This window comes from Pleurodeles waltl, chromosome 6, assembly GCF_031143425.1.
Source record: "Pleurodeles waltl isolate 20211129_DDA chromosome 6, aPleWal1.hap1.20221129, whole genome shotgun sequence".
In the NCBI taxonomy this organism is placed as follows: Eukaryota; Metazoa; Chordata; class Amphibia; order Caudata; family Salamandridae; genus Pleurodeles; species Pleurodeles waltl.
In genome coordinates, this window is record NC_090445.1 from 1,532,982,939 (window position 1) to 1,533,055,027 (window position 72,089).

Here is a 72,089-nt window from a genome sequence, read left to right on the forward strand (position 1 = left end):
GGTCATTGACCGCCAGGGTCAACGACCACGAGAGCACCGCCAACAGGCTGGTGGTGCTCTCAAGGGCATTCTGACCGCGGCGGTTTGGCCGCGGTCAGAAAGGGAAAACCGGCGGTCTCCCGCCGGTTTTCCGCTGCCCTCAGGAATCCTCCATGGCGGCGAATCCAGGGATTCCGACACCCCATACCGCCATCCTGTTCCTGGCGGTTCGCCCGCCAGGAACAGGATGGCGGTATGGGGTGTCGTGGCGCCCCTGGGGGCCCCTGCAGTGCCCATGCCAATGGCATGGGCACTGCAGGGGCCCCCGTAAGAGGGCCCCACAAAGAATTTCAGTGTCTGCTTAGCAGACACTGAAATTTGCGACGGGTGCAACTGCACCCGTCGCACCTTCCCACTCCGCCGGCTCCATTCGGAGCCGGCTTCCTCGTGGGAAGGGGTTTCCCGCTGGGCTGGCGGGCGGCCTTCTGGCGGTCGCCCGCCAGCCCAGCGGGAAAGCCAGAATGGCCTCCGCGGTCTTTCGACCGCGGTGCGGCCATATGGCGGTTCCCGCCAGGCGGGCGGCGACCGCCGCCCGCCAGCCTCAGAATGAGGCCCTTTGTTTCTCAGGGCAGTGAAGTTAAGCACCCCAACTCTTACTCTGGTAGGTGGTGTGGTGTACAGACTGAGAAATTCTTACTTGAGCGAAGCTGCCAGTATACAGTCAGGGGTTGGACTCTCTGACTCCTCTCTGGGTGAAAGCGATAAATCCCTGCTTCTGCCCTTTCTCGGCTTGTCGCTTTGTGAGTCATCTCAGAGTTCAGCTTCAATCATTCACAACTTGTTAATTCATATTGCTCGATGAGGATAGGTCTGAGTTCAATGAATAGCTTGTGACTCTTTATGGTGAGTACATATGACTAATGTGTTAATTCTTTGTGTAAATTAGATGTCCATATTACAGGTTTGATTAAGAATGCCTATTGCTTCCAAGAGCCTCAAAGTAAAGGTGATTGTTACACTTCTGAAAAAGTCACTAAATTCTGATAATTCATGGTGATATCACTTCATGTCAAGCATAACTTAGATTTAAAACACTTTGTAAAATATATTTTTTGCTAATAAGCCTGTCTCCACTTATTTTCTGTTATTTTTATTGGTGGTCACTGTACTGCGCCACTACTTATTGTAAGTTGACATTTGTGTGCCACATCTTCCCCATAATCAATTTATTTTTTCATTCATACATTGATAGAATGAAGCATATCACCACTACCCACCTCATAGCACTTATTTGATCAACAGGTTTTAACAGATGGTTGGGGCCTTTGAATCCAGCTGAGTGCGACAGCAGGGCCAAGATCCAGTATTCCACAGTCACTCGCCCTGTCATGGCTGGTGCTTAGTCAAAAGCTAATCCGTTTTCAGGAGCCTTCTAAACTAGATAGTTGGCTTGAGAATGGAGATATGGGCTCCTGTTGGTCCAGGGTCTTGGGCCTTTACTGCCATAGATCTGGAGGTGGAGGCCGATCGCAGCTTCCTGGTCGAATGTAATAAGGAGTGATTTTACTGTATGAGTTAAAATGATAACATGCACAGATTCTTACACACTCTGGCTGGCTGGCTCTGCTTCATTTCCAATCTCTTTGTGAACTGTATTGCTTGTTTCTCCTCTGTTTAGTGATTAACTTGTAATAACAGTGCATCTTCCAAAGCAGACAGTTGCAAGTTGACATTCTTGATTATCATGTAGATTTGAGGGGTGGCGGTGAGTTCAAAGATGAAAATCATCCCAAATGTTTTGCTTTCTGCACTGGAGGAGAGGCATTTGAAGGTTTTGGGCTAATTGGATGCAGGAGACCTAGGGGTATTCCTTGAATCACTAGAACTTTAGTCTTGAGTTTCTTGAATTAGTGCAAGTTTTCCTTCATGCAGCGGTGGATGCAATCAAGCCATTAGCAACACTCACTCACTTCGCTATCTTATTCTTCAGACAGAAGCGTCATTTTGAGTGTCATTGGTGTAATTTGTAAGTATGACAATTACTCTGTAGTATTTGAGCCAAGATGCACATTTAGATAATGACAAACAAATGAGAGAGTAACAGCCCCTATTGTATTGCCCATAGTTCTATGTGAGAGGATGACACAATTGAACTAACTCAAAATTGTTGGCTTCAGTAGAGGAAGATCCAGTCCACTCTGAAGTCAGACCTGGCTCATCTAGCCAATCATTAAGCCTTTCCTGCAGGATGGTGTGGTCCAGTGTGTTGTAGGATGCTGGGAGGTCCAGGCGTATCAAGGCTGCTTGCTGTGGTGATAGTGGCCACAGCAGGTTTCGAGCCTTGGTGGTATGAAACCAAATTGAAGGTCATGCAGGAAATGGTATTGTTCTCTAGACTTTTGAGTTTGTCTTTTTACTTCCCCCATGAACCTTTAACAGTTGGAAGAAAATAGGACAGCATAGGTGTAGGGTTTGCAAGCAAGTGATGAAGCTTGAAACGTAGTGCAAGATACTCCATCACCCTCTTGCGTTTGTACACACTGAAAGAATAAACTTTGTAAAGCAGAGGTCCTCCTGACCTGCTATGGCAGAGACCATAGCAGGTGCATCCTTCCTGCTTAAGAATGGTACTTTTCACGATAATTTGAACTGTCTTACTATTTGCTGTCTTCAGCACCAGTCTACAGCATCCCAGTGAACAGCCTAACCCTTAAAAACGTTGTTTTGAATTTCCTCAAATTTCGCCTGATCTTGCAGAAAGGAGTATGGAAAGGCTTAATATCGACCCAATTGTTTTTTGTTTTATATCACACTCTTTTGCTATCCTTTTGATATTTGGAAATGATCACGCTCCTGTTCGCGCCCTTTTCTTATCCGAGGAAAAGTGATTAGCTTGCCCAGGTCCTATTTTGGACTTTCAATAAACCCCAGAAGATTTCACATGTTCTCCGGGAAGCCTGCGCCGTGGGGCTCAGGAAGGGCTTATTTTAAATGGGTGGAACGCAGAAATGTATTCCCTACCCATCTTAGCCTCTCATTCCTGCACATTTTACACATCCCATGCTTTTCCTGCGGGCAGTAAACGCAGCGTGATGCCAGGGCTCAACCCTGGCGCGGTGCCCTTGCACGAGGTGGTTAATCCCTTGTTCATATTTTCCTCACAGCTTGTAAACAGATCCAGGCCCAGTTAATCTCATTTTCCGGTTCCCACTCCGGATCGAATCCCACAGTCCGCCCGTGGCGCTGGTTAGGGATAGCGTGTGAGTCCTTGCTTCCTGATTTTTCAGTTTGCTTTTCAATGGATTTGCAATTTCCTACCTCTCCTTCTTCACGGCGTAAAATGAGTTTTCAACAGCTGGACCAAGGCAGAGGATTAAGTTATTCTCTGGAAGGTTACTCCAGATATCGTGCTGCGTGAACTCTGTCTGCGATGAAACGGAGTGGCTGGGGTGGTACTGAAGGAAAAGCCAAACCGACGAACAAAACCCTAAAATAAGTGGTCTTTTTTAACGTTTTAATAGCAGCGTATATGTGAATCACATTTTGTTATTCTACGCCTTTTCGTTTGGTGAAGGAGCTCTTCAGCCAATCAGATGTAGTCTTGCAGAACTTCGGTCACGACAAAAAGATGGATGGGACTTTACAGACTGCAAATAAAGACAAACAATCGTAGTTCATGTGGTGTTAACCTTCAGCGGAGGAATGAAAGGACAAATCAGTTGCTGCATAGGATCCGCTTTTTTGTTATTGTCCACCAAGCTCGACCCCTACTCAGCCAATAGTGTTGGCCAACAATTTTGCATAATTCTTGAACTTAAAAATTGCCGAGGAATGTCCATTATTACCCACCATCCTGTTCCCTCCATCACTCCTTCGAACATCATCATCTTCCTCTCCATCTCCTCAACTCAAATGGAGCACACATTTCACTCGCCTATTTGTTCCTATGCCCCTCTAGGAAGTTTCGACATTGTTGTGTGTCTTTCATCCCCTTGCCTATTCTGCATTTGACCATCTTCCAGGCTATTCATTAAATTAATATACACCGCCCTTCTTCCATCCCTCAAGATTTTGAATGATGTTGAATAGTTAAATACCCACAATAGTGCTGGAATCTTTGTCAGCTACCACCCTATATACCTCTTGTTGAAAGTCATGGCATGCCTGCTCTTTAACAGACCCCTTTACAGCTCCATGAATAAACTTTTCATTCCAAACCAATCAGACGTATGTCAACTACACATCACATTGAGTGTTCCTTAAGGGTCTGTCTTGATGCCCTACTCTTCTCACTGTATGACAACACCTTTTTCAAATCATCAGAGCATTTGGATACTTCTATTTTGTCATCACTGATGTCACTGAAATTTAATTTTCCTTCCATTTCTTCAGCTCCCACATTCACCTCAAGAGAACATGCTACTTCACAAAAAACCAACATAACATGGACCAGCACTACTTTTTTCCAAAATCGGATAAAGTTGCCATTGTGTATATCTCATCATTCACCCCACCTACATCTGCCACTCCCATATCATTATTTAATTGCCCTCCGCCCAGAACCTGGGCAATCCCCTAAACAGCAGAATGAGGCTATCCCACTTTATTGCCTCAACTTCGTTCTCCATCTGCTTCGATCTCTTGAACATCCACCAAGATCTGCCTACCCTACTCTTGTTTCAATCTGCCATTGCCAAAACAATAGGTGGATATAGAAGAGGAACATTCAGACCCTGGGCCTAAATTAGCATATATGTTACTGGCAGCGCTACTATCTATCAGGCGACAAATGTCCTTAGACTTCAGATAACCACTTCAATCAGCCATTAGAGAGACTGGAAGAAGGGTGGTGCAGTTCGAGATTCACACTTTCTTTTGGAGGAGCAGTAGAATTTGGAGCATAAGGTGTTTGAGAACAGAGAGTGTTCCTGACACTCCACAGCAACAAGGTCAGAACGGTCAGGTCCTTATTCTATGGGAACTGACCAAAATAACAGCTTTCAAAGTAATCCCACTCACGGTGGACCATAGAAGCCAAGAACTCCACCAGTATGGCTCTCTTCAGCTCTCTGTGTTAAACAAAGCCGTAGCTATTACCCCACATGGTGTGGTGTGGGAACTCTGCAGCATTTCTTCCAGACTGGGGAATCCACTGTTTTCAGATAGATGCCTTCCAGACGTTATCGGACCACAATATGAGATACAGTTGCATCCCCACCTTGAGATTACGCATTATTCTGATTTCCATGTGCCACAACCCTTCGAAGCAGGAAACTCAATTGAAAAGCAAGTGAACATAAGCAGCTTCTGCAGAGGAATGCTATTTTCCTGAACCGTGCATCAGATTTTGTTAGGGAGGCTTCTCCATTGTATTTATATTTCAGTGGTCATCAGTGATGAAACAATGGCCTGATGATAGGTTTCAAGAGAATTAACAGGTATGTTTCAGTGATAGCTTTGCAGGCGGACACTCTCTAAAGGATCATTCCTCAATAACAGCAGGCAGAGGCACTAGCCTTGCTAGAGCTGTAAGGTGCCGAACGCCTATGCTAATGTAGGCACTACACCAGTGGTATAAATTCAGCAGGGGTAAAATACTCTGCAATAAAGGCAGTATGCTGCATCCAACATAGAGGCCTAAGTGGTGCTGTCTCTATCAGTTACCCAGAGAGACAAAGGGCATCTTAGAGGTGTACATCCTTTTGACTGACCAAGACTTTCCAGTGCCAGACAGAAAGACCCATATCTCCTGTCATAGTACTTGGAATTTATAGAGGCATATTTCCAGAATTGGCCTGCCCCGGTCAAAGGTCGGTCATGAGAGCTTAGAACCTTTGGCTTCAGCTGTTGAAACCATTCAGAAGAGGGCTACCTTTGCAAGGAAGGCATTTTTAGTGAAAGGATTATACAGGTACTCTGGCCTTCCCCAAGGAAATAGAGCAGGCTTGGCCTAAGCCTTTATAGGGCTCTTATTTCTCCCTGTTGCCTCCTTCAGATATGGTGATCTTTGTGGATCATGGCCCAGCCCCATCTATGTTGTCATCTTTCAACGAATTAAAAAGTGAAATTCAAGTCTCAGTGGAAAACAATAAGACACTGTAGTGGTGGCTGAGGCTGACTTACATTTCTTGGGGCCCATCTGTCACGTTTGTACTGCCTGGTTTGGTCCATGGCTGCCACAAGGTATGGCTGAATGGTGACACTGCTGTCCTCTCCTTTTGTTCAGGGCCTGTGTTTCTTATGGAGGTACCCAATTCTTGAATAGGAGCTATCTTTTGGAGATCTGTCATACCCTTCCAGGTTTCAAAACATGGCAGCGATGGTCCAGGTGCACAATACAGAATACAAAAACAATGTAACATGAATTGGTGGAACTGGTCCAGAACTTTGTAATCTCTGACTTTAAAGAGCAGCCTTCTTTGTAAACGGCCATGTGTTTTGTCTCTTAGCCATTCAGATCTAAGGTGAGCAACACAGGGGCAGACAATTTAATCAGAATCCCTCACACCTCCACGATTTGTGACTTTGCCAAGAAATCTATTTCTGAGGTTCAGATCACCTAGAGTGGAACTCATTGCAGGCCACTGGAGTTAGCTACATGTCTTGGTCTGCTTTCCGGAGGAAGGGTTTCGGAGATGGATGCCATAGTGCACCTCTAGTCAAAGCTGCTTCTTTTTATGTAACCTCATTTTCCACTAACTCTCAGATAAAGGGCACATGTTCTAACAGAAAGGCCTGTGTGGTGGTCGCCCCTTTCTGGCTATGAATGCCTTGGTTCCTCCTTTCTTGGTAACTATAACTCTCGCCCTTGCCATGCACAGTTTTCTTATCAATAATTTTGTTGCAAACGTCACAGTGATAATATTAAAAGATGTCATACAAGATAATATCAATGATATAATATGTGGAGTAATTAGGTGTGCATGGGGAAGGCACAAGTCATAGTTACCTTAGGGCGCACGTTATAGTTATTTGAAAGCACTCTAACTCCTGATTTTCTATGGTTTTGTATGAGTAAACTCAGAACCTAAATATAAGGTCCCTGTAACCTTTGGTTTTTCCAGTGAATTTGTATGTTTTTTTAACGTAAAGTAATTTTACTTATTATTCGTTATTCCACCCCCGCCACACACATCCTTCAGCCATGTGCAGCGGGGTTGTTTTGCAAGACCTGTCCTTCAGTCTGGCCTTGCAGCCAAGCCCTCATAACTACATAAACCCGCGCCAGGCAGGTTGGCCACAGGGCCTGTCTCTGTTAGTGGATCTGTGAGTGGGTGCGTGAGTGTCTGAGCGGGTCTGAGCATGGTTGTGTAAGTCTATGAGTGGGTCTGAGTGGGCGCATGAGTGTCTAGGTGGTGTGTGTGTGGGCGCATGAGACTGAGTGCATGTATGAGTGAATGAATTAGTGAAAGACGAGTGTGGTTTTTCTTTCAAATTTTTCCATAATCGCAAATATTTTGCGAATAATTTGTGAAATTTGCAAAAATTAGTGTATTTCGTTAATATCACGTATGGTGATGCAAAATTATTTTAAACCCATAATTTGCCCCTAAAACACACCTATATCACCCCTCGGGTCAGGGTACCTTCACCCTGACCCTTATGCCACTTTCAATTAGGATATTCACTCCAGGGGACCGTGTCCCGTGAAATAAAATGGCAGGCATAACTTTCCAGTCATGTTGCGGTCAGCGAATTACAGCACTTCTTTTCGTGCGCGCATTCATGAAAATTCATGAATTTTCATGAAATTTTCACAAAATAATCGCTAGTGCGCCACTGCCAGAGCTATATAAATTTATTTTCCCTTTAACATCTCCAAAACTACTAAATGGATTGACACCAAATAAGCTATCTTTCTGCCGAATTCAGTGTAATTTGGGCTGCAGTCTTGTCTAAAGTCCTATGAAAATTAACCTGGTAAACGCAACTTTTTTTACTACCCCCCTTTTTTCTCAGCCCCTGTTTGATGGATCACACTGAAACTTTTCAGACAGCAGCTGAAGTGAGCGTCGTATTTTCTTGGAAATATTTGTGAAGATACATCAAATGGTGCCAAAGTTATTAGTAAAACAAAACACACTCTATAGAATCTAGGTCCTAACTATAACTACCTATGGTCGCCATGAACATGAGAACGAGGGTTATTGGCTCCCTGCATGAATGTCTACAAAGGATCAATGATGGGATCAAGGGCAAACCGAAACCGAAGGAGGGGCCATTACTCGTTGTAACAGAAGAAAGCCTGACTTAGTGTGATGGCCAATAAAAATGTTCACTTAGTGAAATCGCCTGGGAGGGAACTCAGCACACAAAGGAGGGAAATTTCACAAAATGCACCAATAAAAATGAAGTATTTAAGACAAGCACAACAAAGAACGAATAGCAGTAGTGGGCGTTGTTACATTTTTAAAAGCCCGTAGAGAGATTACAACAGGCCAGATCACTTGCATGCTGGACCCAAAAAATGGGGTGGGACCGTGGGGGAGCCCTTGAGGCCCCCTCCTCCCCCCGGTCCCAGATAGTCCATAAAGGACAAGAAAAATAAATAAATAATAACAATCGCTCAAGGGTTGAGGTCACAGGCCTTCATACTAAGAGCGGAGGGTTCAAGTCCAGGTGTGTCCCTGGTCATTTCCCTCCTTTATTATTTTTGATGTGTAAATGTCTAAGGCTCATACTGAAAGGTGATTCTTTCTAACTGACAAATGCATTTTCTTTTCAATTTTTGTAGAAATATCTCATTCTAAATATATCATCCATCAAAGCCTAAAAAATGTTCAATCTCTCTCCCTCTCACTCTTTCTCTTTCAATCTCTTTCTCCCACTCACACACCCACTTTGACCCTTACACAGCTACTCATAGACCCACTCAGACACTCACGCACCCACTCACGCACTCACTCAGACACGCATACACCCACTCACAGCCCTGTGCATACACTGACACACCAACTAAGACACTGATGCACACTCTCTGACACCCAGACAGAGATTCTCACAGCTACTCTCATTCCGAGATACACCCTGTTACACCTATTCTTACACCCAGAGAAACAGACTGCTGTCAACTTCTGCCGTACACAGCAAAAGGGGCATGCGCATTGAGGGGTTGGGTGGTTAGGGGGGTTGGCCGCAGAGTCTGCCTGCAAGCCAGGCGTTGCAGGCAGCCCTTGATACGTACAGGCGAAGGGCGTGCATGGTGCAAGGTTGGGTGCTTACAGGGGGTTGGCCTCAGGGCCAGGCCACAGGCCGAGCCCTGTGGCCAACCGCCACAGCCCACGGCCAAAGGCCATGCACGGCAGTGGTTGGCTTAACGTATAGTTAGGAAAATTACTACATGTTAAAAAAAAAACATAGAAGTACACTGAAAAAAACACAAAGGTTACAGGGACGTTATAGTTAGGAAATAGAATGAAAAAAACATAGAAATGTACTAAAAAAACAAAGGCTATTGGGACGTTATAGTTAGGCTCACATTTTAAACGTATGAAACTATAGAAATTCAACAGTTATAGTTAGAGTTATCTCAAGTAACTGTAACTCATGCCCTCGTCATTCACTGCTAAACCAAAACTTGTTTTCCCCATTCATATTTCCGTAGGGATTTTGAACAGCGATACCGCCAAAAACACTGGACAGAATTACACCAATTTGGCAGAAAGATAGCTCTTGGTCCAGAAAGAGACCTTTTTGCTGTTTGGTGTAAATCCATTCAGTAGTTTCTGAGAAAATCCAAATATATATATTTCTTCTTAAATTCCCACCCCTTGTTGTTCCTCGAGACCCTCAGCAGAAAATAGGACTCTCTTCAATAGTCATGGTGAGATAGTGGATGGAGCCTGTAATGCCCTTAATTTTTTTAATAGTTTGAGATGTTAGTTCCTTGGTACTTTGGTAATCGGCGTTGACGGTGTGAATAGCTTGAATAATGTGAATTTTGAAGAAGAGCAAGGGTGGCTTTGAAACAAAGGAGAGGTGAAAGTAAGAATTTTGAGAGAAACTTGGAAAGGGTAGGTAGAGATATGTCATGCTTTGTGTAAGGCACAAGGGTGAGGATTTTGAAATTAAACAGTACCTTATGTTTGGAGGGCAGGCCCCTAAATAGGGGGAGGGAGTGTGGATGGTGAAAAGTAACTTAGAAGCAGAAAGGATCGCTTCAAAAACCGTAGAGAAAGTATTACTGTGTCATGACAACTACAGTGCAGTCACAGGAAAGACTCTTACTCATAGCCAGGGAGTTGTTCAGGTATTTGGCTTGGGGAAATGGGCAGATCATATGAACATTGAGCTATTGCCACCAATTGAAAGTCCCCGTGAGCCTGGGTGAAATTTCAATTTAGCATGCAAAATGTGTAAAGTATCGCATTATGCAACTTTGAATAATTGTTTGCACACAGGAGACTGCTACAGGATAAAAATGCCTTCCGGAGAGTCATTTTCTGTTCGAACCTGCCATCAACAAGGTGTCTTGCCTTTGTCTGACAGTTTCATACAAGACACTTTCAAACCACATTTCTCTCACCAACAAAATTATGCAGTTTAACACCGCCCCAATTTCCAAACTAACAGGTTCATTGGCACCGTCTTTTCAGTCCTGCCAACCAATCAGCAACAGTAGCCTCTCTGCGAATGTCTCAATTTCACCTTATGGGCAACTGACCTGTGAGGTGCACGTGCGTTTTATACAGACACATAACTCTGTTCTACTGCTTGAACCTCATGGATTAACCAGACTTTTAAAACACTAGCCCAACTGTCTGTTTCCACTAATGGAATAGGCGTTGTCTTCACTTTTAAGCCCCTCAGGCTGTAAAAAATATATGAAAACTGAGAAATGCAATTATTTAAATCTGTACTCTGCAGTTGAACATCCATGTTTCTGTGTCCTGGCTGGTTGGCTTTTGAAGATTCCTGAAGGTGATCAGCATATTTGCTCAGGGTGCTCAAAGACCATAGCAAGAGACGTAAAGGACTACACACACCAACCATATGTGTTCTTTCAAATAACCATCCTGCGTGTCAAAACAAGTCAAAAGTGGTTACATTACATTGGAGCGACGGGTGGTAAAGTATGGAAGCTACCGAAAGCAGGTCCTAAGGAAATGCACATATGCCACAATTACATTTAATGTAGGAATGAAAATGCATCGTATCACAGTTTTGAATATTCACTGTAGTTTCCCATTGTCTCTCGAACTTTGCGTGGTCCATCAAGATTTGCACCTACTATCGCCTTTTGAACAGGCTTCTGTGCTTTGCGTTGTCCATTGCCTTTGGCCCTGCCCATCGTTCTTTGCACTGTCCATCATGGTTTGGACTGTCCATCATACTTTACATTGTCCATCCTACATTGCACTGTTTATTGCCCTTTGCACTGTCCATCTCACTTTGCACTGTCTATCGCCCTTGGCATTGTCTATTGCACTTTGCACTGTCCTTCACTCTTCCCACTAAACATCGCGCTTTGCACTGTCTATCGCCCTTTGCACTGTATATCGTGTTTTGCTCTGTCCTTGACCTTTTCCAGTATCCATCTCCATTACACTGTCGATTGCTCTCTGCAGTGCCTTTCTCCTTGTACACTGTCCATCACCCTTTGCACTGCCCATCGAGATTTGCACTGGACATCACCCTTTGGACTATCCATCATCCTTTGCACCGTCCTGAGCAATGTGCATTGACAATTGCAATTTGCTTTGTCCACTGAGTTTTACTTTGTCCACCACCCTTTGTACTGACCATCTCCCTTTGAATCACCCAATGCCCTTTCCACGGTCCATTGTCATTTTCACCCTTCATCACCCTTTGCTCCGTACATCATCCTTACCCAACGCCCTTTCCACGGTCCATTGTCATTTTCACCCGTCATCACCCTTTGCTCCGTACATCATCCTTACCCAACGCCCTTTCCACGGTCCATTGTCATTTTCACCCTTCATCACCCTTTGCTCCGTACATCATCCTTACCCAACGCCCTTTCCACGGTCCATTGTCATTTTCACCCTTCATCACCCTTTGCTCCGTACATCATCCTTACCCAACGCCCTTTCCACGGTCCATTGTCATTTTCACCCTTCATCACCCTTTGCTCCGTACATCATCCTTACCCAACGCCCTTTCCACGGTCCATTGTCATTTTCACCCTTCATCACCCTTTGCTCCGTACATCATCCTTACCCAACGCCCTTTCCACGGTCCATTGTCATTTTCACCCTTCATCACCCTTTGCTCCGTACATCATCCTTACCCAACGCCCTTTCCACGGTCCATTGTCATTTTCACCCGTCATCACCCTTTGCTCCGTACATCATCCTTACCCAACGCCCTTTCCACGGTCCATTGTCATTTTCACCCTTCATCACCCTTTGCTCCGTACATCATCCTTACCCAATGCCCTTTCCACGGTCCATTGTCATTTTCACCCGTCATCACCCTTTGCTCCGTACATAATCCTTTGCACTGCCCATCACCCTCTGTACTGTCTGCTTTGTACTGTCCGTCATGCTTTGTATTCTCCTCCACCCTTTGCATTTTTCATCACACTTTGCACTGTCCAGTGCATTTTGCACCATCCATTGTGCTTTACATTGTCCATTGTGCTTTACTTTTTCCCTCACTGTCCATCTTAGTTCGAACTGTCCATCATCCTATGCAGTCCATCTCTCATTTAATTTTCCATCGCACTTTTATTTGTCAATCATGTGTTGCACTGTTCATGGCATTTTACATTGCCCATTACATTTTGTATTATCCATTCTGCCTTACTTTGCCCAGTGCCCTTTGCATTGTACGTCGTGCTTAGCGTTGGCCACGAAGTTTTGTATTCTCCATTACTGTCTTATTTTCCATTGCACCATTATTTGTCCATCTTGCATTGTGTTATCCCTTACTTGATTATTGGCGATCACCCTTTTTCATTGCACCTTGCGTTGACCATCGCACTTTTTCGAGTCGTGGACTTCTGGAGAGGGTTTCCTCCATCACTCCCTGGTCTCACAATACAAGACAAAACTGTTAAAGCTGGTGACTGTTAGTGTGGTGAGTCCACCAATGAGCTTAGTTTCATGGGTCATCAGTAGCACCCCTTACATTTCAGTAGTGTTCAAAACTCTGGGCCTCATTTATGAAGAAATGACTCGGTGTGGCGCTGCAAGCCAGCTTGCTGCACTGCGCTGAGTCATTTAGAAAGTACAGTAATGCACTGCATTTACAGAAATATGACACATCCCTGTACCTTCCTCAACACTGGTGCGACAACTGCTGCCTCACGCCAATGCAGCACAAATAGAGGCAAAAACAGGGAGAAATAATGTTATTTCTCCCCCTTCCACCACTTCAATGCCACCCTTGAGGTGGCATAGAAATCTGATGCATTCCCAGCCTTGTAAATCTGGGAATGCTTCAGATTCTGCCAGGTTCCATGGATGTTGCATGGGAACCCCCACGGAAACACCCATGGGATGCCCCTTTCACACAGAGTTATGCGTGAAAGGGGGCCATAGAAAAAACACCTAAGGTGGCTTTCCGTGGCCTTGTCCATTTGGGCTGGCACACTGCGTCACCGCTTCAGTGGCCCAGTGTGCTGCTAGGGCCTTGTAAATGAGGCCCTCAGTTCTAGGACTGAATATCGACCATGAAACTATCCTCCTACAAAAATATCGCACCAAGAAAATCCACTGCCAGTATATATTGAGAAAGTCAGTATCTATAATTAAGTAAAGCTTCAGGTTTCTTACTTTCACATAAGCATGCCCTGAAGGCATATATTGTCAAGGTATACCGATGTGACATTTAGAGTAATAAATCCATATTTACTTAGCTTCACAACATAGTTGCAGGGGATATTCTGGATACAATATTTTGATAGGGCAATATTAAATTCGAATTTCTGGTAGTCTCCCAGGTAGATAAATTCAAAACAACATTTTAAATATCTTGACAAGGTATTCTATTTGTAAGTGATTTCTGGTCTGCTTTCCTTTTTTGTGCCTTTCCCTGGTCAAGGCACTTTTAATCGCAGGCAGTGCCAGCTTGTGATTAAAAGTGCGGGCAGTACCTGCTGCCCCCGAGCCAGCTGGCACTAATGTCTGCAGACAGCTTCCCAGCTAGGGCCTGCACTGAAGCGTGGGGGTTTCCCAGGTCTTCCAGCTGCTCTGCACCGGCCGTGCCTGTTGCTAAGAAGCTGCCACCGCAGACAGGGCGCCGGGGATGCCTCCTGCCGCCACAAGCAATCTTCCTTGCCCTTTGAGCCCCAGCATGTGGAATGAGGTGACCTGCTTTACGTATGGCTTAGAAGAAAGGTACTGCAAATTTTACAAATTCCTACAGACCAGTCTGCCTGAGAGTCTTCAGTGGAGAGGATACAGAGGGCTCAAAGGAGGGGGCAGAGGACGTCTGTTCACAGTTTAGAGCCCCAGAATTATTTATGCATTTTTTGTATAGCGTCTAGGGGCATTACAGCGCTTTACAAGAGAAGCAGACTACTTTACACATTTTGGGGGTCATTCTGACCCTGGCGGCCGTCACCGACCACTGGAGCACCGCCAACAGGCTGGCGGTGCTCCCAAGGGCATTCTGACCGCGGCGGTTCAGCCGCGGTCAGAAAGGGTAAACCGGCGGTCTCCCGCCGGTTTACCGCTGCCCCATTGAATCCTCCATGGCGGCGGAGCGCGCTCCGCCGCCATGGGGATTCAGACACCCCCTACCGCCATCCTGTTCATGGCGGGAAACCCGCCATGAACAGGATGGCGGTAGGGGGTGCCGCGGGGCCCTTGGGGGCCCCTGCAGTGCCCATGCCAATGGCATGGGCTCTGCAGGGGCCCCCGTAAGAGGGCCCCACAAAGTATTTCAGTGTCTGCGTTGCAGACACTGAAATACGCGACGGGTGCAACTGCACCCGTCGCACCCCTGCAACTACGCCGGCTCAATTCTGAGCCGGCGTCCACGTTGCAGGGGCATTTCCGCTGGGCCGGCGGGCGCTCTTTTGGAGAGCGCCCGCCGGCCCAGCGGAAATGTTTGAATGGCCGCCGCGGTCTTTTGACCGCGGTGCGGTCATTTGTCGGCGGTACCTTGGCGGACGGCCTCCGCCGTCCGCCAAGGTCTAAATGACCCCCTTTGTTTTTAGGCACAGAGAGCAAGAGTGATTTGCCCAGAATCAGGATGGGCTGAGCTTAGGAATTCAAACCTGGTGCCCCTTGTCCGAAGGGCAGTGACTCTAGCCATTAGGGCACATATTCACTCACGTTGCCAATATTTTGACAGATACTTGACAGATAATTAGACATTAGGCTGATAGCTTGTCTGAAAGCTCAGTTGCTCGGCACACCACTTGCACAGTTTTTGCTGCAGATTGAAGGCCCATTATCAATTCATGGTGAACTGACCCCCTTTTTCATTCTTTCAGATTTAGTAAAATTATTCCCAACACAAAGAAGAGTTATGGTAACTAGTGTAGGGCGAAAGATAGTCTACATCCATGAAATAGAACAAGGTCAGGGACCTCAGGTAGCTGAATTCAAACTTTCCAAACTTCGCCTGACTGTGTGCATGACTGTTCTTGTGTTCTCTGCTGCATCCCTTGGTCAGGGCTGTGGCTGTTCTCCAATGACAGGATATTCCATCCATGAAGGACAGTATATCCTGTTACAGGGAGGTGGAACCCCTCTTATGGGAAGCAAGTGGCTGGAGCAATGGCTAAGGCTGTGTATGAGTGATGGAGTCTGGGTACCTGCTCAGGTTTGTACACTTACCCTTAATCTTGGTCCTGATCTTCTCCTGTCCAACGTAGGGCTTCCTGTTTCCAGAAACCACAATGTCACTACATACTGGAATATGTGGTAGGCAAGTGCCGTAGAAAAGCTGCCATCTTCTCAGGAGTAAAAAGCTAAAGACGTAAAAAATCTCCTTCCTGGACGAAACCTCCAAATGATTGAAGAAAACCATGAATCTGGAATACAGAAGTGGAAATCTTCAAGAGTGAATAGTTAGGATCAGCAAGTGGAGGGAACAAGGAAACAGTTGAAGGAACACAGCTTTGTTGCAGTGCACCCTCCAACTAGACTGAAGCCTTTCCATGGGAAAGGAATAGGAAAATGAAATGACATCAGAACATCACATGACAGGAAACATAAAGGATTGGAAAAATCAGGAAGGAACCAAGTAAGAAGCTCGGGTGTACTGGGTAAGGTAACAAAAGTTCAGTGTGTAGGAGCTATAATCTGGAACGGTGGCTAAGCGGCACTTGATCTTCCTTTCTCTAATTCTTTTCTGTGGGCATGAAGGGTCGCAGAAGATGCTAATTTTTAGGATGGTTCTAGAGATATCCTTAGCTGTCTCTTGACCCTCATGTCATAAAAACAGAAATAAAAAATACATACATATCCAAACACACATATATAGAGAGAGATAGATAGACAGACAGACAGACAGACTTTGGTTTGGGTCAGCCCTCCTCACCCTTTTGCCTGTTTATCTGTCAATCACAATTTGCTCCTGCCCATCACAGCATAAAGCTTGGAGCAAAGGAACTGCTTACTTCAGCCACAAACACTTTTGCACCATGAGTGGCTGTATTGTGTCTGATCACGTGTTCATCTGCCTAAAAAGAAGTGCACTTTAATGCCTAGGCTGCTGAGCTAATACTTTACTTTGGTAATGTTATTCACACTTCTTTCTCTCTTAACGATTTTATTTTGCAGTCACCCCTGCGTTTATTTCACATTATTTTTCAAGCATATGGCCATCACTTTTTAGCAGTGGATTGTTTGCCTTTCTTTCCTCATTATTTTCTGACAGATGCGTGCAGTTAGAAACAAGCATTGGCAAAGCCAATAGGTCTCACCTTTGAGACCTATTGATTTTTCAATGGTTTTTAGCCATGCTGTATGGCATTATTGGATACATTTGATTAAAAAGGCAGCGATGGAGCAGTTTTTTCCTTTAAATTTGCCAATCCATCTTGGACCGGTAAATACAAAAAAAATACAAATTCGAACACGTGTTTTAATGCACTGGTGTTGGAGGGAGCAATGAAAAAAACAAATTCGAACACGTGTCTTAATGCACTGGTGTTGGAGGGAACAATGAAAGGTGGGTTGTGAGGGCAGGTGGATATGGGTGGGGAAGACGGGTGGCTCGGGTGTGGGCAGGCAATGCAAAATAAAATATGAAGAGTCAGTGCGCATTTTCTGATCAGTTTGTACATACATCTGTCCCATAAATCTCTCGATTTGTGTTCTCTAGGCCAAGTACTCCCTGTAGGCGTAACACAGGCCCTTGCAGACCTTCAGCGCAGCCATCTCCCCCCCCCCCCCAACACCTTTCGGGTACCCATCAACTCTTCCAAGGCACCCCACTCAGCCCTATGCCAATGCAAGATATTGTAGACACACGGACCCCCTCATCCCATCACATTCTGCAGCCCCTCCCATGACCCCCCCCCCCCCCACCACCACCACCACAACCACCATTTGGCGTTACGCTACTGGCACACCCATAATATGAACTCCTCCATCTCGGGTGTTCATTTGTGCTCGGCGCCTCTTTCCGTGCACTTGTTTTGATAAGACCCAATGCGCAACTTTCTGTGCTAATAACACCTAACACGGAGCACTGTCCCTGGATGTGGTGCATTCGCCTTACTCGCGCCGCTAGTCTCTGACAGTCATTTCACACCACACAAAAAGTACACCACCTGTTTTCTATAGTACTTAGTTTCTTTTTAAAGGAGAAACAGTTCTGTAACACACCAGTGCGTCTGAGAGTGTTGTCCACTGTTCCACTAAAAATGTGCCGAAAATCATAGAAACATGTTACATCTAATTCAGTGCTTCTGTTTCACATAGCGTTTTAGATTCCATTTTCTGAGAGAAAAAAAGTGTGTGGGAGAGCACAGCACCATTGTTGCAATCAAACTTCAGGTTACGCCCTCTGGGGGAAGATGGTCCTTGTTTAATCGTGGGGGCTCTTTTATTTGTGACAGTTTTTCATAATAGGAGTCAGTAGAACAAATGAGTTAAAGTGGCTCCTTTTCGCTGGAAGAAACTGCAGGGAGTCTGGGGTTACTGGGTTCAGGACATCGTCACATTCCTAATGACACCTTCGGATACCTTTACCACAAAGTATGTGATGCTTCAGGAATACCCAGAGCTAGGGATGTAATGCGCCACCTGCTAGCGACGGAATTCCGGGACGTTTCAAATAACTTAAGTACCTTACCAGGTTTTCCATTCATCAGTCTTGAAAGGATGAATGGTTGAGTAGGTGGCGAGGACACACTCACACACACAGTTCACATGTAAGTGCTTCACTTACTGAATATCTGATCGGTTGCAACAAAAGTTGTTTACCGAGGAAGCGCCGTTTAAGGATCTTGTATTAAATACAAGAGCCTTTCCCTCCGAATTATGGTAGCACAAAGTACATCCTTCACCCACCAACATCAGTACACCCATAATGTCTGTTATTGTAGAAGTACGTTGTAAATTTGAGGCCAGATTTAAGGGAAAATAACGCTGCATGGCGCTGCACCAAATTTGGTAGCGTGGTAGCGTCATGCGCCGTAATTTTCAAAACGCAGGGATGTGTCGTATTTACTAGAATACAGCAGACTCCTGTGTTTCCCCCTTCGCCGGCGCTAAATTTGCTGCAAGGATGGATGTATTGAGGGGGAGATTGTTTTTGTGCAGGAAGGAACACCTTCCTGTACAAAAACAATCTTAAATGGTGATTTGCTCTCTCTATGTGTGTTTAAAAATGCAGCACACATAGAAAGAGCAAAAAATGAGGAGAAATGAAAAAGTTTCTCCTCGTCGTGCCACTCTAACCCCACCACTGGGGGGGCATTAGATTTGGCGCTGCCTCTGGTTTACAAAAACTCGTAACTCTGAGGCAGCGTCAAAATGCAATGGGTGTTGCTGTGGCACCCACAGCAACAACCATTGCACGCTCCTTCCACGCAAAGTGCTGTGTGTGAAGGGCACGTATTTACAAGGTGGTGTTAAGCCACAAAAAGTGTCTTAACCACACATGGTAAAAATGGGGCAGGGCTCTTAAGTATGCCCCTTGGTTTCTTGGGTACAAATGTTTAGTGATTCAGTGGCTGAAAAACTCAGAGCCTGGGAGTCCAGATATGTTCTGGTCTCTGACATAACAATATAAAAGCAGATGTGACGCATTTCACAGGCCTGAGGTAGCAGGGTCTGGTAGCAAGAGGAGCTGCACAGCAATGGACTTATTAACTGAAAATGTGGAAGAAAAGAACGGGCTATGGTGCACTCCTTTCTTGAAACCACCCTCCTCCCAAGCCCCCTGCTCATAAAAGTGCTGAGAAATGTGTCATAGTGTATTCTATGTAGTGTCTAATCGAATGTGCGCCAAATTTACTTGTATCAATTCCAGCCTCAGGCATAACCCTATTCACCCACCTCACCAAATTAGCTGATTGTAGGAGGATGGCTCTCTATGTAGTGTGCAAAGCTAGGCACACTGTGCAGGGGGTCCAGACAACCACACGTTGGTTTATAGAGGTAAAAACTAGATCACCTAATGCTCTAATTTTTAAGGTAGCTTGGTCGAGCAGTTAGGCCAGTCTTGGAGAAATGCAAAGCATTTGTTGTACTCACAGCACCAATCTTGCAACTGACACACTCAAAGGAATAGCTCAACACCAATTTATAAAAACAATTCAGAGTTTTATGTAGTTTTTAAGACCAAGATCATCAAAAATGGTTGAGTACTTTTTGAGATATACATTTTTTAAGTTTTAATGAAAATAGTCTTTTGTGCGCAATTACGCACTATAGGAATCAAAGGAGGCTAACCTTTAAAAATAAATATAAAATTGCACAATAGGTTTACCAAGTTCTTCTTTTGCAGGTTGGTCAAGGTCATTGGTGGGCACACTATGCGAGCTTGAGAAATTTGAGCGTCTCTTGGTTCCAGCGAGAGCAGCGGTGGAAGATCTCTGGAGCTGGTGCAGGGCCACTGCGGCAGACCACTTGGAAAAGCACTGCACTGGTAAGCTTAAAGGTGAATCCTGGGGGTCCCCTTAGAGTGTTGAGGTCACAAGGGGTGGGGGACCCTTGAGGCACAGTCAGTTCTTTGGTGCAGGCAGGGCACAGGACGGCCGGGTACAAGCGAATCGGTGAGCCAGGAGCTGTGCACAAGGATGTGCTCAGGAGCAGGTCGTAAGTTGGCTCAAGGGTCGGTTGCAGGTAAACGGGGCAGTCTGGTGGGAGGTCTGGATTGGTTCTGATGACGCAGAAAAGAAGGTCCGACATATATTCATGTATACCGTGTGATCAATACATAATGAAGTGTGATTTTAATTAAAGAAATAATGAACGAGGGAAATTGTGCCCTCGGGGTAGTTCGCCATCATTATAAACGAGCTTTATTAATCACGAATTATTAAAAATTGTAGTAATCCGTTATAATCGCAAATGTACGCCATGATTTCTTGTTTGAATACTGTTTTGCTTAGCTTAAATTTAGTACAGGCTTTGGCCTAGTTGCTTGGTTTCAAATTCTAACTGCGTGATTTTTTTTCCTTGAACTAATGAAATATATTCTTGCTTGAAGTTGTATTATCTCCAAGGTTTCGTGCTAGGCCGGTTACATCCCCTTTGATACAAGGTCAGTCTCTGCAGGTGCGGACAATGAAGGTACAGATAGTAAAATAATTGGCAAACCATGATACAATTTGTGTTCCAAGGCTCCAAGGACAGTGTATGCATAAATGGGCGCTAGTAAAAGACAATTTTTGATTGGACAATTTGAAGCCATCCTATGAACCCTCCAATGGAAGACCCTACAGAATTAGGAATGTTTCTTACTTAAACCCACCGGACAAAGAGAAGTCAGCCATTTTCCTCGATGCCAGTTTGAAGCCTGATGCCAGACTCCATTTTGGACGACACCCTGATGCCCTTTTCTCTATCTGAGAGAAAGAGACTTTAAGAATTCTCACCCTAGAAACTTAACTTTGATTTGCCCCCGTCTTACCCATGCAGTAACTTTGCCCCATTCTCCTTGCCGCTGCAGGGAAACTTGCCCTTAACTTTGCCCCTTTGAAATTTGTCCCATGCTGATCAACCGGTACCTGAAGGACGAAGACTTTTCTTGAATGCTGATTGTATTTGGTAAATATGAAAGGATAAATGTATTATGCATTGTGTTTTCCTTTTAGGTACCAACTGCTAATTTTGATAGAGTCCTAGCTAGAAGTTTTCCAAATTTGTGTTGACTAAATTCGTTTTGCATGAAGTCCCACATGCCAATGCTAATTAGAGGTTAGTCGAGGTATTCATTCAATGTATCATGAAGAATTGAAATCTTGTTATGCTGACCGAATGTATGCAATTAGTCAAATACAGTTAGTCACATTGGTGATTTGCATTGCTATAACAGAGTGTATCATCATTCAGATTTTGCGTAGACTGCGTTTCTTCCGCCGTTATGGACAGCTAGTAATGTTCATATACATATATCAATTGGTTTTGAGACACATATATATCGTGCTAGCTTTGTTAATATAGGGAAATAAATTCACAAACTTTTAATAAACTGGTGTGGTTATTCATGACTGAAAGGTCATGGTGCGCCGAAATACCAACTGTTATTGATTTCTGATGTGTTGTATTGATCTATTAATTGAATACTGATTACCGATTACAACAGTTATTGATTATTGATTTGAGTGACCCGACTATTGAGGATGAGGAGAGCCCGACTCGGTTAAAAGATTCACCGACCTCCAATGTGTCCAGGTACAGGTAATTTATAAGGACTGGACGCGTTATCAGTTCTGAAGTCCCTTGACTGGGGCTTCCCCCTGGTCCTTTTGCAGCCAGAGGGCGACTGTTTTTCTTGGTGTCCAACATGGATTGACCAATACCCGTGGTATTAGCATGGTTTGGCCGCTATGAGGTGCAGTGCCACCAAACTTGGCACACTGGCAGGGTTTGTCCTCATGGTCATAACATTGCAGCTTGGTTTAGCTGCGCCATCCAGTTCTGGAGTTTGCAGCTGGTCAGTGAAGTGTCCCTCACTGGCTTGTTGGTTTCTTGTGGGTTTAGATTGGTACCTCCACTCTGGAGGGAGTTCTCTGGTGATTTGCAAAGCCTGGAGGTCCTCTGTCCAGTTATCCAGCACCTCATCACCAGTGATTGTCGGGTCTTGGGTGCAGCAGGCAGGGTTTGGCGCCTTTAGTTTGGTGCAGCAGGTCCACAGTTCTCGTGCTTCCGATCTTCTTGGTGCAGGTCTGGCACTGGGACTGGCACTGGGAACGTGGTTAGCAGGATCCTAGTGCAGCCCAGTCTAAGTTGCATCCAGAAACCAGGTAAAAGGTGCGTGTGGGGGGGGTTACTTCAACAAAGTGACAGTTTCCCACACAACCACCCCCCAGCCCACAGGCCAGGAGACTCAGCCAATATCTAGGAGAGGCTTCCTAGTCTGTCAGGCAAGGAAGAGAAGGGAAACAGGGTGGTTAGTTGCAGGGCCTACTTTGCCTCACATCCAACTGTCCAGGTCATTTCCTCTGGGGAATTGACCGACCGACAACAGCTATAGGACCCACTCTGAAATGTCTTCTACCTGTACCACCAGTGCCTGCACTTTTCCCTTCTGTCTTGGGGTCAGAGGTGTCCACCTATGCTATCCCTATCTTAGCCAGGGCAATCCCTAGCTTACCAAAGGAGGCTTCCCATAACTGGAGTAACCCCACCATGACCAACAGGGTCAGGAGGGCTAACTTACTATTTGGTATGGGGTCAGATCACCATGCCAAAGACAGTGCAGCCATAAAGGCTAACACCCAGCAGAGGCCACTGACAGCTGTCAGTGCCCAGAACCACACCTTTGGCTCAATACCCACAGGGAACAGGCCTAACTTACAGGCTTCTTTGGGATCAGGGTGCATGTCTGCTGTAAGGGAGAGGGGGATCGCTACATCCTGCAGAGAACACCCTCCTTCTACTCTCTTTTCTGTCAGCTGAGAAGCCACCAACTCAGGCTGAGCAGGGATCTGACTAGTCAGGCTTTCCTGTGGGCCAAGCTGGGCTTCACCAGTTCAAACAGTGTAGTTCTGCCCTAATGGAGCAGAAACTCCTTGGCTCTCTGGTGCCTTAGTTAAAGGTTGCCCACCTTTCCTTTCCCTTTGCTTTTTCTTATGGGGCCTACTTGCACTCACTGCAGGGGCAGCACCCCCAGAATCCTTGGGAGAGGGCTGTCACTGGACCAGTTTCTCTTTGGAGCTCTAACCAAATTCTGGCTGGTCTTTTCCAAGGAGACAGTTAAGGGGGAGGTCTGTACTGTATACCACCCTTCTCCGGTTAAGGGACCCATCTATCTCTATAGGTACTACAGCTACTGGCCTATCAGTGACTTTCCCTAGGATAACCCTCACCCTGATAGTCTCTCATGGGATATAGGGTTTTGAGAGAACCAGCCTGTGTGACTGGCACAGGTGTCTCTTATGGCAGTGGCTGGGATTCAATTAACCAGTAAGTAGTGGAAGTGTCTACTCCCCTCTGGAATCTCCAACTTACCTGTGGGACCCACTTTCCCTGTTAAAGGCTATGAGGACCTTCTTATCTGAGGAGTAATCCCCAGTGGCTACAATGGTTACCCCTGGGGGCATATTAGTGGGTTTATTTTTTGAACAAGAAGTACTTGGTGTGGTGCCCTGTCTTTTCACAGTTGTGGCACCACACCTTAGTGGCATCCCAGTTGTTACCCTGGCACTCACCTTTGTTTTGTGAGGTGTCTTTGGGCCCACGCTCCTGGACAGATTTGTGGGGGCCTAAATACTCCTTTTCTTTGTTTCTAGGGTGCTCAATCTTTTCTTTGTGGGGGGGGAGGGGTGCATCCCTGACTCTTTCTTTTGGTCCCCGCCTGCAGTTTTGGTTTTGGACATCGTAGTTCTCACCCAATGGTCAGCCTTCCTCCAGCACTCTTGGGGGGAGACTGGTCCAAAATCTACTAGGTACTGGTGCTACCTGTCACGGACACTATCACTTAAAATGTGTTATTTCACCTTCAAATTGTAAAGCCCTTCATCACCATGTACCTTGTTGCCTTCTAAGCAACCAACTAGCATTTGTACTGAGAAGTCCACAAATTCTACCCAGGACTGACTCTGGGATTTTTAAGTCCGCCTGAATTGTATGTGCTACTCCTCAGTGGTAAATCCAAAGTTCTCAATCAGGGTACCCTTCATGAGGTCATAGGATTTAGCATCTGTTTCACTCAGTGCCAGGAGCCTATCCCTGCACTTTCCTGAGAACAATTCCCATAACAGAGTGCTTCAGTGCTTCTTTTGGACATCCCTCCCAATGCAGGCTCTTTCAAATGCTATGAACCTTTTCTGGATATCATCTCTTTCTTGGTAGCGGGGGACAACTCCATTTGGGAGTCTTAGGTTGAAAAGGTTCTCTTCCTCCCTATGTATTAGTATGCCTCCACCAGAGATGGGTCCTATGCCCAACTATTTTTTTCTGTTTCTCTATTTCCAAAAACTGGCTCTCTAAAGCCAATCTCTTGGTCAGTCTGACAATGTCCAGGTCTGCTTCTGAGGGTGCACTAGTGCTTCTGGTATAGGCGCTACCCTCATCTCCATTGTCAACAGGGTCTTCATCATCCACCTCAGATACATCATCATCTATCATATTTGGGGGGTTGTCTTTTTTCTGCTGGGCTATCAAATACCTAAGTTTCTCTGCAATGTGGCTTTTTCCAGTACAAATTCGGTACCATCTGCAGAGCCTCCTTATTTGGTCAGAGCTATATGCCTTGTAAGGTTACAGGTTGAGCTCCTGATGTTTGGTCTCTGCAACTGTCATTTTTATTTTACTAAAGTTGGTACCTTTAAAAAAAAATCGGAATCCCCTTTTTCGATAGGCTAACTAACGTAAGGACTCTGAAAACATTTGCAGATGGCGGTGATGCTTAAGCCTCTGAATGGAAGGAAAAGGTGGGGGTGCTCCTATTACTGGGATTCTGGTCTCCAACTCCCAGTGGCTTTGAATGAGCAACCGCTAGTCCTTGGGAGGTGTTGTGGCTTTCCCGGGGCAGGAGCGGTGTGAGATGGCTTTAGGGACCCCTCCTTTTGGAGTGGGAATGCCCGTGCAGAGCTTCCAAGGATGGATCCAGCGCACAGGGGCTATAGACTCAGGGTATGGAGCTCATGGATCCCACACAACAGGAAGCCGGATGCCCTCGCTCCCCGATGGCAAATGAGTCCGGCCATGTCTAGGGTCTGACGTTCTCAATGGGCCCAAGCCGCAGTGTGAGTCAGCAGAGCATACCGCGGGCCAGAGGTAGCAGTCCCTGGCTTGGCGGGGATCTGTGAGTTCATGCTGTAGTGCTCCCAGAGTGCAGTTTGGCAGGATACACCGGGTGGCCCAAACCAGCGGTCACTGGGTGGTACTGTGGTCCTAGCAATCCACGCTTCGTAGTACTCTGGCAGGTTCTGGAAAGTTGGGGAAACCTCCAGATCTTCCTTTGAAGTCCCCAGGCTCCCTTCCCTGCCCTCACTGGCTACAGGCACTACACAGGGCATATGCAGCCCTTTGTGTGGAGAGAGGAACAGCCCTATTCAGAGGTAAGTGTCAGCTCCTCCCTCTCACCTAGTCCAGGAAGACCCATCAGTCTGGTGATGGGCCATCAATATGCTAACACCACACCCAAGCTCCCATTATATGTGGCTGTCTAGTAGGAATGCACAAAGTCCAACTCTCATCTACCCCAGGCATGTATTCAGGGATAGGCAGAGACACAGAATGGTTAAAGTAAGAAACTTTCTAAAAGTGGCATTTTCAGACTAGAATTTAAAAAACAACATCACCATAAGTTGTGATTTTAACTTGTGAGTCCAGGAGCACCAAACTCCATATTTTTGTCTTGTCTCCTTTGGAAGTTATACTTTAAAAATGTTTTAAGGCAATCCCAATGCTATTCTATGGAGAGATAGTCCTTGCAATAGTGAAAAATTAATATAGCAATTTTTACTACCTGGATATGTTAAACTTAAAAAGTATATGTCCAACCTTTTATATACACTGCACCCTGTCCTTGGGGGTATTTAGGGCCTACATTAGGGGTGACTTACAGACCATTAAAGGGAAGGTTTGGCCTGACAAGTGGGAACACTTGCCAGGTCGAAATGACAGTTTAAAACTGCACACACAGGCTGTTCAGTGGAAGGCCCGAGATATGTTTGAGAGGCTACTGTAATAGGTGGCACAATCAGTGCCGCAGGCCCACTAGTAGCATTTAATTTACAGGCCTGGGCACACATAGTGCACTTTACTAGGGACTTACAAAGAATGAAATATGCCAATTGCGGAGGAGTATATTTTACAATGTTTTAGAGGGCGAAGCACTTGCACTTTAACACTGGTCAGCAGTGGTAAAGTGCAAAGATCCCAAAAGGCCAGCAAAAATAGTTTAAAAAAACAAGAGGTCAGAGGGCAAAAAGTTAGGGGAGACGATGCCAATGATGCGAAGTCTAACAGTGTACATAACAAATTATGGAAGTGACAAAATATTTTGTTGTGATGACTTCATGTTTCAACTGATAAAAATTATTGCAATTGTGCCACAGTATTTTTATTTCGTGAATTGAATGAGTCTTTGTAATAGTTTTTATTAATCATACAAATAAAGCCAATTTAATTGATTTGTTCACAGTTTGGTAGATGTGTTTAACATTGACAGAGTTCGGTACAATGCTACCTGAGTCCATTCCTTGCCTTCCATAGGGATCAGCACTAGCAGCACTTCTCGCGGAGGGCAGCAGCTGTCCTTGCTTACGTGCTTCAAGAAAAACTGCCAATAGCCTACCCAAAAAGCAACAAATGATTCAGTTGATAATACTCCGCAGACATACCATCTGCTCCCAAAGCCATGTCCTTATACAGTCCTTCCAAAGCCACCTCCAATCCTTATACCTCAAGAGCAGCATCTTGATGTTGTAACTTCTCATCTGCCAAACATGGCAAATCCGTTACTCTCAAATAATCCTCAATGGCACCCTAAGGAACCTGTATGCTCTGTGAAAAAGAGCCCTTCAAATTCCAACTACACTCAATGTTGATATGGCCCCTATCAACAATGCCTGGTCCCCCATCCTTCTTCAGCGACAACATATATGTTTGAGGTCTTTCTCGTTTTAGCAACCAGACCAGCATGCAGCTTTATCCCCCTCCCTAAACAGTCACTTCCTGTAGCGTGCAGTTGCGTATTTGTCTAAATAAGATGTTATTTTTTTACCCTCTGAAAAGCCCTATGATGTAAGGGCCCAGGAAAAATGGCCTGGGTGAAGAAGGCCAAGAGGTCCACAATCCTGGCAATTATCCCCAGGGATGCCATCCCCTCAACAAAGCCAGACGTATCTCTTGTTTGAGGTCTTTCATTTTCAGGGTTGGCAGTAATAATTGAGCAGTCACTGAATTGATTCCAAATCCAAGAATTCAATACACTGTTAAGGACTCAACACAGATTTCTTTTAGTTCATCACAAAAAACATATCCTGTACAGATACATTAACCAGGCCAAATGGGTCATTAATAACACACTGTTCTGAGCCATCAGATAAATAAACAAATGAACTCTTCTGCATCTAAGAGTTTACACAATCATCTCTCTTGGTGAAACACCAAGGGGCAGAGGACAGGCCAAGTGTAAGAATGGTGTAAATATACCAAAGGTTCCATCACTAGAATTTTAAAAACCTCCTGTGCAGATCAAAGATTGGAACAATTAAATATGCATATTTGAGAGCCAAATGACCCATCCAATCATTCTCTTTAAGCACATCTCTATTCTCCATCTTGAAATGCCTCTAAAGGAACTAACCATTACATTCCTTTAAATTCAGTGTCAACCTGTAAGCTCCTCCTTGTTTGTTTACCAGAAAATGGTACTTTAGAAACCTCTGTGGTGAGGTGATATCGGGCCTTACTGAGTAAATCCTGAATTTCTGCATCTTTAAAACTCATTTCAGGATGGGAAAAAATGGGTTGCCTTGGAGAGATTTGTTGTACAGGGGACCCATAAAACTCAATCTTGAAACCCTGAACAGTTTCCAGCTCCCAAACAACCTTTGTTATTTGACACCAACTGTGTTTCAAATACTGTCCTCAGAAACACATCTGAAGCTTGAATACGCTTTAACTATAATGACTGAATTTGCCCAAACTGGTTTCCAGACCAGAATCCACCTTTACTGTAGCTGCCTCGGTCATTGCGTGAACCAGAAGCGAAGAATGTACCTTTGCCACTGTTCTTCTAATTACCCCTTCTCCGACGGGCAAATCCTTTTGGAAGACCTTGGTAGAAGGACTTGCCCAGTGGTCGTCCTCTAGATTACCCATCCCTTGTAAAAAAGACCCTGTTGAAATACTTTTTTCAAGCAACTTTAGGCCTTACCATGTACGGTAAAAGTGTTCAGACATTTACCGAGGTCATTATGAAAGGATCGCTTAACAAGTCAAGTAAAGTCAAATAAACTTTCTTTCGGCTACAAGAGCCATAAAAGCGCATAGCAGCAATAAATACAAATAAATACACAAGGTAATAAATATAACAATACATATAATGATAAAAAAATGGAATAAAGATAAAATACACTCACACAGTGCGATGGGACAGTCTTGTTGGAATCATTAAACAGATAAGAATTTCCCTCTGACAAACCAGCTAGCTCCGAGGAACTTGGAAACGGTGATCACTAGCGTTGGCCTAGTGTCTGATCTGAGGATTCACAGGGCTATTTCAGAGCTGCGGACTCCCAGCAGTCTGCATGCCGGGGCCAGCCATTTCCTACGTGAGGCGGTGTACGTGGGGCAAGCAAAAAGGACATGAGGGAGATTCTCGACGGGGGCTTTGCAGGCTGGTCAGGTGGTTGATTCTTTGTGTGGGCAGCGGCAGGTGAAAAGTCTTAATGGTAGCGTTCCAATGCAGAGCTGAAAGTACAGTTTCCTTTCCATTGGGACCGTAATTATGTCCCAAAAAGCCTCATACTTGCATGTCTCTTTTAGGTTAACAAAATCACAAGATAATATGGTGTGAAGTGGGGCCCCTATATCTTCGTGATCTGCCATTTGCCAATATAGTTTCTTTAGTTCGTTTTTCGAGGGAAAGACAGAGGTGGTTTGTGAATTCCAGAGTTCACTGAGCCCGAGTGAGTAAAGTGACCCCCTGATGTATCGTAGCCAGGTGATTCTGTGAAGATGATCAGCTTTTAAAATAACCTGCAAGGCTTCAGTAAAGGTTTCAAGCTCTGGAGTAGTCCAGAGATGCCGCCAATACAGCAGAGGGCGTAGGCGGGCTTTATGACCGATGCGTTTTATGCCAAGATCCTTAAAAAGGGGGAACAGTGGAGTGCTTGGCGGAAGGGACACAAGGTTTCTCAGGAAGTTGTTCTCAGAGATGGTTATGTTTTGGATTTTAGCATAGCCCCATAGTTCAGCCCCGTAAAGTGCTGAGGTCACAGCCTGGGCTTCGTATATCTGTATTGCTGGGCGAATTGGTTTTGTGTATGAGAGGTAGAAGTTTTTTGATAGTACCCCTGTTGTTTGCTTCAGTTTTAAGGCTTGCTTTCCTATGTGTGATTTCCAAGACATGTTGTCAGTCAATGTTATACCCAGGTAGCTGAAAATGCCCACCTTCTCAAGTGTGGTGCCCTCTAGTGTAAACTTCCCTCTAAAGGATCTATGGGGATTAAGGGTCAGTAGTTTTGTTTTAGAGACATTGATTTCAAGTCCCCACATTGAGCGGAATTTCTCAAAGCACGTGAGGAGTTTCCTTAGTCCACTAGGGGTCTTGGATATCAGGAGGGTATCATCTGCAAAGAGCAAGACAGGGATTTGTTGTGTGCCAAGTGATGGTGCGTCAACCTCCACTCTAAGCAGGGAAAGGACGATTTCATTGATATACAGAGAGAAGAGGGTCGGGGCAAGGACACACCCTTGCCGAACACCCCTTGATACATGGATTCTATCAGTTAGTTGCCCCTTGTTGTCCCACCTAACTCGTGCGTAGTTGTCCTCGTGGAGCCCTTTCAATATTGCTAGGATATGCTCCGGGATTCCCATTCGGGAGAGAGTGTCCCATAGTTTTTTTCGAGGTACTAGGTCAAAAGCAGACTTTAGATCCACAAAAGCAACATAAAGGTTCCCTTTACCAATGAGCTCTGTTTTCCAGTATAAAAATAGGAACCTGAGGGCTTGATCAGTGTTAGATATTTTCTTCCAGAAACCGGCTTGGAGGGGACTAAGGATATCATGTTCAGTCAACCAGTCTTCGATCTTTCCCAAGAGGCAGTGGCAGAAGACTTTTTGCACACAGTCACTTAGACTAATTGGTCTAAAGTTGAAAGGGAGTGATCTGTCGCCCTTTTTAAAGATTGGGATAACAATAGCCCCTTTCCAAGACTCAGGGATAGGCGCCGGAGATGCTATTGCGTTCGCTATGATGGTGAGGTATCTTGACCAGGATGCTATGTCGGTTGAGAACAGGTCTGCTGGGACACCATCCGAGCCAGGGGCCCTGCTGCATTTTAAGGTGCCTAGGGAATAAGTTATCTCACTTTGAGAGAACAGCTGGGGTACTTCAGTTGTGGGTGCTAAAGAAGTGTTTAGGCAGGGGTCCATGCAAACAGGAGTGGGGCTATCATGGTCATGGGAGTACAGTCTGCTAAAATGATCTACCCAGTCTTTCGGGGTGATGTTGGTTGTAATGTCCAATCCACTGATTTCTGGGCCTCGCACTGCCAGGGACCACAACAGACTACAGTTCCTCTCGGGCACAGCGTCACTAAGTGCTGTCCCCCACTTATCGTCTTGGTCACGCTTGGCTTTGCGTATGGCTGACTTATAGGACTTTCCAGCTAGGCAGATGGCGGTGGCATCCTTAGATTTAATAGCTTGGATTAAGCGCTTATTTAGGGACCAACACATTTTATTGAACCAGCGGTGCCTACCTATGGGTCTCTTGCCATCATGGGCTGTGGATACTGAGAAGTGGGCTGCGATATCCCTGAAGCATGAGGTGTGGATTAAGCTTGTTTCCTTATAGGGGATTGCGGGACCCACCTCTAGGTTCATTAATTTAGTCTTTAGGGAGTTATTGGCTGCGTTGATGAGTGCGGGCCGAGCCACAACCTTGTCCCACTTTAAGTGTTGTTAACCAGGCTAATACCCTCTGGTGCTGCTACTGAGGAGTTAATCGTGGGCGAGAGGTTGCCCAAAGCTAACGTGTGAACAAAGAGAGGATTATGATCACTTTCAGTTCTTTCAACAATCGTCATATCGATGACTAGGGGCCATAATCTTATGTCGAATAGACAGTAGTCGATTCTGCTGGTGTGGTTGGTTTTGTTGAATTTGTGATGGCCTTTGGCGTCTGATTTGGTTCTGCCATTTAATGCCCTGAGCACGGATTCCATGGTCAGTGACTTAACTTGGACTGCGACCTGCGTCCATCTTGTGATGGGTGGAATGGACAGGGCGGGATAGACCAAGCTCGATCCTCCTCGTCTGTGGACCTGAGATCATCCCAGGCTAGAGGTTCGAACGTGAAATTGAGGTCACATGCCACGATGGTTTTATGATGGCGGGGACAGTTTTGCAAAAGGGCTGCCAGGACACAAAGGGTTTTGGAGACTTGACCCCCCCCGAGCCCTCGTGTGTAGATATTGAAAATGTTCACAACATTGTCAGGCCCGAATGATAGACGAAGACCTAACAGGTCGGGAGAATCGGTGGGAAGCTGTAATATATGACAGTTAAGTGATGTTCTGATCCAAATAGTCAAGCCCCCTGAGGGCCTGCCTCTAGTACTGGGCACGGCAGGAATTTGGAAGTTTGAATAGCCTGTTCGAAAAAGTGGATTGGTTGACCATGTCTCTTGAAGAAGACATATGTCATATTCATCAATAAAAGAGGTGAAGGATGGAAGAGGGAGAATAGATTTCAAACCTGCCACGTTCCATGAGACAAGTCGTACCCCAGTGAGTGGTTGAACTATCCTGTCTAGTTGCCTGGTATTTACATGATTAGCTGCCAGAAATTGATTTTGCGGGTATGGGTGAGTGGGAAGAAGTAGATCAATACCAATGTTGGTCAGTGAGACCTGGGGTGAGTGGTGATGTTCCTCTAGTGGAGCTGACCTGGCCCTGGTGAGGGAAGTGCTTGCAGGCTTAGCTATCGGTTCTTGATTTGGTGGGCAATATTCCTGCAAGATGAAAGGTGCAGTATTGTCATATTTGCACAGTAAACTGTCAAAGGTCTTAGGGAATATGTCATGAATGGGAGAGAGAATACTTGCACTGGCAGTGTTAGGGATTGCAGCAGGCCTGGGGGTGATTGATATTAGTTGGTTGCGTGGTTTATCAGCATAGATTTTAGATGAAGCTTTAAGTCAATCGTTCTCGGCAAGGGTAGAATTTTTTTTGCTGGGCAGTAACTCGGGCCTGGGTGGCCTAGGGTATTTGAATTGGATGCGCGAATGTGCTGGTGGGCTTGTTCTTGCATCTAGGGCCACCAAATTGTCCACCATGGTCCCGTCCTTGAGTGTCAATTTTAAAATGTCAAAGTGTGTTCCCGGGTCTGGCCATCTTGCTACATTGATTATGTCCTCGTGTATTACAGAACGACAGCCTCTTACATGGCGAATCCAATGGATTGCCTTGTTTTTAATGGAGTCTGCCCCTTCCTTATGTGTCGATGTGTTTAACTTGGTAACGTTAACCATTAGAACTACATTACCTGATTGAGACCAATCAATGGCAGGCTGTGCAGAGTATCTTGGGGCAGTATTGCTCATGAGTTTGGGGATTTTGTGATGGTCATCTAGTGTTTTTCCTGTGCCTAAACTGTTGTGCGAAGGAAGCTGGAGTAAGTTCTTGGTCTTAGCACCAACTGGGAGGAGGCCATCACAGCTGGGTGCTGAAAGAATGGCCAGATTCGTCATGGTGCCTGGTAGGGTTGGTCTTTGGGTAAGGTTCATGGTGGCCGTGCCATCTGCAAGAGTTAACTGTTTTACTATTGCAATTAAGGAGTTAACCATGAGCTTAAGTTCTAGTACTTCCTTTTTTTAAATCTTGTATGCATTGAATGTGCTGTCGGTTTATGTGAGTTGAGTGTGTGCTTGAGGCTGCTAGCCCATCCACCCTAATACCTGGTTCAATCTCATCATGTGATTCTGTGGCGTTAATTAACGGATTAAAGCGGTTGCTGCACTGGATGAAATCATTAGAGCCCAGTGGTAGCTCCTGCACTAGAGATGGAGCAGTGTGGGTGATAACATTCCTGCCCTCTCCCTGCCCTGTAGTGGCTGAATCTTGTTGCCCACGTTTCACAAAAATCTCAGCAATTTTCTTTGGCCCACCCCTCCTATTGGGTGGGGAGTGCTCCCCCACAGAGCCGTTAGAATTATTTCCCTGAGGAGTAGTTAAAATTCCCTTGTATTCACCCAGAAGAGAGTCAATTCTGCCATAACGCAGTTACTAGCTGCATGCTTGTGTCTTTTTTGCTTAGCTTTTAGCACAGCCCCTGCCCCACCCTCTATTGCTTTCCTTTTACCCATCTGGGACGGTTATTGGTGATAAAATGTTCTACAGAGTATCAGTATGATGATGCAACCTACGGGATGGCACATTATTGGCAATAGCGCATAGAGCTAAGATCAATGATGCCTACTTGAATGGTCAAATGTTAGGGGGGTGGCCCAGCGCAGCCTCTTCCCACGCAGCGAAGTGCCCCCACGTGCTTTATAGCGCTCGTTGGTGTCAAGTGGGTGCAGGTGCAGGTGAAAATGGCCACCTCCTGGGGCCTCAAAGCAGCTTGGGATATGTAGTCCCTCTCGAGTCTTTAGCACGTCCCCCGCTTAACAAAAGGCCATTGACTATGGAGCCACGTCTGGTTCTGCTAACTTGGGGTCATATCCTCATGATTATCGACTTGAATTGTTCTGCTGACACAGCACAATTGGCTCCTGTCAACTTACAGATGGCTCCCTGTGCCGATCCAGCAAGGAAGTGAAGGTCAACAGTTTCTCCCGACTCCTTATCATGCACCACCATTTCCAAAATATTTGCTAATGGTCCAGAAACATCTAAAAGTTTCTCCTGACAGGACCTCCAGGGCCTGTACATCCTTCTTTTGAGAACCCAGATTTATTTTTTAATAAATCTCCCCATATTAGGGTCCACCTCAAGGTTTTCGGGAACCTTACCAGCCAACACAGGTCAAGGACCTTCAGCCCTCAGGCAATTACAAACATGTCTGTCATAGCTTTTTCGAAGACAGTGGTGTGCAACTCTTGGAAAGGGAATTTAAACGGATGAGTGGGGTTGCACAAAGTTATCCAGGCTAAATGGCCCGATACCTCACCAGCTTCAGATTGCACTTTAGAGTGTGGTTCAGAGGATGTATGTTTCTTACGAATAGGCAGTAGGAGAACCTGAGAGTCTGAAGAGTGGCCGGAGTGGTCAGACAAAACATCAACATTGTCTCTTCCCAGTGGGATGTGACTGGTAGAAAGCAGCAGTATAACTGCCCCATAAAATTTACATTTTCCAAGTTCTTGATCACTACAAAGAAGGAAGGCTTTAAAAGTAAGCATGTACACACAGGTATCTTTACACGGAGAAATGTGTAGAACAAACATCTCTTAGAACAAATGCCACTTCAAAACGGAGTCATTTAAGACAATACTTTCCACATTTTGGGGCATATTTAAGGAAATTGGCGCTGCATCCTGTGCAGCGCCACTTTTCTTGTGCCCCTTAGAACCTCCCTAATGCCACCATGTATGCGCCGTATTTAAAATACGGGGCACCATGGCAGTAGTTAGAGGACTACCATCTGAATTTTGGACGCTAGTCCAGCAATTTGCAGGATTAGCGCCAAAAATTCTGACGCTAATCCTATAAAGCACCCAGAGACCATTGAAAGCAATGGAAGCCTTCTTTTAACGCCTGCTCTGAGCATATGTTAAAAGTGCCGAACAAAATGGTACAAGGAAATCTCCTACATTTCCTTGCGCCATTTCTTTGCCCCCCACCTCCCAACAGGGGAATGCCGCCTTTGTATACATTATGCCTGTTGAAGTCATAATGTAGTGCAAAGTGTTACGAAGTGGCGCCGTGCATGCATCGTGTCACTTTGTAAATATGATGCAGCGTTTTTGGCATTCTAATGCCATATTAGCGTAAAAAAAATACGCTAATGTGGCATTGGAATGGCACTGGGGTCTCTTAAATATGCCTCTTAGTGTGCATCACTTTCACAAAGAAGTTTTCCTGAAACTTTGAGATAACATGTAGACGTACATTTTGGCATCCAAAGATTTTTCTTCAGAACTTTCAGTTGAAGGCTATTTCAAGAAAGACTGCTAAGATAGCCTGCAAATTGAACCTGTGTAACAAGATACCACAGGTTGAACAATTATTGTTCTACTTTAGGCAAAGCAATATACACATTTGTAAACAAAACGACTGTGCTTCGTGAGTGATAGTTATGATGTGTACCGGAAAGAAACAGGACTGAGTAAACAGAGATAGAATGTAGGGGAAGAGATCATTTAGGAGAGTGTACCTGTCCCCTGTACTGGTGAACCCATAATTTACAGGTTAGAGAGCTACCTGAGCCATTAGATTCTGAAGGATGACATTTCCTGGTAAGGTGAAAGGCGATTAATAATATTGGCCTTTCTTAATTATAAAGACGAGCTAATTTTACCTGTTCCAAGCAGGATAATCACCAGAAGTAAAAACGTGGATAATTTGGTCCAGCATGACCGATTCCCATGATAATTCCTAAATTCCTCGCCTGTATTCTGTGTCCAATTAGTAATAGACTTTATATTCTCCCCACCTCCGTAGTTACAAGTACACCCTATATTGGTATCTCCTGGGTGAAACACAAGCCCATTTCCTGGACACTATTAATGAAGCCTGAATTCGTTTTTCTACGATAGGACGTCATACTGAAAAAAGACCGCTGGAAAAAAATGCAATCAGGTACTTGCTAAATGAAGACATTTTATAAAAGTGTGTTAATCAGCTAAGTGCATGCACACAGAGAGACAAGTGTGTTTTGGATTACCTGTTTAAAAATCTGAATTCTTTTGATTCGGGTTTGACAATCTAGCTGCTGTGGAAAACCTAACTGGCGTTCGTGGTTCAAAGCAGGTCCTACAAAATCGCATTAAAAAGTCTACAGGACTAGATGTTGCATTAGGAAAAGCAAAATGAGGGAATCTCAACGTTTCGGCTCCCTAATAACTATCAGTAAAGGGACCCCAATGGATTTTGACTTTTCTTATAAAGGCATTATCTATTCTGCTCCTCTAACTGTATTGGATTGAGCAATCTCCATTTTTCATCCTCTTCAGGTTTATCATTTAGATCCATGTAAATAACAATTGAAGTGCATAAAAGTACAAAAAAGTCAATTTCTTCAAGTAGAAGAATTTCTTCTTCTACTTCCAATCCCCCTTTTAATACAATAAACACTGTGCTAGCAAATATTAGATTTTTTAGAAGGGGACAGATTATTCTCCATCTCCTTTGCCTACCTTGCATTGTTATGTAGCCATTGTAGCTATAGCTCCATGCACGTTATTTTAACACACTAGGCCAAGCCGCTGTGCACTCTAACCTAGATATATTTTATTCGGCTTTATTTTATTATTGTTACAATAGCCACTTTTACGGTCTTGTTTTATTTTCTCTTTATCTAACTTATTTTGCCTAGGCCAGCACTCTGTTCTCAAACAAGACATTCTTGCTCACTCTGTGGTTCTTCCAAGGCTAAAGAAAGGTACATTGCCGGTGAACGTGGTATAAGTTTAGTCTCCGACATTCGTACAAAACGCACATCCTTACGTAGGAACATTTTCTCAGAACATCAGCTGTTTTATTATGAAAACACTTCCCTCTCACTTACACGTTAAAGGGAGATTCCAGCCAGAGAACCACAACTGTATGCTGATTGCCGAATTCTTCGCTGCAGCTGTTTTGCAAACTTCAGGCCTTTGCTCAGGTATGGGGGATGATGTCTTCCTAGGGGAACCTGAAGGGCAGAATTAGAGTTTAACACGCTGTGCTCTATCATAGCCTGGGTAGAAATTAGTCTACTGACTATAATGACAATATGGTAGCGTTATTCTTATGCTTCACCTTCCTTGTCACAATTTTAATACTTTCATGCTGTGTCGTCCCGGTTATTGCAGCTCATGCTTTGCTATCTAAGATGCAGTCGCTTCATTAAAATCATAATTGAAACATATACTGCCTCTGTTTCTCATTGTATTTATGAGACTAATGTAACTGAGAGAAATGGATGAGACCTGAATGACCACGGCTTCCCTGAGAAACCAATTATGTCTTGCGCTCGGCTACCCAGTCATCCCTGCCCTCAGGTAGAGATGAGGCACTGCTAGTTAGCCGGAGCAAAACCCTGATTCACCAGCAGTGGGTTAGACTTAGTCTCCCACACCGCGGGTGATTCTGCCAATCAAAATCCAGTAGTCTCATTAGAATAATGAGAGCCTATGCGACAACATCACCCTAGCACCTCTCATGGTAACCTCGCATGTACTACCGTTGGAGAAGACACAGCGCAGCAAGAACATTAAGGGGCATATTTAACAAACAGTTGTGTTGCCCTTGTGCCACGGAATGGGGCGCAAGAGCGACACAACTATTAAGTTAGATTTATCAAGCCATGCTAGGCCACCTTACGTGGTCTTGCCTGACTTGATAAATCAAGAGTAACACAACGCAGCACAAATCGGTGTGTTGCTTTACTCAGCCCTGGGAAGGCGTTCCATGGGTGAAGTTTGTGTATGTTCCCATGCATCCACCAATGGATTCTGGTGCATTCTGACTTTTACCATTACTGGTAAACCTGGGAATGTGTCAAAATGCTGCACCTCCCCTGGTGAGGCGTATCGAGGAGAAATATCTTTATTTCTCCTCATTACTTTCTTTTTCTACATGTGCTGCATTCTTTAGCACACAAAGAAAAAGGAAAATGCCTCCTAGGATTGTTTTTGTGCATTAAGGTGTTCCTTCCTGCTCATAAACAACTCTTCTTACAACACAGGCACCCTTGCATTATAGTGCAAGGCTGCCTGCAATGGCACTAGGCCCGGGCTGAGTGAATGGGGTCCGTCTTCGCGGAATTCTGTGGAGTTGAAAAAAACGCAGTGGAATTCCACGAAGCCGGAGGTCCGTGCCACGTGGAGTCCTCCTGAATGTGCCCATCTCGGAACGCTAAGCAGGGTCGGGCCTGTTCACCCAGGCCCGACCCTGCTTAGCGCTTCTGAGATGGGCACCTTCAGAAGTGCCGTAGGCAGTAAAAGCTGCCATTTGACGCCTCTTGCGCACAGGACTGTCCCGGGTGAATTCAGGCCAGGTCCGTAGGCAGCGAAAACTGCAGTTTCAATCCTTCTTTGTGCACCTAGCGAAGCGCGGAGTTCCAGAAACTCAGTTAGCTCCGCCAGCGGAGCGGAGCTCCTACCACACCCCTAGTTGCCACCAGGCAGCACATTGTGCGCCAGTGCAAGGAAAAACAGGAATGCACAATAAAATGTTAAGTGCAGCACATTCCTGCCCTTTCCCTATCACGCATAGCAGCGCACACAGTTGACTTGCTGTGCTGCGTAATTTGTTCATAAATATGTAGAAAAGTAAGACCTCACAGATATAGACAGCTATGCCAAAAAACAGCTACAAAAGCGACCAGACTGCGGATTCTGGTATATGAAGTAGGTGTTTGAAATTCAGTCTAGCCTTTTAAACAAGTCATTCACCCCAAGTCGGTGGAGCAGACTATCTTGTGCCCAGCGAGAACCAGCCATTCCACTGAGACAAAATCATTAATTAAGTTGTGTTTGAATCCTTTATTAACCCCCAGCAATATATTTCTCTGAAGGGTCCACCACAGACGTCTGCAAAGCTTGTCTTATTGTTGAAGCAGCAAAATCAGATAACATCAGCACTCCCTTCTGCTCTTGGCACCCCAGGTGATACAGTCCTGCTTGAACTTTCATATTTGTTTTTCAACATTTAAATGTTTTTTTCTTCCACAGCCTCCCTATATCTCTTTTTGGAACATCACAGTCCCAGTCCCTCGAAGGAGCACTGCGCTTTGCAGAGAACACTGTAGTATTAAGACATGCAATGTTAGGTTCTCTGTATGGAACTGCATAGGACAGGGGTTGGTTGAAATAAGGCAGAATATGAGGATTGGGTATGTAGACAGGATGTTACAAGACGCCACAGAGCACAGTTCTATTTTTTTTTATTGCATGTAATTTACAGTTTTGGAAACTGGAATTTGGTATACGTCACTCAGATTTACATTGCGCCTGGTAATGTGACAAGGCAGGAATCAGAATTAAATGGTGTAAATCAGCACCTTCCCCACATCTCCCTAACTCACACAGCCTCATTCGGAATGTGAGTTCCAAACTCACCAGAAGCTCTTTCAACAACGCCTGACATCTGAAGCTTAGAAAGTTAAAAATTGACCACCAAGCTGTTTCCTGTTGTTAGGCATCAGATTTTTAGGGCCAGATGTAGCAAAGGGTTTGCGCCTCGCAAACTGCGAAAATCGCCGTTTGCGAGGCGCAAAAGCCTCTTTGCTATTCAGAAATGCATATTGCGAGTCGGGACCGACTCGCAATATGCATTTCAGAATCGCAAATAGGAAGGGGTGTTCCCTTCCTATTTGCGATTCGGAGTGGAATGCAATTCCATTTGCAACCGCATATGCGGTCGTAAATGGAGTCGCAGTTACCATCCACTTGAAGTGGATGGTAACCCACTCGCAAATTGGAAGGGGTCCCCATGGGACCCCTTCGACTTTGTGAATGGACCCACAAATATTTTTTCAGGGCAGGGAGTGGTCCAAGGGACCACTACCTGCCCTGAAAAAATACTGAAACTAAAGGTTTCGTTTTTTTTTTTAAGTGCAGCTCGTTTTCCTTAAAGGAAAACGGGCTACACTTAAAAAAAAAAAACTGCTTTATTTAAAAGCAGTCACGAACATGGAGGTCTGCTGACTACAGCAGGCCTCCATGTTTGCGAGTGCCTAGACTCGCTATGGGGCCGCAATTTGCGACCCACCTCATTAATATTAATGAGGTGGGTCATTGCGACCCCATAGCGACTCGCAGACGGTGTCTGAGACACCGTTCTGCATACCAATTTGCGAGTTGCAAATTGCGAGTCGCAGGGACTCGCAATTTGCAAGTCGCAAATTGGCGTTTTGCTACATCTGGCCCTTAGACTTTTTTTATCTTTCACAAAAAGTTATACTTTTTAATAAAATGTCACTTACGTGATTAACTCATGAACATTGAGTGCTAGATTTGATGTTATCCTTCTTTTTCCTTTTTATTGAGAGCTACTCTGAAGCATTGTGTACATTTCCTGTCTTTTGCTGGGTGTTATATTATTGCATTTGGGGTCAACTGGTGTGTTCTTGTTCTCTATTGCCTCTACTTCTACTGTTCATCGACATGTCAGTGTGTGAAAAGACTGCTGTGAATGGGTGCTGTGTGAAAACTTAACATTTAAAAAACATAACCTACAAGAAAGTGATGTCAAGTTCATAGAAAGACACATTTTAACAACTCAACAAATCCAAAATCTGGACAGGCACTGCGGCCTGGGGCCTCCAAATAATAGGATACCATGTGTGTGCTGGCCCGCGCTGTCTCGCTACACAGACATGAATCCGGTCTGCCAATTACAACGATTTCTTTTGGCTACTACATTAGAAGGATTGTCCACCTTCATTGACACATGGCACAAGGTCAGGTGGGCTTCCTTTCCATTAGTAAGGAAAATATTTTCCAAAAGTACAATAGTGAAAATGTACGTTGTGCATACCTGCCTAGACGATGGATGAAACTAGTACCAGCATCACTGGATCAGCAAATCCCTTGGCTGATCCGGCCACATTGAGAAATGCAAGAGCTTTATCCTCCAAGCTATTTAATATCCCCGAGGCAGGGGATCAATGTCCTCTGTTAACCTCTTGGTGAGAAAAAATGAGAAGATCTGGATCACAATTTGTTCACACAACAGTATTAAAAGCATGAAACGTGCTACTAAATGTCTGAAAGTACTCCGGCAATAAAGCCGACCGTCCTTTAGCCGCTTTACTTTTGGGACAGCTGATGATATTTCTAGTAGCCATCTATTTGCAAAAAGAACAACATGGGTGTTGTAAACACTAGCAGTGTGCTAAAAAAGATCAACGAAACGAAGTGAAGAGAGAATAGTAAAGCAAAGTCTAAATAAAATGGAAAAGTACGAAATAGAAATAGAAGTAGCACAGAAATAGCGCTATATTGACCAGTTGTTTTCGTGCAAACTCTTTTAATAACGTTTTTGAATTCCCTCTCAAGGTAAACCAAACACAGTTCACCGAGGTTAAATAACCATGGCTTCATAAAGTTGCAACTCTTTCTAAAACGTTAGCAGGGAAAACATAAAATGCAGGATTAGCGTCCCTGTGCTGAAGAGGTTTGGGGACGCAGGCAGCAGTGAAGATACTGCTACTGCTCAGCAGCCAGGCCCTGCAAATCCCTGCCAGAAGCTCCTCCCTCCAATCGGAGGGACTTCCGGTGACCGTGAATTGCTAGTGTATGTCCAGGGCCACTGGAATATGCGGCAGGGGAGGGCCAAATTATGCGGCAACGTTGACTAAATTATGCTGCAGGAAAGGTCGAATTATGTGGCATAATGCGGCACTTTTTGTAATAACATTATTTCATTATTTTGACATTTTTACACTTGTAAACACTCTCTGGACATAGGTTACACCTCACTGGTACCAGTTTAACACCTAAATATAGCAATAAGCAACAAAACGGTGACAAGTCAACCACTGCATAGGGCCTTTCACTTGCACAGCAACACGTCATTGAGTTTTTAGTAACTATTGAAACTTGTGAGCTTGAAACAAAATTTCTTTTTTGTTAAAATCTGCAGACCATTCAGCAGATCATAGATTATGTGACAAATGCGGCAAATCCATAAGTATGCGAAAAATGCTGCAGTTACACAACCGCACAATTTCAGTGGCCCTGCATATGGCTGACAACCAGTGACTGTTTCTCTTTGTCACTTACGGCTAAGGTGATGCATGAGATGTGGCAGGTAAATGATCCCCATTTGGCAGCCAGTTTTCACTCAGAGGTTCTAGTCATCAATGATTCCCTCTCACTAGATGTCCCGTCCCTATTAAGCAGAACATCATGCACCTAATGAACCTCCTGAAGGCCAAGATGCTTAAAATTCATATCAGGATGAAACATTCCACCAATTATTAGGGGAAATACTTCAAATGTTCTTTACCCTCTGAAAAATGTGTGCACTTTCTCTCAGGGACTCATTCACTGAGGCTGCCCGCGTTGCACACAGGGCAACCATAATGGAGGGCAGTGACCTATTACTGCATCCCTCTGCCCCATGGCACCCCTCCAGACTCCCATGACCATCCGGTTTGGGGGAGATCCAGCAGGCTACAAAGTAACAAGCCCGCTCCCCTGGGTCGTGGTTGTTGTAGGAAAGTACCATCTTGCCTGGCATGTTACCCCCATATTTCACTGTATATATGTTGTTTTAGTTGTATGTGTCACTGGGACCCTGCCAGCCAGGGCCCCAGTGCTCATAAGTGTGCCCTGTATGTGTTACCTGTGTTATGACTAACTGTCTCACTTAGGCTCTGCTATCCAGAACCTCAGTGGTTATGCTCTCTCATTTCTTTCCAAATTGTCACTAACAGGCTAGTGACCAATTTCACCAATTTACATTGGCATACTGGAACACCCTTATAATTCCCTAATATATGGTACTGAGGTACCCAGGGTATTGGGGTTATAGGAGATCCCTATGGGCTGCAGCATTTCTTGTGCCACCCATAGGGAGCTCTGACAATTCTTACACAGGCCTGCCACTGCAGCCTGAGTGAAATAACGTCCACGTTATTTCACAGCCATTTTACACTGCACTTAAGTAACTTATAAGTCACCTATATGTCTAACCTTTACCTGGTAAAGGTTGGGTGCTAAGTTACTTAGTGTGTGGGCACCCTGGCACTAGCCAATGTGCCCCCACATTGTTCAGGGCCAATTCCCCGGACTTTGTGAGTGCGGGGACACCATTACACGCGTGCACTATACATAGGTCACTACCTATGTATAGCTTCACAATGGTAACTCCGAATATGGCCATGTAACATGTCTATGATCATGGAATTGCCCCCCCTAATGCCATCCTGGCATTGGTGAGACAATCCCATGATCCCACGGGTCTCTAGCACAGACCCGGGTACTGCCAAACTACCTTTCCCGGGGTTTCACTGCAGCTGCTGCTGCTGCCAACCCCTCAGACAGGTTTCTGCCCTCCTGGGGTCCAGCCAGGCTTGGCCCAGGAAGGCAGAACAAAGGACTTCCTCAGAGAGAGGGTGTTACACCCTCTCCCTTTGGAATAAGGTGTCAGGGCTGGGGAGGAGTAGCCTCCCCCAGCCTCTGGAAATGCTTTGATGGGCACAGATGGTGCCCATCTCTGCATAAGCCAGTCTACACCGGTTCAGGGATCCCCCAGCCCTGCTCTGGCGCGAAACTGGACAAAGGAAAGGGGAGTGACCACTCCCCTGACCTGCATCTCCCCTGGGAGGTGCCCAGAGCTCCTCCAGTGTGCCCCAGACCTCTGCCATCTTGGAAACAGAGGTGCTGCTGGCACACTGGACTGCTCTGAGTGGCCAGGGCCAGCAGGTGACGTCAGAGACTCCTTCTGATAGGCTCCTTCAGGTGTTGCTAGCCTATCCTCTCTCCTAAGTAGCCAACCTCCTTTTCTGGCTATTTAGGGTCTCTGCTTTGGGGAATTCTTTAGATAACGAATGCAAGAGCTCATCAGAGTTCCTCTGCATCTCTCTCTTCACCTTCTGCCAAGGAATCGACTGCTGACCGCGCTGGAAGCCTGCAAAACTGCAACAAAGTAGCAAAGATGACTACTGCGACCTTGTAACGCTGATCCTGCCGCCTTCTCGACTGTTTTCCTGGTGGTGCATGCTGTGGGGGTAGTCTGCCTCCTCTCTGCACTAGAAGCTCCGAAGAAATCTCCCGTGGGTCGACGGAATATTCCCCCTGCAACCGCAGGCACCAAAGAACTGCATCACCGGTCCTCTGGGTCTCCTCTCAGCACGACGAGCGAGGTCCCTTGAACTCAGCAACTCTGTCCAAGTGACTCCCACAGTCCAGTGACTCTTCAGTCCAAGTTTGGTGGAGGTAAGTCCTTGCCTCCCCACGCTAGACTGCATTGCTGGGAACCGCGTGTTTTGCAGCTACTCTGGCTTCTGTGCACTCTTCCAGGATTTCCTTTGTGCACAGCCAAGCCTGGGTCCCTGGCATTTTAACCCGCAGTGCACGACCTCCTGAGTTGTCCTCCGGCGGCGTGGGGTCCTCTTTCGCGACTTCGGGTGAGCTCTGGTTCACTCCACTTCGTAGTGCCTGTTCCAGCACTTCTGCGGGTGCTGCTTGCTTCTGAGAGGGCTCCTTGTCTTGCTGGACGCCTCCTCTGTCCCCTCACGCAATTGGCGACATCTTGGTCCCTCCTGGGCCACAGCAGCATCCAAAAACCCTAACCGCAACCTTTGCAGCTAGCAAGGCTTGTTGGCGGTCTTTCTGCACAGAAACACTTCTGCACGACTTTTCACGATGTGGGACAACCATCCTCCAAAGGGGAAGTTTCTAGCCCTTGTCGTTCTTGCAGAATCCACAGCTTCTACCATCCAGTGGCAGCTTCTTTGCACCCACAGCTGGCATTTCCTGGGCATCTGCCCACTCCCGACTTGATCGTGACTCTTGGACTTGGTCCCCTTGTTCCACAGGTACTCTCGTCAGGAAATCCATCATTGTTGCATTGCTGGTGTTGTTGTTTCTGGCAGAATTCCCCTATCACGACTTCTGTGCTCTTTGGGGAACTTAGGTGCACTTTGCACCCACTTTTCAGGGTCTTGGGGTGGGCTATTTTTCTAACCCTCACTGTTTTCTTACAGTCCCAGGGACCCTCTACAAGGTCACATAGGTTTGGGGTCCATTCGTGGTTCGCATTCCACTTCTAGAGTATATGGTTTGTGTTGCCCCTATCCCTATGTGCCCCTATTGCATTCTATTGTGACTATACATTGTTTGCACTGTTTTCTATTGCCATTACTGCATATTTTGGTTTTGTGTACATATATCTTGTGTATATTTGCTATCCTCATACTGAGGGTACTCACTGAGATACTTTTGGCATATTGTCATAAAAATAAAGTACCTTTATTTTTAGTATATCTGTGTATTGTGTTTTCTTATGATATTGTGCATATGACACTAGTGGTACTGTAGGAGCTTCACTCGTCTCCTAGTTCAGCCTAAGCTGCTCTGCTAAGCTACCTTTTCTATCAGCCTAAGCTGCTAGACACCCTTCTACACTAATAAGGGATACCTGGGCCTGGTGCAAGGTGTAAGTACCCCTTGGTACTCACTACAAGCCAGTCCAGCCTCCTACAGTTGTCACTTCCGGGGCAGAGGACACCTTTGGGGGATGGGCTGTGGTGGCAATAAATACCTGGTGCCCGGGTCCCATATCCTCTTTGGTGGGCTTTTTTGGTGACACACACCCTTCCTCTGCCTATGATTTCATGAAATTGTATGTGTTTGTAAATTGACATAGTTGTTTCTACTGTTTTGTGTTGCAGATGGAGTTACAAGGCAATCCAAAGGAGTTTGGTCAGAAATCAAGGAAGGAGGGAGCCTAGAGGGGGTGCTCCAGGCCAACTCCCTGGGAGTCCTTACGGCAGGTCCCCAGGAAAAAAAACAATTGCACCCTGTTAGTCCCATGGGCAGTTGTAAACCTGACGAACTGGGGACTTGCCCTGCACTTTTCCGCCACAGCTCATGAGTTCATTTCTAGGGGGTCCACATGTTGGAAAACCCAAAAAGGTATAATGCCCGATGGTGTGTAGTCCAGGCGCTTGTTGGCCAATCAGGTGGGAGGTCAGCATAGGTTGGTCATTTGCTGACCGAACTAGATGGCCCGTTAGTAAACCAAATTTAGTCTTGCCTACATATGCAATATTAAACTTGCAGCCAAGCTCTCTCCAACAAAATCTGGTCTGTCCTTGTCTTTTTGTCCATGGTTTACAGTCTATGGTTGCATGCATCTCCGCCAGGGCAGCATGTGGGTGAGTGGGGCTGTAGGATATCGGGGCTATGTAGCTTTAATTGAATGACTGTCTTACAGTTCAAACCTTTTATGGACGTGCAACAAATATAATGTGTGCTACTGTACATCTATGAGACGTAGAATTCATGGAGTGTACCAAGTGGCCAAAATGTACTTGTGTATATTTTCTATCAGGCGAGCAATCTGAAGGAAAAGATTTCAGAATTGGGCATCCTCCACGTCACATTAACACTTGTCCTTTATGTAACACACCTGGTTGCAGCTCCAAGATGTGTCTGTATTATTTGGGATTCGGTGTGAAGAAACACTTCCCCTAAAATCTCTATGAAATAGGGGTGTGGTCCCTTGCCTTTCCCAAAAAGTGGTAAGGTACCCAATCCCGTGCTTTACAATAATATTCTTACATGCATTTTCAAGATGTAAAACTGCCAGCAAAATGTTGGTGAGTTCCCATAAACCTACAAGTCTGTATGCACCAGTAGTAGTATTGCACGAACCCAGCAAGAGAAGGAAGGATTTAAATTACGTGGGATGCTGGGAGCTAATACAAGCAGTGCAGATTTACATCTTTGAAATACACATTTACAAATCAGAGGTTTACAAATGCATCTCACATGTTTACATTTTTAAGCACACGGAAGGTCTAAGTGATTTTTCCCAGAATTAAATGATTTGCAGTTAAGTGTTGTGGCTGCGATTCTGGATCAAGTACTCAGGTTTCGTAGAGCCCACCTTAGCCACTAGACCACAACACTTTCTCTTTTGTGGGTGTTTTTTACATTTACAAATCTTCAGCCTCCCTCTCTCTTTCAATGAAATGTTTTGCAACCAAATTCTTTACAGCAGTGAAAAATCACCACACAGTAATTGTCCCTTTCCCTGTTTGTGCTTCAAAAATGCACGGTTCCTTATAAGTTAAAGTGGATGTGAAATTTCCAAGACCAACTTGATTTTTTTTTACACTTTGTGCAAAAAAAATATATTTGATTTGGGTCCTCCTTGAATTGGGCAGTGGCACCAGCATTTTAGCAAGGCGGTTTGCGGAACGCCACTTCTGAGTCCAGTATCGTGGGGCTTCATCCTGTGGGAAATCGGAGTCCGATATGGGCCTGGAGGGGCAGTCACAGGTTCAATGAGTTTATAGCCCTGAGCCGAGCCTGGTATTTCCTCTTTGTCCCTGTGCCTTGCCACTCAACCTTACCCTCTCTTGCCCACAGTGCCAAGCACTGCGGTATGTTTTGGCATTGCTGCAGATGTACCACCATCCTTTGTACTGTTTCTGAGTCAAAAGTGATAACTTTATTTAACCTCTGCTGTGGGTTTGAGGGGTGTTCTTAGTGTCAGGGTCGCTGGTGACGTAGCTGTTCAAGTCTTAAACTGGGTGCTGTTCTATAGCTCAAAGGATCAGGGGAGATGGGCATCGACCAGTGGTCTTATATCTGTCCCGGTTGTCCAGTATTGCCCCCCAGCAAGGTGTCAGAGCAAAGATCCTCACTGGTCATTTTCTATCATGGCTTGGGTCTAATTGGAATTATTGGAGTGGATGCTCTGGGTGGAGCTTTACAGTTAAAAAACAATTTTATTGTGGTTCGTAGTGTCTGGTGGTGTGGATCTCGAGTCTACAGCAAATTCAGTTATTTGTGTTTATATGAATGTGCTCTACAGCTGATCACTTGTTCTTGATTGTTATGGTACCTTCTTTCTTCCACTGATAAATGTATTACAATAGATACACCGAGAAGTAATTCTCTCTCTATTGGTGACTCTGCCATAATGCTTGCACATCCAAAAACCTTGTAGTTAAGGGTAAGCAAATAAAGCAGCAATATTGGTGTGTGTTACAAGTACATAGGTGCTCTCTGGGTGGTAGCTCCCACTGCCACCATGGGTAGAGTTGAAACCAGCCTGGAAAACCAGGGTGGATGTAAAATAATCTGTAAGAAACCCAGAAAGTATAATGTACATAAGTAACAAAAGTCCCAGTCTAACAGTGTTTGTTCCGTATGATGATGTTTTATTCAGGCATCAAAACAGATATAGGTAAAAAAAATTCACAGCAGCAGCTGGCACGTGTTTCGTCCCATGGACTTTAACACAAATTATGGTACTAGTATGCAACCTTCCTCTGTTAGGTTACGGGATTATATAAGTATGTATTCTGATCCCAAAATATTCGCCCAGTGAAGCCGGGAAGACCATGATAAGCATCTCACCTACTGCCAGGGAGCCATGTTATAGTGACTGCAGGTCCACTATACTAGTATTTTTGGCATGTTCTGGCATTTTTGCTCATTATAAGGAGACGAGGATAACCATTATCTGATCTTACCGGATACCAAAATTTTTGTTTTTTCAACCTTGATAAAGCCTATGGAACAAAACACTTTTTGACTGCTGCTGTGAAAAGAATGTGTCTGCCTCTGTTTTGACCCCTGAATAAAATTATCATCCAATGGAACAAACACTATTGGACTGGGACTTTCGTTACTTACGTACAGTTTGCTTTTTGGGTATCTTACCAATAATTCTCTAACTGTAACACCTGTGATGAGTATGTCTCACTTTATGCCCTGGCCCCATTCCTACTCGCCCTGTCCTCGTCCAAAATTAGGAAAAGAATATAGTGGGAAAGCTCTTTCTCCAATGTGTGCAAGTTATCTTGCTGTTAATACCAACTGTGAAAAATCTTAGCTTTTTTGTTTTTTTTGTTTTTTGTTTACAAGGGCACATGTGAGACTACCTCTCTCCATCACTGTGCTTTTGTCATCTTACACAAACCACCACCATGGCAAAACAAGGTCCCAACAACTGCTTATTCATTCAGTGATGACTTTGGGATGTCTCTTGATGAGACTAGATGCTTTTGTCATCTGCTCCCCACTCAAGCGTCCCCAGTGTCTTTCCACTATGCAGCACGCTAGTGATACCTGTCCTGCCTACTGGAACCACAAACTGGCACTATACAACACGAGGCCTAGCCATCAGGGATGTGCTTACACATGCTTGGATTAAGATTCCCACCCCCTTATAGGCAAACCACTACTCGTCTTTTAACATAGACTACTAGTTTTATATACTCCTGTCCATCAATAATCTCAATACAAAACAGCACCAAAGCAATGCAGAAACATTTGTGCTAACCTTCAATGAGAAAGAAACTGCAATTTCCATCGGCAGCATCACTTGGTGAACTGAATGTATCACATTATATTTAAAGGAGTTTTGTATAATGCTAACATGGGCAATGCAATGGTCTTCAGGGCACTTACACAAACCTAGCAGGGCAAAAGGAATACTAAGTGGAAGGTAGTGAGTAGAAGCATTCGATAAAAAATGTAATATCTGAAGATTAAGCCCAGTAGCATAATGTTGTCTAAATAAATGTGCTTCTATTGGCTTTCCAGAGTCCCATAAGCAGTGATTTAGTTTCACATGGAGGTTCAAGCTTCATTCTGTACCTAAAGAGCCAAGAGGCTTCCTCCTTACAAGCTTTTTCTTAAGAAATGCGGCATGAGCAGATATCATTGCTAGCATCCTGTACTTGCATGATTTGAATCCTCTTGTTTGCCTTTAGTGACTGCTTTATGACAGTTCTGTGTATAGAGCAAGATCTAATAAAACTAGGGGGCAAAATAAATTTACAGACAGTGATTCTGGGTGCAACTTGTTTAAACAATCACTGGTTATCCCAAAGATCTGTCTTGAATCCAACCTGATAAATATATGATGGGACATTTCTTATCTAAAGCAAGTCTTTAACTCTTGTGATGTGAAAAGTAGCTATAAATCCATCTTCCATTGAACAAATCACATTTAGGCCTCAGTGCAACTCTAACCCAGTTCAGCCATGTTTTCTTACTTATGCTAACATTGCCCATAGGAAGTGCCAATCCCTGACACAAAGCTTCTTTTGCACTTTGGTGACAGAGGTATGAAAAAGTGAGAATAACTTCCTCAGTCGAAACTGTTCACATAGATGCAACAACCTGAAGACCACCGTTTCTCATTCCTATAATCTGAGACAAGGCACCCGTTAAAGCTTTTTGATAGAATTCAAATTTTCTAATTTGAGGTATATATTTGCTGCTCGCCTTCTTTTTATGAGCTTACACCAAGTGGAGGCTGCCACTAAACGAGAGTGGCGGGGCGGGGGGAGTTAAAAAAAAATACATAAATAGAAAAACACCTTCTCCTTTGGGAGTTGTGTTCCTCTCTTCTTCGTCCTCTTCCTGGTAGCACACAGACTCCAGACACCCCTCAGCCAATCACGATGCTGCTGTCACCAGCATGACAGCAGCGTCGTGATTGGTGTGAGGGCTTGGTTCGACCCTCGCACAGGGAGTGGGACCCTGTGCACTTTCTCCTCCTAGCTGTGCAATACAGCCGGGTGGAGAAATGCAAACTGCGAATGTCTGTTTGGCAGGCCCAACACGGCCAGCCAAACAGGCATGAGCACTTATGGTGCACATACACCTCCTCCTCCAGCCCCCTCCAGCCCACCCCCACCCTGCCCTAACCTGGCTTGCAATAAAAAATTATATGATAAGAACATTTCGTTATTATCATTTTATTTTTCCTTTTACTTAATGCAGTGGGGCAACGCTCCTCCGCCTTAGACGAGGAGCCGCTGCTGCTTGCACCACTGACGAACTCCAGCCTATGAACATGTAATGCACAGATTATTCTGTTTCCTTTTTGTCTATAATCCCTTTCCGGCTCCAAATAGAGTGTAAAAATATTTCTTTGACACCTGTACATGGAATGATGAGCCTGTTGATCTGACCTGTAGAAGTGAATGTAAAACGGGGTCACCAAGAGTTCTGTACTAGCAATTCAATGGCTCACATAGACTAAAGCTCTGCACATGCGCAGAAAAGTTCCAAACATCACGACGCTTCATTTCTAGAAATGTCAGAAGGATTTGCAAGTCTATCAAAATTAGATTTTACGAAAACATCTCAAATCATGGTGAACTGGTGTCTCCCAGCTGCTCCCCCATGAAAATTGCAGTGCTGCTGTCATTACACTCAGATGAAGGCAGGTGTGCCGGTTTTAGAATCTATAATCTTCCCTTCTTCCTCGGAGACTTTGGGGGGAAAATAACAACCTGTCGCCTTCTTTGCTCTGACAAAACAATTAAAAGCAGAGGTACAGCGCAGAGGGGAGAGTAATTAAAGGGTGCGCTTCTGCATATGGAGGATAAGAAATTCTGTAAACTGGAAATCTCCAGCTCCCTGGACTTTAGGCATCTGACACTGCAGGAGGGAGTGATGGAGAGAAGGAGAGGGGCAGTGTGTGTGCGCGGGTCTGTATCTGTGTGTGGCTGTGTGTGTGTGTCTGTGTTTAAAAAAAGATTTTTAATGGTTTTCAAGGTCTTACAATATACCATATTGCATAGTTCTGTTACATGAGTACACATCAATAGTCCTATCACTTCTGTTATAACTCAATAATTTCACATGTTGCACAGCAACACAGTATTTCCACAGGAAACTCTCACATCATCATAAGAACAAACAGTTTTAAGAAACTAAGCTTAGCAAGGGATTAATGAGCACATCTAGATAGGGACCTGATTTATCAAGCTACTGTGACGAATACATGTTGGGATGCTCTAGAATGTAGTGGGAGAACAGTACCTTAGAATACATACTGTTGATTTACGGACGTACACTTATCCGATTAACCTGGAACCCTCCTACTCCACTGGTTATATATGGATAAAGAATATTATGGCCTGTGCTATTTTGCTTTAGCTGATATGTTTAGGGTGGGGTTTGTTGGAGTCTCCTATGATATTGTTATTGCTTTTCCAGATATGAGTGGGAATAGATCTAACAGCTCAGACTCTGTTTTGCACACTTTTGGACGCCTGAAAAACAACAAATTGCATGGCTATTACTACCCTTACATCGCTCCACTATCTAGTGATTTTCTGTGTGAGTGTTCCCCTGTTTGTGTGTGAGAGAGAGGGAGAGTGAGTGACAGTTTATGTTTGTCTGTGTGTCTCCATCTATATTTGTCATTGTGTCTGTGCCTCCATGATGAGAGAGAGAGGGAGAGAAAGAGTGTGTGTGTGTGTGTGTGTGTCTCTCTCTCTGCAAGGGCTGAAGTTTGGTGCCGACCAAACAATAAAATCTAGTCAGGTTTTGAGCATGCCCACAATTAATATGAAAACGTGAAATTCACATAAGGTGATGTGGATTATTTGCATACTTGTTGGTTATCTTAAAGTGCCAAATGGTGACAACTACACCACACTGACCGATCAGTGGAAGTTGGATTTTTGGACAAGGCATTGCACTGACCAGTCTTGGCTGGAACGCATTACAGCCGCCAAGATGACAGTCTTGCCAAGATTCCTCTCGCTGGCTGATTTGATTCCACTGCTTCCCCACTAAGACTACGTTGTATTTAATCCGGCTACTTTTAAAAATTGTTATGTAGGCCAGTAAATGGTCCATAATTGCGGCTAGACAAATGTTCCGGCCAACAGAGGAGGGTGGTTTAAGTGTTTAACATATTATCAATTATTACTACGTGGCACAACTGCAATGGGTGACAGCAAGGCACAGGAGAGAGGCTGAAAAGCACTAGTGCCTTACTGATCAATCCAGCGCAGGAATGCACTTGTGGAAAGCCCTGTGGCTCCACAAAAAGCACAGATCATAGGGACTAGAGTCCTCCTAAGTCACGTAAGCAATAATGACAGCATGGGAAAAGGGCATAGCGAAGAAGGGCTTAGTCACCTCCCCCTCCCCATATGACACCTACATTTGACAATCCCAACTTTACCTCAGGTCTGAAAAAGGACGAATGTACCATATGGCAGTTGGCGGGCTGAAAAAGTAGTGGAGATTTGTTTGACGTGTGAAAGGGATTAAATCTTATGAACAAGTTAAGAACGATTATGGAGACAGGGAAGGGAGGCAGTTCCACTACTGAAAGATTTGCCACTGGGGCACCTGTCCCATGATAAGTACTAGAAGTCAATCCTCTCTTCTTACCACTGGAACAATGGCCCATCACTAACAGCCGGATTTAGATATTGGCGGATGAGTTACTCCATCACAACGGTGACAGATCAATATCTAAATCCCATTATATCCCTTGGGATTTAGATATTGGCGGACAGGATATCCGTCACCGTTGTGATGGAGTAACTGGTCCGCCAATATCTAAATCAGGCCCTAAATCTAGATACAAACACATTTTTCCGGAAATCTACATATCATCAAATATGTGCAGGAACATGTGAAAACAGTTGCCCAAATGAGGTTGGAGAGGAACATGGTTCAATGCACTCACTGAAATGCAGCATTTCAGTGAGTAAAAATGGCAGCGGCCATTGCAGCAGTTAAGGAGACTCTAATAAAAGTGGCTTCCTATTGGTAATATAATCTGAAGTGTTTAAACACTTGGGCTACTAAAAAAATCCTGTGATTGTTTGAGGGGCTGTGGGAATACCAGTCTCTGCTGCACCTTCTCTGACACTGCCTCAAGCTCATCAAGAGGTCTTAGGTGACATTGACACCATGTTTGATAATAAGACTCTGAGGCTAGAAGCATACAAAACCCTTGGGGTTGAGGGTATGCTCTCTTACCCTCTTCAGTCCTCAAAGGTGCAAACTCATGATGATCCTCCTATGTGCAGCCAAGCAAGTATTTCTTAGGGCCTGGGGCACCAACAAAATAGCAGATCACAGGCAATGGTTGTACAAGATATGTGAATTCAAAGGTTTGGAAAAAATCTCCATGACACTTGAACAAAGAGGGAAAGATTTTGAGAAGAACTTGAAACATTGTCTGGAATTGCTCTTCACTAAATCTAGAGAACTAAGGTGCTGAGTCTGTTGACTTCAGGAAATATAAGGGAACTGTTGCATAGGCTCTCATTCTTCTAATGAGACTACTGGATTTTGAGCGGCAGAATCGTCCACGGTGTGGGAGACTGAGTCTGACCCACTGCAGGTGACACCTGCCGCTCCAATCAGGGGTTAGCTCCAGCCAACTAGCAGTGCCTCCTCTCCACCCAAGGGCAGGGATGACTAGACAGCCAAGTGCATGACATAATTGGTTTCTCAGGGAAGCCGTGGTCACTCAGGTCTCAGTTACCTTAGTCTCAGCTCTCAGTTACCTTAGTCTCATATATAAAATGACAAACAGAGGCAGTGTATGTTTCAATAATGATTTTAATAAAACAACTGCACCTTAGATAGCAAAGCTTGAGCTGCCATAACCAGGACGGCACAGCATGACAGTATTAAAATTATGACGAGGAGAGTGAAGCATAGAAATAACGCTATCATATTGTCACTACGGTTGATAGACAAACTCCTACCTAGGCTATGATAGAGCACGGCATGTTAAGCTCTAATTCTGCCCTTCAGGTGCCCCTGGGAAGACATCATCCACCATACCTGAGCAAAAACCTGCGGGCTGCGTTAGCATCTGTAGCGAAGCATTTGCCGATCAGCATACAGTCCTGGTTCTCTGGCTGGAATCTCCCTCTAACGTGTAGGGGACAAGGACGTGCTTTTATAACAACACAGCTGATGTTCTGAGAAAATGTCCCTACGTAAGGATGTGTATTTTCTAAGAATGTTGGAGACTAAACCTCTACCACGTTCACCGGCAATGTACTGTGCTGTAGCCTTGGAAGAAGCACGGAGTGAGCAAAAATGTCTTGTTTGAGAACAGAGTGCTGCCTAGGCAAAAACAGTTAGATAAACAGAAAATAAAACAAGACCATGAAAGTGGCTATTGTAACAATAAAATAAAGCTGAATAAAATATATCTAGGTTAGAGTGCACAGCGGCTTGGCCTAGTGTGTTAAAATAACATGCATGGAGCTATAGCTAAAATGGCTACACAACAGAACAACTTTGACAATCTGGAGCCAACATGGTGTCCTGGCTATTTGGGATGTCTGACTCTCCATAACCAAGTGTGGTGGTTGTGGTGGGAAGAAAAGGGCTGCTCTTTGGGTGGGGGAAGGGAAAGTATGTAGAGGGAGGAAGTTTCACTGACTAATTTATTTCGACCCACCGGCAAGTTGGTTGCAAGCAGTATATTTTGTATCTTTTTGCACTGTAAAACCAATAAAACAAAATTGACGCTAAAATCCCAGATGAATTTTACTATTCAGTCAATAGAAGCTCCCAGCTGTAATCTCTGTGGCTCTACACTCACTTCAGTGATGCTCTGAACACGTGAAAGAAGTTAAATGTATTACAGATGTACATTCTTAATGGGTGGCATACAAACACTTCATATACATATAAGCAACATAACAAATGAGCCTTCCTCAGATGGTTGGTCATCACATTATTTTTATTGTGAACTATTCATCTAATAGATCACCAGGATATCAAGAAACTCTATAGAAATAAGCCCAAACTGAAGCCGAATTATAATTGAATAATTGGTGGTAATTCTTTGGACAATGTTCATGGTCAGGTAAAAAAAAGCAGGAGTCTTCAGAATGTTCAAAAGCACTCAGGACTGTGGGAATTTTGTATCTGACCGAAGAATGTTCTCAGCCCAAGGTACTAAGCATGAGGATACCCTGCCACCTGTAGCAAGAGTATATTTCTGAGGGCTCGATCCTCTTTGGAAGAGAAAAGATCTTGGTTGGTTTCCAAAAGATGCCCCCAGAGGGTGAGTGTTAGAAATGGGGTCTCTAGTTGGCAGTCGGTTTACACCCTGTCTGTAAGGAAATGGCTCCCTGTTGCAGTTACGCCCCACTTTTTACCTGATACTGATGCTGACTTGACTGAGAAGTGTGCTGGGACCCTGCTAACCAGGCCCCAGCACCAGTGTTCTTTCACCTAAAAGGTACCATTGTCTCCACAATTGGCACAACCATTGCATCCAGGTAAGTCCCTTGTAACTGGTACCCCTGGTACCAAGGGCCCTGATGCCAGGGAAGGTCTCTAAGGGCTGCAGCATGTCTTATGCCACCCTAGGGACCCCTCACTCAGCACAGACACACTGCTTGCCAGCTTGTGTGTGCTGGTGGGGAGAAAAGGACTATGTCGACATGGCACTCCCCTCAGGGTGCCATGCCAACCTCACACTGCTTGTGGCATAGGTAAGTCACCCCTCTAGCAGTCCTTACAGCCCTAAGGCAGGGTGCACTATATCACAGGTGAGGGTATATGTGCATGAGCACTATGCCCCTACAGTGTCTAAGCAAAACCTTAGACATTGTAAGTGCAGGGTAGCCATAAGAGTATATGGTCTGGGAGTCTGTCAAAAACGAACTCCACAGCTCCATAATGGCTACACTGAATACTGGGAAGTTTGGTATCAAACTTCCCAGAATAATAAACCCACACTGATGCCAGTGTTGGACTTATTTAAAAATGCACACAGAGGGCATCTTAGAGATGCCCCCTGTATTTTACCCAATTGTTCAGTGCAGGACTGACTGGTCTGTGCCAGCCTGCTGCTGAGAGACGAGTTTCTGACCCCATGTGGTGAGGGCCTTTGTGCTCTCTGAGGACAGAAACAAAAGCCTGCTCTGGGTGGAGGTGCTTCACACCTCCCCCCTGCAGGAACTGTAACACCTAGCAGTGAGCCTCAAAGGCTCAGGCTTTGTGTTACAATTCCCCAGGGCACTCCAGCTAGTGGAGGTGCCCGCCCCTGGACACAGCCCCCACTTTTGGCAGCAAGTCCAGGAGAGATAATGAGAAAAACAAGGAGGAGTCACCCACCAGTCAGGACAGCCCCTAAGGTGTCCTGAGCTGAGGTGACTCTGACTTTTAGAAATCCTCCATCTTGCAGATGGAGGATTCCCCCAATAGGATTAGGGATGTGCCCCCCTCCCCTCAGGGAGGAGGCACAAAGAGGGTGTAGCCACCCTCAGGGCTAGTAGCCATTGGCTACTAACCCCCCAGACCTAAACACACCCCTAAATTGAGTATTTTGGGGCTCCCAGAACACAGCAAGATAGATTCCTGCAACCTAAGAAGAAGAGGACAGCTGAACTGAAAACCCTGCAGAGAAGACGGAGACACCAACTGCTTTGGCCCCAGCTCTACCGGCCTGTCTCCCCACTTCTAAAGACACTGCTCCAGCGACGCGTTCCTAGGGTCCAGCAACCTCTGAAGCCTCAGAGGACTACCCTGCATCTAGAAGGACCAAGAACTCCAGAGGACAGTGGCTCTGTTCCCCAAAGACTGCAACTTTGCAACAAAGAAGCAACTTTGAAACAACACACGTTTCCAGCCGGAAGCGTGAGACTTTGCACTCTGCACCCAACAGAGTTGACCCCCCTGAACCCCCACAGCGACGCCTGCAGAGGGAATCCCGAGGCTCCCCCTGACCGCGACTGCCTGCTTCAAAGACCCGACGCCTTGTAAAGACTCTGCAACTGCAGCCCCCAGGACCTGAAGGATCCGACCTCCAGTGCAGGAGCGACCCCCATGTGGCCCTCTCCCTTGCCCAGGTGGTGGCTACCCCGAGGAGCCCCCCCCTTGCCTGCCTGCATCGCTGAAGAGACCCCTTGGTCTCCCATTGAATCCTATTGCGAACTCGACGCCTGTTTGCACACTGCACCCGGCCGCCCCCACGCCGCGGAGGGTATACTTTTTGTGTTGACTTGTGTCCCCCCCGGTGCCCTACAAAACCCCCCTGGTCTGCCCTCCGAAGACGCGGGTACTTACCTGCTGGCAGACTGGAACCGGGGCACCCCCTTCTCCATTGAAGCCTATGCGTTTTGGGCACCACTTTGACCTCTGCACCTGACCGGCCCTGAGCTGCTGGTGTGGTAACTTTGGGGTTGGCCTGAACCCCCAACGGTGGGCTACCTTGGACCCAACTTTGAACCCTGTAGGTGGTTTACTTACCTGCAAATCTAACAAACACTTACCTACCCCAGGAACTGTTGAAAATTGCAGTGTCTAGTTTTAAAATAGCTATATGTCATTTGTGTGAAAACTGTATATGCTATTTTGCTAATTCAAAGTTCCTAAAGTTCCTAAGTGAGGTACCTTTCATTTAAAGTATTACTTGTAAATCTTGAATCTGTGGTTCTTAAAATAAACTAAGAAAATATATTTTTCTATACAAAAACCTATTGGCCTGGAATTGTCTCTGAGTGTGTGTTCCTCATTTATTGCCTGTGTGTGTACAACAAATGCTTAACACTACCCTCTGATAAGCCTACTGCTTGACCACACTACCACAAAATAGAGCATTAGAATTATCTCTTTTTGCCACTATCTTACCTCTAAGGGGAACCCTCGGACTCTGTGCATGCTATTTCTTACTTTGAAATAGTACATACAGAGCCAACTTCCTACACTGTTGAAGTAGGGACCCTCACTCTAGTCAGGGTAATAGAGATACCCAGCTCAGATAACCCTTGCTCACCCCCTTGGTAGCATGGCACGAGCAGCCAGGATTGTCTCAGAAGCAATGTGTAAAGCACTTGCACATAACACAGTAACACTGTGAAAACATTATAACAGGACACCACACCAGTTTTAGAAAAATAGCGAATATTTATCTGTGTAAAACAAGACCAAAACAAGAAAGATCCAACATACAGTAATAAAGTAATTAATTTTACAAAATTATGTAAAAATACAGTTCCTTGAAGTTGATAGCTCCATCTGGGGCTATCACGGCTTTGTGAACAACAAATCCAACAGTTTGGGCCAACTGCAGGGTTGCGGGCAAGCTATGGTGTCGGTATATTCCTTGAAGTGAAATCTGAAGTGTGTTGTCACTGGCGTCGACGGGCGTATGTTCCGGAGGACCGTGCAGAGGTCATCGGGCCCTTGAAATCACACGCACTGCAGATCGAACTCTGGGCTGATGACGAAGTCTGGAGCGCTGGAGTTGATGGTATTGGGGCTGCGAAGCGGGATGATGCACCGTGGAGTCCCAATAGGTCACGGCGCAGGGAGTGGCTCAGTGACGGCGTCCTGCAGCATTGGTGAGACCAGGGTTGTGGTGTGAAGCGGGGTGGTGCAAGGTGTGGTGTCTCCAGGTCACGGTGCAGGCAGCGGCGCAATCGTTGCTGAAGCGCTGTCATCAGTAGGCCCAAGGCAGCGGTACGATGCGGGCTGCCTGCAGTGCCCACAGATGGCAGTGCAGATAGGGCGTCTGTTACCAATGCTGGCGTCGATGGTGCTGGCGTCAATAGGCCAGGGCTGTGGTGCGGGACAGGACTGTGCTTCATGTACCTCACGAGTGGTGTCCTCAGGCCACGGTTCAGGAAGGGGTGTCAGCATAGAGTGGTGGCATCAGGGACACCGGCTGCAGTGTAAGCGAAGTGATGCGGACTGTGGGGCCCACGGTGCAAGCATCAGCTCGGTGACAGCATCAGTGAGACCAGGGTTGTGGTGCGAAGAAGGGCATGGCTCTGTGCATCGTCATAAGAACACAGTGCAGGCAGCGGCATCGTTGATGGCGTGGTGGTGGTTTTTCTTCTGTTGCAGCACAAAACACACAGTTCTCAGTGCTGTAGACAGATGAATCTGAAGTCTTTGATATCCCTGAGACTTCCAGCAGGAGGCAAGCTCTACTTCAAGCCCTTGGAGAAACTTCACAAGCTGTATACACAGCAAATTCCAGTCTTTGTCCTTTTTAAGGCAGAAGCAGCAACTGCAGGCCAACCCAGCAAAGCACACACAGCAAAGGGGCAGTACTCCTCCTCCAGCTCTTCAACTCTTCTCCTTGGCAGAGGTTCCTTTTGATCCAGCCAGAAGTATTCTACAAGTCTGGGGTTTTGGGTCCACTGCTTATACTCATTTCTCCCTTTGAATTAGGCAAACCTCAAAGGTAAGTCTCTGAAGTTCACAAGATCCTGCCTTGCTCAGGCCTGGCCCCATACACACTCCAGGGTGTTATAGACTGCATTGTGTGAGGGCAGGCACAGTCCTTGCACATGCAGGTGTCAGCTCCTCCCTACCCACTCTAGCCCAGGAAGACTCATCAGAATATGCAGGACACCCCTCAGCTCCCTTTGTGTCACTGTCTAGAGGGCATTAACAAACAGCCCAAATGTCAGTCTGAGCCACACATGGATTCCACAGTCAGGCAGAGGCACAGAATGGTTAAGCAAGAGAATGCCCATTTTCTAAAAGTGGCATTTTCAAACAGGCAATCTGAAAACCAATACTGCCAAAAGATGTATTTTTTAATTGGGATTTCAGAGACCTCAAACTCCATATATCGCCCTGCTCCCAGTGGAAAAAAGCACTTAAAAGATATTTAAAGGCATCATAAGATAACCTATAGGAGAGATAGGCCTTGATATAGTGAAAATCGATTCTGGCAGTATTTCACTATCAGGACATGTAAAGCACACCAGTACGTGTCCTACCTTTTAAACACGCTGCACCCTGCCCTAGAGGGCTACCTAGGCCCTTCCTTACGGGTTAGTTACATGTAGTAAAAGGAAAGGTTTGGGCCTGGCAAGAGAATACACTTGCCAGGTTGAATTGGCAGTACAAAGCTGCACACAGACACTGCAGCGACATGTCTGAGACATGGTTATAGAGCTACTCATGTGAGTGGCACAATTAGTTCTGCAGGCCCAATAGTCCTACTGGAGTTATGGGTCCTGGGCACAATTAGTGCACTTCACTAGGGACTTACTAGAAAATCAAATATGGCAATCATGGATAAACCAATCACCATTACAATTTACACAGGAAGCACTTGCACCTTAGCACTGATCAGCAGTGGTAAAGTGTGCAGAGACAATAAACCAGCAAACACAGAGCAGAAAAAAAGGGAAGGAAAGAGGCAAAAGTTTGGGGATATCCCCGCAAAAAGTGCCATTTCCTACAGGGAGTTTCTGAATTTTCTGAATTGTTGATGTGACCAACACATGGCGGACAGTTTCATATCCATCTGGAAAATGGAACAGGTTGACTGCATATCGCAGCTTCGGTTATCCATTTTCTGTGGTACATATACAACTCTAGCCCATCCTCTGGATATGGGCTTCTTTCAATGACAGAAATTCATTGGCCACTTATAGCTTTTTTCTAAACCTAACATACAGATACTGGTTCTGGTACTACTGGATTGTCAATGGCAAACATAACAAACCTCTAATCAGGTTTGTATACGTGGGCTTGAAAGCCTGTATAATAAAATGTTCCAGTGTTGATGCAAGTTAAGCTTAAACAAGTGCAAGGAAAGCATTAATTCTCTTGGTCGGGCAGTGTGTCAATGAATAGCAAGAACTGAAATTCTGGCCTCAAGGTCTCTCTGGCTTTCCTCTGGCATCACTTCAATGACGTCCAGACCCAAGAGCTTGCTGACATTAAAAAGAGTTGATAGGCATAATACTCTATTCGAGGATGAAATTATAAGGGAATTTGAGGAACGTGAAAATACTAACTGGACTGATGTTTAACACAGAGGTGTCCTTGAGTTGTGAAGGCTGGAGAATCACTGAACACCTTGATGGTGAGTGAAGTGGAAACTAGCACTTTTTAAATATGTTTTTTACTTTACTGTTCCAAGATGGTAGACTAAGATAAAAATGGCTGCTGCAGAAGCTTGAGTCATATATGCACATATATGATCACACATACATACAGTATCAGGCTGGACCTGATGTAGGGTTATGATGTGTAAATGTGCATGAATATAGAAGTTTTTTTCCCCTGGAACATTTTTTTTATTTTTGCCGATGCTGAACAGCATTGCAAAAAAAGGCTAGACCGATTGGCTTCAGCAATACTTGTTAGGTCTTGGTGTGATAAGGCCTAAGCACCACTAGGCAGAAACATTTGGCGTGCATGTAGCCAGTGGAATAATTACTCATTCCTAACAATGCACCACATATCCTTAAGCGTCAAAGAAGGGATTGCTTTCCCTGAATGGAGGTGCCACCGTATGCACATGGCTTCAGTAGATGTGATCAGCAATGGCATCACACATGGACATTGGCACACTGAAACTAAGGATGAGCATTGCTGTATGCTCATCTGCTCCTCTTGTCAGTGTGCACCCTCAATATCGACTACGGAATATCAATGGGGCACAATATTGAGGACAAACTATCAACAACAACAAAATATTGACAGGTAAATAAGTTTAGATTTTCTATACCTACCTCCACATATATGTACTATCTTCAAGGAACACAGATGTAGATTTTGGAAAAATAAATCTACACTTCCCTATATACGCTTACTGTTCCATATTTTGTCCTGTGATATTCCCTTCTCGATATTCTTGTATCACGATATTCTGGGGATCGGTAGTCTGTAGAACAATCTTCTTGCCCGTATTCTGTTCCGCCTCAAAGTGATCGCTCAGATTCTATTTAATGTGTTCTGTACAATCCATCCCATTCATGTTCCCTTGTCCCCCGCCTCTAGTTGACGGATGTGGTAGCATTATCTGGGTTTCTATGCTACTCCCTCCTCCCTTCTGTGAGCTCTGAACTGAAGGAATGTATATCGGCCAGACAAGTTGCAGCGGTCAGATCACACCAGGCACACATGTACCCCACTGTGGGCTGTGGGCCTTCAGTTGTGCCATAAGGGACCACTACCATCTCCTTGAGGTGGAGTTGCTGCAGGTGGTTTTCCTACTGCAGTGAGAGGGGAAAGAAAAGATGCCAAACGCGAGCCATTTTCTTTTCTCTTTGTGTGATAACTATTCATCTTGGTCCACTCTGTCAAGACTGTAGATTTGTATTGGATCCCCATCTGACTACGCTTTCATGCTAGAACTATGGTGAAAAATGATACTTTCCAATTACTTTCCATTTAAATTTAAAACACTTTCCAAATTTTCTCTCGTTTTGCTATGGAGCTGCCCAATTGCTGCAGATGATTTTTATTTTATTATACCTCATCTCTCCTGGGGATATTTTTGCACTGAGTGACTCAACTTCTTTGAGTATAGAACCATGAGTTTACCAATCAGTACCACTTTGTATGAGAATGCTAATGAAACCGAAGCACAATAACGTACTTTGCACAGCTTCATATTAAATCACTTTGACGGACTTACATTGGCACTTCCATACCAGCCTGCCCTTTAATTGGTTTAAGATTTAGCAGTCAACTTTCCACGATTTGAGGAGGGTGGAGCTTATTTCTAGAAGGACCAATGCTTACTTTTCAAAAGCAGACACTACAAATAAACAGAGTGTCACAAGCAGATGTCCAAGGTATGGATGTATTCATCCAGATGCCCATTAGGTGCCAGCAGGCACTTTACATTGCATACCTAAGGCAAATTCTTAGAGAGGGGCCGGAAATTCCTTTTCCATAGACACTAGAGATTAACTCCCAAGACAGCTTCCCATCATGCGACAGAGACAAAAATATATCACATGAGCATACATAAAATTGTGACCTCACTGGGTCCTTTGACCAGCAGAGCATTTCTGTTGCCATCGAGTCACGTCTAAATTCCTCCTAGTGCCAGGAACATTCTAAGAGAAATGAACTGTCGAGCTGAAGTGATGGCGACTAATTTCGGCTACAATGTACTGCACAAATGGCATCCAAGGGGAAGCAGCATGAACAGTCTCCATCCCTGTGTGGCTCCAGACAACATCTGATTTACAACATAGGGCAGCGGCAGGAGCCAATGTCTGCCCGTCACATGTCACTCATCCGAGCTCATTTCAGGCCGCCGTGGGATTGAAATTCCTCTGCTGATGGGCAGGAGTAACCAAGGCCGGGCTGAATGAGTAGACCCTGTCGAGCAGACAGACGCCTGGCACAAGGAATGTCCCCTATTAGCCAAGCCCCTGGTGTCTGCAATATTACGCCAGGGAATGAGATTCGCCCCCCTCTCGATGCCCTGCTGGTTGCCCGAGTTCAGTTAAATGTCAACTCAGCATCCACAAAGTAGAAATTACCAGAGGGCATGTCGCTCTTTCACTCCCACTGAACCCTATCAACAGGGACTTAATGCCATAACACTCACGCTGACTTCCATCTAGGTACACCGCAGCCGGGAACGCCACCGCCGTCCCTGACGGATGAGAGGGTTAAAAAAAATGAGAACATAGGGACAGGAGCCGGGGGGAGGGAGGTGTTTGGGTGCATGAAGAGGAGAGGAGGCAGAAAAGCGCAGAAACCCCAATGCCCAAATGCTCTTACAAAGCAACCAAGAGCTACCCACTAACTGCGACCCTCATTCAAAGGGGGTTATCTCAAGAGTTGCTGATTACAACCCACACCCGTGACACGCTACAAATCCAGACCCCTCCAGTCCAACACAACCCATGGAGTAACGTCGCGACAGTTGTTCAGCGCCTTATTGTGAGCGTCATATACACACCACTATGTTCAAGTTCGACCTACTTGATGCATAACATCAAATTGTGAATCAAGCCTGAGCAAAGGACACGGTTGGTGTGTTTTCACCTGGTCTGGTTTAACTGAAGATGTCTATCTAAGCTCAGTCCCCCACGCCAGGGTAAGGCAACGCTCTGCTCATTATCCTCAATAATAAAACACTTCCCATGTACAATTCAACATTCTTCCAACCAAGTCTTCCCTAGAGTCCACCATGCTGCCCGCCTTCTTAAGCGCCTCGACACCTGGACGGGGGTATGAAGCACTGCATAAATACAACAACAATATACACAATACATCCGTTCTTACAGATCGTATGCATAATGCCAACTTAGACTCATGCTTGAAGACGGGACACTGTTGGTGTGCCTTCGAAGCAGCGAGGTCTGGCCTTGTCTGCTTTGATATGAAAGCGAACTCTAATGTCTCTCTGAGCTGGGAAAGTAATTGAAGTGTTGGGTCTACTAGTTAAAATCCAGATAACAGGTGCGCGTGATAATTCATTTCCTCAGCACTGTGCAGAAAAGAAACGCTGATTTTCCTTCGGATCTGAGAATGTTTTAGAAGTCATGAGGACCTATTTTTGCTAAGGACACTGCACAGTTCACAGCGATGATGACTTTCCTAATGAGTCAATAAAGTAATTGCTGTGAGCGGGTAATCACTGTACTTCACTCTCTATATGCAAATTACACAGATTTAGAAACGCTTCTGCCATCCATTCAGGAGCAACCGGAGAAAGGCATAAGTAGTGAGGTTTTGTCTTCTTTCTCAGTCGATTGTTTTCAATTCATTGTTCAAAAACATAGCATCCGTTGTAGTACTCGCATGTCCAAATACTTTGGATTTTTTCAGTTTATACGATGTGATTTTGAAATTAAGTAATTGAACAAATTAGAGCTGTCTATAGGTCCGGATATAAATGCTCCACTTCTCCTGACACTAGAAAATGTTTCTACTTCCACATCGATTGTATATTAGCAGTACTCATTTTTTTGGGGCCCATCATTAAGCCGGTATTGGCACTGCTGAAGGTTGGGGTTGCAAAAAAAAACAAACAAAAAAAAACGGGCTGCTAGTTATGATTCCTCCTCAAGTGTCTTTCATCCAAATCTGGTGTCTAGCACCTATGTAAAGCTCACCCCAACCAAAACCTAATTGTCATTAACCTTGACAGCTTCCAACACCACCTTTTATAGAATGCCAAGTCACTTGAATTCATCCTGGACTCCAACCTCAGCCTCAAGGAACTCATTGCCAAAAACAAAGAGGGTCTTGTACCAGCGTTCTCTTTTTTAAGAAAGTGAAGACGTTTCTTCCAGAAAGTGACCTCAAAACTTCTGTTCAGTCTAGACGGTGATAGAGTCCTGATCCATGACCTCTCAGCCTCCACAATGGTACTCCTATAGGACATCCTAAATGTCACAGCACATCTCATCCAAGGTCTGAGGAAATACAATCACACCCTGATGGAACTCCATTGACTCCCCTTGCCAGTCTGCACCATCTGCAAAACCAGTTACTTTGTTTACAAAGCCTTCTTACCCCGCACTCCACCCGATCTTTCAGCTTAGCTAACCATTTCTGATGCCTCTCAACACGCCTGGAGCCAGGACACCCTCAGACTACGGACTAAGAAGTGTCTGCTCCATCTATGCACCCAGGATCTGCAACAACAGCCCAATATCCATCAAGACCACCCCAATGCTGATCCAATTCAATAAAGAGTTGAAGAATCACCACTTTCATTGAAACAATCAATCAAGCAAGACTTATGAACTGCACCTAGTCACCCACGAGGTATCCAGGTGCTGAGGTCTGCTGCTGCGGGTGGTTCAGTTTAACAGCCAGGTCTTGAGTCCCTGACTGAACTCTGAGTGCCTCATTTACAAGCAGCCTGCACCACCGGTGCATCACTTTTGTTAACACACTGGCAGCGTAGGCTGCAGGGCAATATATACAAGGCCACGCAAAGCCACTTTGCGGGACTTTACACAGCCTTGTAAATATGTCCCCCTTTCACGCATTATTCTGTGTGAAAGGGGTGTTACAGTGGTGTTGCTGTGGGTGTACTCATGCAACACCCATAGAATCTGACACATTCCCAGATTTGAATGTGTCAGTTTCCTATGCTGCCCCAGGGGTGGTGGGTGCAATGGGGAGAAATACCATTATTTCTCCTGTTTTTTTCCCCCTTTCTGTATGCTGCATTCCGCAGAGAACGAGGAAAATGCCTCTTGTGAATGTTTTTGTGCAGAAAGGTGTCCCTTCCTGCACAAAAACAATCATCCCCGCAACGCAGGTATCCTTGCACCATGATGCAAGGGTGCCTACATTGGTGCATGGCAGCAATTTGTTCACCAGTGCAGGGGACAAGGACAAGAATGCACTGTATCTTATAGATACGGTGCATTCCTGCCCTTTTGTTTTGATGCAGGGCAGTACAGCAAAAAGGCTTGCTACACAGAGCGGCCTTGATCTCTTTCTCTAGGATTGGACCTCCCAGGTTTGCCTGATGATCGAGGCCCAGTCATAAGAGTGGTGCTCCATTCAAGAACCCATCTAGAACTGCAGCCGAGGGCTCTGGCTGAGCGCCATACAAGTCCTGGTAGTAAGATGTGAAGACATCAAGTATTTAATTCTGCTTGTACATGCAGTGACCCTAACTGTACTTTATTTGGGTGGTGGCATGCCTGCTTTTGTCCTCACAGATCAACCAGGCCAACTCCTTTCCCCTCCAACCACCCGCCGTCAGCATGCAAGCTGTCTAGGTATTTCCTCCAAGGGAGGGATGCAATTGCTCCATGACTACTGCAATCTTCCCTTTGCTCTAACAATCTAGGGTGCACCGCTGGATTTATGGTCAGGGAGAGCTCCATGCCGCCAGATCATTTTCCAGTGCTGTCAGCCAGTCACTCAGTGGCCTGAAAAATCCTACCAATTGGCCATGCAGAATTCCTAGACCACCACCTTAAACACCTCTCATTCAGTGGCTAAGTTCCCCTCTGACCCTGCAATGTCATTAAAGTAGTCACTGATAGTTGTTGTCAAGGGTTCTCTGAATGTGGGTTCTAGTAGGGATGCGGCTGTTGGCCTCCATGTGGGTATAGCTACAATTAGTCTCCTCCAAGCCAAACAAAGAAGTACCAGATTGTGGTCAGATTGCATGTGTACTATTTATTCTACCCTGGTGACAGTCATATGGACAACAGGGCTGCACAGCCAGGTAATCCAGGTGGACATGCATTCCATACACTGGGGAGTAACATGTGTATACCCAACAGTCACGTATGATCGCTCGCACACCAGGTGTCCAATAATCCCAGTGGGAATGCCATACCCAGAATTTAGCAGCTAGTTTTACTGGTAGAGAGTCTGGGAGAGGTCGGGTAGATCGGCCTAGGTTCGGGTCTGCGATGATGTTATAGTACCCCCCCAGAAGCATCGGTGTGTCTGTTGCGAATGCCAATAGCAGAGTGAGTCTTAGAATTGTGTTTGGTTAATCTTTGCCAAGTAAACACTGCCCAACATTGTCGGCTCTATTTAGACGTCCCCTGATGAAGACCCACCTCCCTGCTCTACCGGTATGTTCAGACATGATGTCCAAGGGAGACCCCAGACTAATACATATCACTGTGCCGGGAGCATATGATGAAAAGGTTGTGGCATATACCTGACTCCTCTATCTTGCAAAGCAACTACCTCCCCACTAATCGATCATGTATTTCTAAAATGTGACTTGTCACCCGCAAGGGTATCCAGGCACTGGTGATGATCTCATTCCACCAATAAGGTGCATCTCCTCCACTTTTGCGCACCGCAAGTACAAGAGGATTTTATACCTCTTTGTGGGAGAACCCATACCCAACACATGGCAACTGAGGAGGGTGTAAGGTGCACTATATGACATAGTGATAGATTATAACTTCTGCCATTTCCCTCCTGTGCTACCAAGTACAGCATAAATGCCACCCATTAGATGATAAGTCCAGTGCACTGTTTCTGTCCCTTGTCACTAGAGTCAAATATTCCCAACTCCCAATCCCCAGAACTCTGTGGCAACAGCCACCCATCCAGAACAAACCATAAACAGCTGTGAACAATGTGAGCATGCATGATGAACTCCACCATGTGGGAGGAGTTGGTTGAGGGTGACTTTGACTCCGCTCTGTCCGCAGTCCACCGCCCGCTCCTGTCACATAACAGTTAAGCACACATTCATGTGGAACCAGTGTCAGGGAACCAGCAGCAGATGGTCATTAGGGTGCTCCAGATTGCTGGCCATGTTACACCTTTGTAGAAACAATAGGTGCCAACAAGGAACACCTCACAAGTAGACAGTGTCTAGGATGTGAATGTTCACAAGTACCCACACCATTGCGTGGCATCCTATAGGTCATCAGTGTAGGAAAATGGCTCCTGTTGCACTTACCCCCCCACTTTTTGCCTGATATTGATGCTGACTTGACTGAGAGGTGTGCTAACCAGGTCCCAGCACCAGTGTTCTTTCACTAAAAATGTACCATTGTTTCCACAATTGGCACACTCCTGGCACACATATAAGTCCCTTGTAAAAGATACCAGTGGTACCAAGGGCCCTGTGACCAGGGAAGGTCCCTATGGGCTGCAGCATGTATTGTGCCACCCTAAGGGACCCCTCACCTAACACATGCACATTGCCATTACAGATTGTGTGTTTTGGTGGGGAGAAAAAGGCAAAGTCGACAATGCATCCCCTTCAGGATGCCATGCCCACAAAATACTGCCTGTGGTATAGGTAAGTCACCCCTCTAGCAGGCCTTACAGCCCTAAGGCAGGGTACACTATACCACAGGTGAGGGCACAGCTGCACGAGCAATATTCCCCTACAGTGTCTAAGTCTATTCTTAGTCATTGTAAGTACAGGGTGGCCATATTAAGTATATGGTCTGGCAGTATGTCAAAGCGAACTCCACAGCTCCATAATGGCTACACTGAATACTGGGAAGTTTGGTATCAAACTTCTCAGAATAATAAACAGACCGATGCCAGTGTTGGATTTATTACAAAATGCACACAGAGGGCATCTTAGAAGATGCCCCCTGTAATTTACCCAATCCTCCAGTGCAGGACTGACTGGTCAGTGCCAGCCTGCCCCTGAGACGAATTTCTGCCCCCCTGGGCTGAGAGCCTTTGTGCTCTCTGAGGACAGAAACAAAGCCTGCACTGGGTGGAGGAGCTTTTCACCTCCCCCTGCAGGAACTGTAATACCTGGCAGTGAGCTTCAAAGGCTCATGCCTTTTGTTACAGCACCCCAGACATCCCAGCTAGTGGAGATGCCCGCCCCTCCGGCCAATGCACCCACTTTTGGCGGCAAGGCTGAAGGAGATAATGAGAAAAACAAGGAGGAGTCACCCACCAGTCAGGACAGCCCCTAAGGTGTCCTGAGCTGAGTGGACCCCTTATTTTAGAAATCCTCCATCTTGTGATTGGAGGATTCCCCCAATAGGATTAGGGATGTGCCCCCATCCCCTCAGGGAGGAGGCACAAAGAGGGTGTAGCCAACCTCCAGGACAGTAGCCACTGGCTACTGCCCTACTGACCTAAACACACCGCTAAATTCGGTATTTAGGGGCACCCCAGAGCCCAGGAAATCAGATTCCTGCAACCTGAAACAAGAAGAAGGACAGCTGGCCTGAAAGCCCTGCAGAGACTATGGAAGAGGACAACTGCTTTGGCCTCAGCCGTACCGGCCTGTCTCCTGACTCGAAAAACTGCAATAGCGACGCATCCAACAGGGACAAGCGACCTCTGAAGCCTCAGAGGACTGCCTTGAACCTAAGGACCAAGAAACTCCCATGAGCAGCAGCTCTGCTCCACAACAACTTTGCAACTTTCTTGCAACTTCTAAAGACTTCACTCTTCCCACCGAAAGCGTGAAACTTCACCCTCTGCACCCGACGTCCCCTGCTCGAGCTCTAGAGAATCAACACCACAGGGAGGACTCCCAGGCGACTGTGACCTCGTAAGTAGCCTGAGACAACGCCCCTGGACCCTCACAGCGATGCATGCAGAGAGAATCCAGAGGCTCCCCCTGACCGCGACTGCCTGCAACAAGGAACCCGACACCTGGACCAAGCACTGCACTCGCAGCCCTCAGGACCAGAAGTAACCAAACCTCAGTGCAGGAGTGACCCCCAGGCGACCCTCTGCCTAGCCGAGTTGGTGGCTGGCCCGGGAAGCCCCCCTGTGCCCTGCCTGCACCGCTAGAGTGACCACCGGGTCCCTCCATTGAATCCTATACAAAACCCGACACCTGCTTTGCACACTGCACCCAGCTGCCCCTGTGACGCTGAGGGTGTGTTTTGTCTACCTACTTGTGCCCCCCTCTGTGCTCTACAAAACCCCCCTGGTCTGTCCTCCGAAGACGCAGGTATTTACCTGTAGGCAGACTGGAACCGGAGCACCCCTGTCCTGCATTGGCGCCTATGTGCTTTGGGCACCTCTTAGACCTCTGCACCTGTCTGGCCCTGAGCTGCTGGTGTGGTAACTTTGGGGTTGCCTTGAACCCACAACGGTGGGCTGCCTATGCCCAGGAACTGAGACTTGTAAGTGTTTTACTTACCTGAACAACTAACCATTACTTACCTCCCTCAGGAACTGTTGATTTTTACACTGTGTGCACTTTTAAAATAACTTACTGCCATTTTAACAAAAACTGTATATGTTATTGCTCTAATTCAAAGTTCCTAACTTACCTGTGTGGCGTACCTTGCATTTTATGTATTTACTTCAAATCTTGAACTTGTGGTTCTAAAAATAAATTAAGAAAATATATTTTTCTATATAAAAACCATTGGCCTGAAGTTAAGTCTTTGAGTGTGTGTTCCGCATTTATTGCCTGTGTGTGTACAACAAATGCTTAACACTACCCTCTGATAAGCCTACTACTCAACCACACTACCACAAAATAGAGCATTAGAATTATCTAATTTTGCCACTATCTTACCTCTAAGGGGAACCCTTGGACTCTGTGCACACTATCCCTTACTTTGAGATAGTATATACAGAGCCAACTTCCTACATTGGTGGATCAGCGGTAGGATCTAACACTTTGCATTTGCTGAACTACTCAGCCAATACCTGATCACACAACTAAATTAAAAAAAAATTCATTAGAAACTGATTTTTGCAATTTAAACTATTTTCCTACATTTTTAAAAGTCTGCTAGGGCCTTGTGTAAGTCCCTGTTAGCATTTCTTTTAGAGTTAAAAAATGTGTAAAAGTTTGGATTTCAGTTCTAGAAGCAGTTTTTAGATTCTTACAAAGCAACCCCAACTTTTAGAGAAATAATGTCTAGCACAGATGAGATGGTGGTGGAACTCAACCTCTCCCCTTACCTGCATCTAAGGATGTCAGAGTTAAGGACTATCTATAAGCTGAAAAATATAAAAACTGGGTCCAACCCTACCAAAGTAAAGCTCCAGGAGCTTTTGGCAGAGTTCAAAAGGGACTACCCCTCTGAGAATAATCCTTCAGATGGGGAAATTAGTGACCAGGAGGATGACCT